The 58,875-nt window shown below is 44.4% G+C and overlaps 1 protein-coding gene and 1 non-coding gene across 5 annotated transcripts; both read right to left on the bottom strand.

Annotated features, from left to right (window-relative positions):
- Positions 1-4,149: 4,149 nt before the first annotated feature.
- Positions 4,150-4,283, bottom strand: Gm22559. The gene has a single exon (XR_003956105.1). It is a non-coding gene; the product is annotated as a small nucleolar RNA SNORA17 (small nucleolar RNA).
- A 15,892-nt stretch (positions 4,284-20,175) lies between these two features.
- Positions 20,176-55,612, bottom strand: Pgm2 (phosphoglucomutase 2). Of its 4 annotated transcripts, none has more exons than XM_006504058.3 (15): positions 55,443-55,592; positions 52,596-52,786; positions 51,385-51,552; positions 47,478-47,584; positions 45,593-45,677; positions 45,071-45,176; positions 44,624-44,817; positions 42,587-42,776; positions 41,826-41,923; positions 40,682-40,862; positions 40,268-40,361; positions 37,886-38,015; positions 36,334-36,523; positions 32,098-32,231; positions 20,176-20,754 (listed from the first exon to the last, which is right to left on the bottom strand). In XM_006504058.3, exons 6-15 carry the CDS (start codon positions 45,113-45,115, stop codon positions 20,652-20,654), a joined length of 1,359 nt encoding a protein of 452 aa, XP_006504121.1. In that variant the 5' UTR covers positions 45,116-45,176; positions 45,593-45,677; positions 47,478-47,584; positions 51,385-51,552; positions 52,596-52,786; positions 55,443-55,592; the 3' UTR covers positions 20,176-20,651. The 4 variants fall into 4 exon arrangements, with proteins under 4 accessions (XP_006504121.1, NP_001343893.1, NP_079976.1 ...); NM_001356964.1 differs by having other exon boundaries at positions 20,180-20,754; positions 45,071-45,154; NM_025700.3 differs by lacking the exon at positions 52,596-52,786 and having other exon boundaries at positions 20,180-20,754; positions 45,071-45,154.
- Between the last annotated feature and the right edge of the window lie 3,263 nt (positions 55,613-58,875).

The raw sequence follows: 58,875 nt of genomic DNA, 5'->3' as shown, positions 1-58,875 counted from the left end.
GAGGGCATGTGTCCACTCCTACTTTCAGCACTAGGACCCTGTCTGGTGCAGCCCTGGGTGTGCTGCCTCGGTCTGTGAGCTCAGGTGTCTCTGGGTTCATGTGTACATTGATCCTCTTGATTTAGAAGGCCTTGTTTTCTTGGTGTCCTCCATCCCCTTTGGCTCTTACGTTCATTCTGTTTCCTCTTCTGCAGGATTCCTTGAGCCCTGAGGGGAGAGATCTGGTGGAGGCAGCCCTTTTAGGGCTGAGTGTTCCAAGGTTTCTCACATCTGGCTGTGGGTCTCTTTATTTGCTCCCATCTGCAGCAGGAGAAAGCTTCTTTGTTGATGGTTGAGCAAAGCACTGGTCTATGAGGATAGCAAAATGTCATTAGGAGTCATATTATATTGTTATGGTTTTATTGTTGTTGTTTATTCATTTAGAACAGTAGTGCTTGGTTTTATCCCGAGTCTCTGGGCTATCATCAGGTTCTTGGTCACCCAAGCAGTATCATGTACGGGTTCCATTTTGTGAAGTTGAACCTTAAGTCAAATCAGTTATTTGTTGGCTACTCCCACAAGTTCGGTGCCACCATTACATTAGTGTATATATCTTGCAAGCAGGACATCATCGTAGATTCAAGGGTTCATGACTGGGTGGGTGCTTATGCTTCTCCTTGGGTAGCATGCAGGGTAATTTCCTTCCTGAACCATAGATGTTAACATGTAGGGGTGAAGACTCTATGTAGGCACCAGCGCAGCGCCTCCATGTTGAGTTGTAGAGATATTGTGGAGGGCAACCTATAGTCTTGGCAACAGCTTGGGTTGTTTGGGGGTTCCCATGGGAACCCTTTGGCCAGCTACTCAATTAGGTGTAACCCAATCAGGGGACTTCAAGCTTCATTTAGTAACAAGAGATGTCCAGTTGGGGCTCTGTCTAGTATTTGATGATTTCATTTAGGATCCCTTCATATAAGTATATATTTTATTAAAGCTTCCTTCCCTCTTCTCCCCTCTTATCTCCCCATTTGATCCTCCTGTTCCAGTGCTCATCCATCCATCCATCCATCCATCCATGACTGTCTATTCTATTTCCCAGTCTTAGGAAGATATATCTGTTCCTCCTTCATATCTTACTCTAATGCTAACCTCTGGGGTTCTATGGATTGTAACTTGGTTATCATTGACTTAACAGCAAATGTCCACATATAAGGGTATATATATCATATTCTTTCTGGGTCAGAAACTATCTCCTATTTCCATTTACTTCCCTGCAAATATCATTTTTTAACAGCTGAGTAACATCCCATTGTGTAAATGAGCCATATATATATATATATATATATATATATATATATATATATATATCCTTTCATCTGTTAAGGAACAGCTAAGTTGTTAACAGTTTCTGGCTATTATGAACGAACACGGTTGAGCAAGTGTCTGGGATAGAATGAAGTGTTCTTTGAGTATATGCCCAAGAGTGGTATAGCTGGATTTTCTAAAAAGGAGTTTTCAAACTTTTTATTGGTTCTTTGTGAACTTCCCGTCATGCACCCCAATCCCACTCATCTCCCCCCCCCACCTTTGTAACCACCCTCCACCCATGAAAATTTTCCCTTTACAGAGAAAAACAAATCTCGATGTGGAAGCTGTAGTGTGTCACGGTGGGTCCCGCAGCGTTTCCTTTTGTTCACACTTCTTTGCTTGCACATGTTCACTGCAGTGACTCACTGGTGTGGTATGAGGCCTCTGGCTTCTGCTACTCTATAGATCCTGGATCCTCACAGGGACTTCTCAGATATCCTGCTGTTGCCCTGTGCCATGGAAACCCTGTAGATTTGGATCTGTAGAACCGGCCCCTACATGTATTCCAGCAGTTCACTGAGGGGGTTAGATGTTGGGGTGGACCAATTGAAAGCCCTGGATCCAGGCCTGAGAGGTGTCAGAGATGGTGAGCCTTCTCATACTCTCGTGTCCTTGGGACTGGCTTACCAGCAACCTCAGCAACCAGGGCCAGCTCTACACTGCTGCCCAGGCGAGATGCAGAGCCTGCTCTTCTGAATGCTGCAGGCAGTGAGGGACATGACCAGTGCTCCCACTCTTACGGCCTGGGGCCAGCTTTTCCGTCTGGATGGGGAGGGCAGGAGGGAGTCTCTCCCTCAACTGCGTCATCACCCAGCAGACAGGAGGCAGAGCAAGCTCTCCTTTGCTCATGCCCTTGGGGCTGGCTCACCTGCAACACCACATCCAGGGCCAGCTCTACTGTGATGCCCAGGCAAGGTACAGGGCCTGCTCTTTTGAGTGTCGAAGCAGGTGAAGAGCAGGACTAACTCTCCTGTCTCATGGCCAGCTCTTCCACCTGCCCTAGGTGGCAAGGGACCAGGGTGGAGGACACTGCAACATGGCAGGCAAGAGGCAGGACCAGCTCTTCCACACTCACACCCTCAGAGCCGGCTCCCCCACCATCAGGGTCAGTTTCACTGTGCTGCCCAGATGAGGCACCAGGGCCTGATTCCCTGAGTGCCGCAGAATATAATGGGCAGGGACAGCTCTCCCATACTCATGGCCCCATCAGGGTCAGCTCTCCCGCCCACCTCTGTTGGCAAGGACAAACGAGAGGAGAAGGGATCTCTCCCATGCCAACACACCACACAGAAGACAAGAAACTGGGCCGGCTCTCTCACACTCATGACCTCCAGACCAGCTTACCCACAATCCCCACATCTAGGGCCAGGTGAGGTGCAGGGTCAGGTCTCCTGCCTGCCACAGGTGATGAGGGACAAGGGGGAAGGGGTTATCTCTCTCTCTCTCTCTCTCTCTCTCTCTCTCTCTCTCATCCATGATGCTACCACAGGAGCATGAGTGGTAGGGCCAGCTCTCCCATGCTGGCTAACCCACAACTCCGACAATGTGTGGGACCTGATCTCCCAGTTATTGTGACTGGCTCTCCTGCTCTTCTGCTCTCATGCCTCTAGGGCCAGCTTTCCTACAATGCCTTGGTGCTGGATGGGGCCACTTCTACCCAGCCCACAGATATCAACATGCCCCCAATAGCAGCTCAGACCAGGGACATCTGCCTGGCCTTTGGTGGTAACAGACCCTTGCTGCTGCAGAGATACAGACACAGATGTGGCCCCAAGGGTCAGCACAGGTCAGGACCCCACCATGGTCCCTGGTGCTATCAAGCAAGCCAGTAAGTAACATTCCTCCATGGCCTCTGCATCAGCTCCTGCTTCCTGCCCTGCTTGAGTTCCAGTCTTGACTTCCTTTGGTGATGAACAGCAATGTGGAAATGTAAGCTGAATAAACCCTTTCTTCCCCAACTTGCTTCTTGGTCATGATGTTTGTGCAGGAATAGAAACCCTGACTAAGAAAAATTGGTACCAGCATAGTGGGGTATTCCTGTAACAACCCGACCATGTTTTGGGGAGGACTATGGAAGGACTTTGGAACTTTGGGCTAGAAGAACCGTTCGGTGTTAAGAGCTCTGTGGGATGTTGTGTAGGAGCTTGGAAGATAATGTTGAGAACAGTGCAGAAGATGGAGGCCTGGCTTGTGAAATTTCAGAGGGAAGATTAAAGACTCTTATCAGGGCCACTGCTGCTTTGATTGTGAAGAGTCTGTAATTTTGGTTCGCTGGGGCTGAAGACTACTCACATCAGGCTGTTTCTCATTACCCTGGAGTTTCCAGTTCTGCCTCTCCTCACTGTACCCACATCCTTCTCTTTCTTTTTCTCTTCCATTTCTCCACCACTTACTTCTTCCTGTTAGTGGCCCCTGGGACTCTGGGGTAATTTCAGGAGTGCTCTGTCCCACTCATGCATTACAGTGCCAGGCAGGGTTCACCTTGACCATGATTTACTCCCTCCCTCCCTCCCTCCCTCCCTCCCAAGGCGTGAGGTGCGTAAGACTGGTATTTATTTCAGGCAAGCTCCCTGTCTGTGCCCCGGGGTGCTGGTCTGGTGCTCATTTCAGACTTGCTCCTCTACTGGCCCACCTGAGTGGCCATCTGTCTTGGGCTCACTCCTGCCTTTTAGTCTCTGGCTTGCTTCCTGTCCTGGGAGCCTGTCCAGGGCTGGCACTGGAGTAGTGGTCATCTCAGGCTAGCTCCCTGTCCAGGCCATCTGGCCAGACTGGTGGTGGTCTCAGGCTCACTTTTTTTCGGGGAATGTTAGGCTACGAATCATTCAGATGCACATAGGTCAGAACAGCTTCTGTAGATATAGGCCTTTTTTCCTTTCTGCCACTGACTGAAGTACGTGTGACATAGCAGCCATATCTGCAATGGCTCTAGGGGCAGAAGTGTAGCTGGATCTTAAAGTAGATGGATTCTGATCTTCCTGAAGAACTGCCCCATTGGTTTTCATAGTGTATAAGTTTGCAGTCCTAGAGCAGTGGGCTTTATTGCTCACTGCCCAGTAGGCAGGTGTGCTTCACATTCAGGCTCATCACTCCTGCTTTCAAGTCTCCTGTGCACCTTGGAATGGCTGAGGTCTGCTTTTCACAGGGGAACTCCAGCTTAGGAAATCCTAACAGACCTAGAGTAAGCCTGCCCATCCTTCAAAGCAGAGGGAGACAGCCATCCATTATCCTAAACATCGAAGTAATCTGCCATTGCCTGGAGGGTGACATTACTCTTTTTCTAAACAAACATTGATGGAGCTGTTCCTGGATTATCCTTGAAAAGATAATCCAGGAACAGCTCCATTAATGTCTGTGGTGATTTGAATAGGAATGGCCCTCATAGCTTTATGTGTTTGAGTGCTTGGCCCATAGGAAGCCACGCTGTTAGGAGAGATGGCCTTGTTTGAATAGGTGTGACCTTGTTGAAGGAAGTGTGTCACGGCGGAGGCTGGCTTTGAGGTTATGTATGTTCAAGATATGTGCAGTGTGACAGACAGGCTCCTGCTGCTTGTGGCTCAAGATGTGGAACTCTCAGCTCCATATCCAGCATCATGCTGGCCTGAATGCTGCCATGCTTCTCACCATGATGATAATAGACTGAACCTCTGAATCTGTAAGCCAGCCTCCACTGATATGTTTTCTTTTATAACAGTTGCCATGGTCATGGTGTCCCTTCAAAGCAACAGAAACCCTTGGACAGTGCCTCTGCTCAGAAGATAGGCAGAAGGCGAAAGCCCAGAAACCTGCCTCTAAACACTTACTTGCCTGCTCTTACCCATGTGTCCTCTCATCCATGTGTTTGGCCTACTTCATCTCTTATTCTCCCATCTGAATTTTAAGTTGGATTTTTATAGCTTGTGGGATAGTATTATGTTGCTGAATATCAATTGTGATTTATGTTTTCATGCATTTAAACATACATTTTTATTTTTAAAAATATTTACTGTGTTTTAGAATTAATAATTAGATGAGGTCTGGAGAGATGGCTCAGCAGCTAAGAGCACTTACCCAGTGTCAGTTCTCAGCACTTTGTGGTGACTCACAACCATCTGCCAATCCAGTTCCAGGGGACCTGACACCCTATTCTGACCTCATGGGCCACTCCATACATGTGGAACACTTACGTACATGCAGGCAGAATACTCACACACATAAACATTTTAAGTTACTTAATTATAATTAATAACTAGAATTGTAGCTGTGCAAAGCAATTGTCTTTGAAAGGCAAACAGACCAATTCTAACAATAACACAACGAAATCCTTGGGATTTGGGGGAAGCGCACACAGAAACCGCTTTGCAACAGTGTTTCTTTGATGCAAGGCACAAAAGATGTTTACAAGTGTAAGAAAACTCACACACACTAGGAACAACTCACCACCCATCACACAGCAACATGGAGAAACACTGTATGAGAGAGATATCAGTAAGGAAAAAAAAAAGAACATTAAAGATTGATTATACTGAAACATGGGGTGGGAGGGAGGCACAGCACCAGTGGAAACCATAAGGATGAAATGAAACATAATAAAAAAGAAAGGGGAAGATTTAGAAAAAAAAAAGCAAGAGAGAAAAAGAACATTTAGAAAGATTTTTTAAAATTATTTGTCCTGATTAGCTTTCAATTTAACTGTCAATTTAACCAGCCTGGCTAACCTGAGATGAATTTGACCAGATGAGGCCTGTCTGTTGGGGATTGTCTTGATTGTTAATTGGTACAGAATGGCTCACCCCACTGCCTGAAGGCGGTAGCCTTCCCTGGGAAGATGGACCTAAGCTGATACAGAAGCAAGCTGAGCCTGTGCCTGCAAGCCAACCATACCTCTGGTTGTCCTGGAATGCACTAGGTAGACCAGGCTGGCCTTGAACTCAGAGATTCATCTACCTCTGCCTCCTGAGGGCTGGGATTAAAGATATATTTGTTTATGTGCAGGTTCCTCCATGGTTTCTGCTTCAAGTTCCCGTTGAGTTTCTATCCTGACTTCCCCCAGTGATGATGGATTGTGAGCTATATAAACTGAAATAAGCTCTTTCCTCCCCTAAGTTACATTGGGCAGAGTGTTAATCCCAGCAACAGAGATGAAACTGCATTGAAATTAATCGAAAATAAGAAAAATATCAGAGAGAGAGAGAGAGAGAGAGAGAGAGAGAGAGAGATTAGAAAAATAGAAGACAGTGCTGAGGAAATCTGAGAAAATAGCCTGAGATGAAGAAATGCAGACCATCATTTAACATGGGCACAATGAAACTGCAAAATACTAATAGTAGAGCAGGCCAGAAACAGTCCCACATGAGTACATGCCTGCAGGGCTGCGACCTGCCTTGCTGCTGGGGTGCCTGAAGTGCAGCCAGCAAGCCGCTCAGGGGAGACAGAATGAGGTCCATCATGGGGGCCCTCAGTTTGTGTTTTCTGGGAGTGGGAAACCGTGGAATCCGGGACGATTGCTGTGGTTCCCAGTCTCCTGTGTACCGAAGTGCTGCTGGGAGTATCTGCGAGTCCCAAATGGGGGTCTCTGGTCCACACTTCCCTTCAGGGCATGCGTGCACCAGGCAGGAAGGGGAAAGTCAAGTCTGAGACAGGGCAGAACCCGGTTCGATTCCAAGTGAGTGACAAGAGTATGGAGGGGCTAGAAGACTTCTTCAGGAGCCCCTCGTCTCCCCACCCCCACCCCCACCTCCCACCTCCTTGGGTGATTCAGTCCTTGCTTCTTCAAATGGTTTTATTTGATGGCGGGTGTGAATGCATACACTGTACGCAGGATGAACCAAGGGATTAAATATCTTTTGCAGGAAGGAATGCCCAGGAAGAGACGCTCATAGACTGAATACACAGGACCTACCTAGATATCTCATTAGTATAGAGAACTCAACTCTGAGATTTACAGGGTCTGAGCTCACTTAACCTTACCAGTTTTTCTGTCGGGTAGCACGGTCCACTGCCCCACATGTGACCCAGCCTCACTTGTATGAGTTCAGAAATAGGTAAAACTGCTTTTCCAAAACAGTCGTTGCTTCTGGCAAATAAGGGAGGGTTCTGACTGGGTGGAAGAACGCGGCACGCCAGGAATGTTCCCCCATCTTCACGGATGTATCAGAAGGCTGTGAGCCTGTGCTCCTTAGCACATACATATCTCAAGGTGCATGTGTGCATACACGCACATACACACACAGACACAAACTCGAAAACAGCACTCAAAAGGAAGAATCTATAAAGGGGTTAGCATCTTAGTTTTGGTCAGATACAAATAGTTCTGAACACAATTAAATAGCAATGCCACAGTACCAGGGGAAATCAACATCCACGCAACGCTCCTTCCTAACGAAGTAGGATTAATGAATGCAGGCGACTACAGACATTTTCAGAGCAAGATGAAAACAGCCTCTAAACTACATGCTTCAGCAAGTGTGCAATGGAGAACCCGTGACAGGGACTAGACACATTCACTTCCAAAAATCAAGACATTGTGGCACTTTAAAAATGAAGTAGATTATCGTGCAGGGACGCACAGAGACATGCAAAGATCCAGGGCAAGGTTACTGTCTGCACTGCTGCCATTTGACAGAGCACAAATGAGAAGTAACCTCGGCCTCAGTAAGGGAATTGATTTGAGCTATGATGCAAAGAAAACTTTTTTTGGTTGGAGGCAGATTTCTCACCATTAACAACTGCAGAATGTTAGTGTGTTTGTAACAGTGAACAGGGATTGCTCAATGACTTCTTCTCAGGGAATAAGTCGGGACATGAAACATGATTTCACAATTGCATAGTAAAACAGCACAGTGGAGAACAATGGGTAAAGACTTCTACCATTTGTACAAAACAAATCAAGACAAAGGAATTCATCCAATGATTGCTGTGTGCCCTTGAAGCTGATGAACATAGCTCTATTAATGCATGGACTATGTACAAGGATAAAGCTATTTCGCTGTATGCCTTCTGTATCCTTTGAGCTGTGAGTCTTTTGAATATATTGCATAAGATAAACATTAAAACAATACAAGCCTTGTTTAGGTGGAGGATAGAGATAATAACTTTGCATTGATTATGCAAGAATAGATACTAAGATTTAAAGAGAGCTGGGGGTGATAACCCAATTGGTAGAGTATCTGCCTTGCAAACATAAAGACCTGAAAAGAATTCTACAAAACCGACATAAAAAAATGTCCCATGCTTGTAACCTCAGCAGAAGTTGTGTAGGGAGAAACAGGCAGATCCCGAGGCCACCTGACAAGCTCCAGACCAATAAGAAACTCTTGTTGTGATGGTTTGTATATGCTTGGCCCAAAGAGTGGCACTAGGAGGATGTGTGGCCTTGTTGGAAAAAAGTGTGTCACCAAGGGGGTAGGCTTTGAGAGACCTTTCTAGTGGCCTTCAGATGAAGATGTAGAACTCTCAGCTCCTCCTGCACCATGCCTGCCTGGACACTGCCATGCTCCTACCTTGATAAGGGACTGACACTCTGAACCTGTAAGCCAGCCCCAATTAAATGTTGTCCTTATAAGAGTTACCTTGGTCATGGTGTCTATTCATAGCAGTAAAACCCAAACTAAAACACTTGTCGAAAACTAAGGTAGATGAAAAAGAGAAAAAGAAAGAGACAAAACAAAAAACCAAGATGGGCAGTGGTGGTGGCACACACCTTTTATCTGGGTGCTCAAAAGGTGGAGGCAGGAGGGTTTCTGTGAGTTCGAGGCCAGTTTGGTGGTCTATAGAGCTATATACAGGACAGCCAGAGTTACAGAAAAAATGTTGCCAAAAAAAAAAAAGACAAAAACAAGATGGATGGTGGATGATACTTGAAGATCAACAGTTATGATTGTCCGCTGGCTTCTACATGCTCACACACACATGCATATACACAATCTTGCACAAACACACAGAGACAAAAGACCTAACAACAACAACTACTAAAATAGTTGAACTTTAGTGTGCAATTAAAATAGTGCAGGAAACTAAGATGGGTAAAAGAAGTTCTCTTGAGCATCTATCTATAAGTGATCTATATATTGGATATGGCATGTTCCTGCAGGTTCACGAGTTTGAATACCCATTTCTGAGGTGATAGCATTGTTTAGGGACATATGGTCTGAGGGGGCACTGCTAGAAACAGGCCTGAAAGGTGATTGCTCAGGGCCCGATTCTGGCCCAGCTTTCTTTGCTGATCTGCCAGCATGTGAACAAGCCACAGTCACAAGTTGCTGTCACCAAGCTTGTGTCACCCCAGGTGCCAAGTCCTCCACATCATGGTGGACCATGCCCTCTGTGAGGCAGAATAAATCCCTCCTCCCTTAAGTGGCCTAATTAATATATAGACATATTAAAAGCATTTTTATTTTCTCTTCTGTGAACTATAATTCCTTCTCTTTCTATTGCATTATCAATTTAATTTTTGTGTTTATTTACTTTATATATATGGTTATGTTTCCTGCATGTATGTCCGTGTACCATGTCCATGCCTGGTGTAGTGTGCATAGAGGTCAGAAGGGCAGTCAGTACTCTTAACCACTGAGACATCTCTCCATCCCCATATTGATTTTTAAAAATCATTTTTACACACGCACACACACACACACACACACATATATGTGTGTGTGTGTGTGTATATATATATATATATATATGTATATATATATATATATATACATATATATATGGTATTATTTTACATTAGGATGAGAAGCCTTTGCCTGTGATAAGGTTACAAATATTTTTCTCTAGTTTGCTGCAGAAGACTTTGAAAATTTTTCAACAATTTTTGTTGCGATGTGAGACCGTTCCCACTACAAGGCTACACTGGAATTACTACTTCCTTTCTTCTATTGCTCCTGGAGGTCCTGGAAGAACATAAATATCTCAGGAAAACTTCTATATGTTCAAGAATAGTAATAATGGGCATATCCATATGCTATCCAGAAAGCTTAATGTGAGGTCTATGAGAGGTAATGTATTTCCACAGACAAATCAAATTTCTCCTTAAGTACTGACTAGTATCCTTTATGGGCAAAGCAATTGAAAAATATCCTTAGGGATGATTTTCAAAAGCAAATTTTATCCCATTTCTATTACAGAGCAAGTCACTGACATTTTGAGATGTCTAGAACTGTGTCGCACATCACACATTAGTAGTGGAATTGCAAGTGAAATCCAGACGCTCTGGGTGTAGCACCCCAGTTGTGAGCTGCCATGAGGGTACTAGGAACCAAACCTGGGTCCTCTGAAAGACCAGCCAGTGCTCCTAATCTCTGAGTCAATGTTCCAGCCTTTCTAGATGATTGTAGAGTCTTGCAAATTTGTCCTAATACTTTGTCTTATTTTGGATTGAGGGTCCCTGCCCCTAGCCGACTTTGATTGATAATAAAGAATTGCAGTACAGCCAATGGCTGGACAGGGAGACGGGGCGGGGGACCAAGGGAGAGTGGGAGAGATAGAGAATGGCCAGGACTCAGAGGGAGAGGGATCAGATTTAAAAGCTGCAGGAGAGAACCATCTAGCAATGTAGGTAAAAAGGGTATGTGGCCCTATGGGGGTGGAGCTGCACAAGGTAACAGGGCATCAAAGATAAAATGTAGATTTAGAAGGTGTTAAGCCAATAATACCAGTGGGAAATGTGTGCTAGCTGTGGGGAGGTTTAGAAGTGCCCAACCATTGAGCTAGTCAAGGCATATCAAAATTAACTGGTGGCATATCAAAAGTAACTGGTGTGTGTGTGTGTGTGTGTGTGTGTGTGTGTGTGTGTGTATGTGTCTTTCATTTTTGACTGTGAGAGCTCTTGGGCAGATGCACGTGTGTGGCCAGCCTGGAGCCCAAGTGGTTTAACTAATTCACCGTTACACTAGAGCTCATCAAGTGGACAACTGAGATTACTTATCATATTACCATTTTAGTTCGTCTCCAGTGAAAATGGAAAGGGAAAGCTGACTTTCACACATCATTCACTGATTTATATTGGTAAAGATTGGAAACAATTGGAATAGATCTCTTAGCAATGAGATGTGAAAGCTGCTTCAGGCTGAATTGTATAGTGTGCTCCCGTTTGCGAGCAAGTGCATGATATTTCAATAGTGTCATATTCAATAGTTTTCATCACGGGGACAACCAAGGTTGTCCCCAAATAAAATGTAAACGTTGTCCATGAGTTTAGCAAGTCAGCTTCATCTACAAGGTCAGGACACTCAATATATGTGTGCCCATACATGCATCTATCACACACACACACACACACACACACACACACACACACGTACAAAAGTGAACAAACCTATCTTTACTTAAACCTCTTGGTGCCTTACCAACAAAAACTGTGGTTACAATCCTGTGTTACACTTCAGAGAACAAACCCTCCCAAGGAAGGACTCACCTTTCTGTGACGTCACCACTCAAGCCAAGCCTTCACCAAAGCTTTCTGTTGGGCTCTTCCACCTCGTTCACACTTTTCCTCTGCTGATCATCACAAGGAAAACATCCAGGTTTGTCCTAGAATTCCTATGTAATCAAGCTAAAAGGAAATCACTAAACATGCAGGAGGCCGTGGAGGCCAGAGAGATGCCTTAGGCACTTGGGGTTGATCTCCAGCTGACATCCCTCTGTATCTCCAGTTCCAGGAAGAGCCCAGTGCCCTCTTCTGGCCTCCACAGGCAATGCACTGGTGTGGTGCATGGATATACAAGCAGGCAAAACACCCATGGACATAAGTTAAAAGTGGGCAAATCTTAAAAATACAAAACAAAGCAAAACACCATAGGACTGTGACAAATCACCGTCTTTGAAGAACTGAAACCCAACGGAGGTCACTCAATGCACGGAGCCCTCCATCAGGGTGATGTGAATTACTAAGGCTGTATGAGACAGTCCATTGGCTATCTCTACCCCTCTACAGGAAGCTTCCTTTGCTCAACTTACCTGCAGTGTAAGTCTGTCTATTGTATCCATTGTGTGGCACGTGGCATTGGACATGTTGACTCATTCCCCTCTCTGTCTCTTTCTGTGTGTGTTTGTGTGATTTGCATGCATGTATGTGTATGTGTATGTGTATGTGTAAGTACATGTGTGTCCATAGAAACCAGATGTTGCTCTCTTAGTTAGGGTTTCCATTGCTGTGAAAAGACATCATGACAAAGGCAACTCTTAATAAAGGCAAACATTTAATTGGGGGTGGCTTATACTTTCAGAGATTTAGTCCATTATCACCATGGTGGGAATCATGGCAGCCTGCAGGCAGACATGGTGCTGGGGTAGCAGAGAGCTCTACATCTTGATTCAAAGGTAAGCAGGAGGAGGCTCTGATTCTATACTGGGTGGAGCTTAGGCATAGGAGACCTCAAAGCCCATTCCTACATCGATACACTTCCTCCAACAAGGCCACACCTACTCAAACAGGGCACACCTCCTAATAGTTCTATTCCCTGTGGGCCAAGCATTCAAACACATGAGTCTATGGGGGCCAACCACCCACCATTCAAACTACCATAGTTGATATCAGCTGTCTTCCTCAATCACTCTCTACCTTACTTGTCTAGACTGGCTGACCATTGAGAGCTCCCTGATCCCTCTGTTTCTGCCCAGCGACACTGGGATTGCAGACACACAGGGTCTGTATGTGAGTGCCAAGGATCTGAACTTAGGTCCTCATGTTTGGACCCTCATGTTTGGATCCACTGAGCTATCTGCCGTGCCCCTCATCTTTTCTTTTTAACTGAATTCTGTTGCCATCTACCTAGCCATCTTTTTAAACTTTTTTTTATTTATTATTAATGTGTTTGCATGAGTTACATGGGTACACAAGCTGTGGCACTTATGCAGAGGTCAGAGGACAACATAGTAGAGTCAGGTCTCTCCTTCTACCTTTACAGACTGAGCCATCTCATCGGCCCAAGCATTGTAAGTATAAACCTCTCTTAGCCTCTGCCCCCTCACCCCATTGATACCAGAAAGTCAAATCTGGGTCAGCATGCTTCTTAAAGGATAGTACTGGCTACCAGGAAAGACACAGCCCAGAAGAACAAGCAAAACACACCAAAAGCAAGCAAGCAAGCAAACAATGGAATCCAAACAGTGGGTAGCACTATGATCAAACCTGGTAGTCCGAGACAACAAATAACAAGGAAAAAAAATTCTAAAAAGGATAAATAATTTCTATATTGGCTGATTAATCAAGTGCGATGAGTGGTCAGGGCCTGAAACCTGATCCAGTAACGCATAAATGAGACAAATAAGACAAACTGGAAAGTCTTATGCTGACTGGGTCATTTTGTTGATATCAAAAGTATCAGCGTTTTTAGGTGTGACTCTGTGTGTGTGTGTGTGTGTGTGTGTGTATGTATGTGTATACAAGTCCTTGTCTCTTAAGTATTTAGAAGTCCAATGACAGGACTGGGATTTGCTTCAGAAATCTTGTATGGTAAAATGAGGTCACAAGACTGTCCAGGAACTGAGGTATCACTATTACCAAGGGTGGGTGCTAAGTAAGTATGTGAAGTGTGATGGGAAGAAAAGACAGGTAGAACCAAGACACTCAAAGCATTGACAGTTCTCGTCAGGGGTGTAGGCACAGAATAAGAGGGAAGGGGAAGAGAAGCGGGGAAACAGTCATGGAGGAAACAATTGTGGCCAGGATACACTTGCTTCCATTAAGGACATCTAGTGGGAAAGTCCAAGTAAGAATGTACTGATGCCAATATCAGGACTTGGAAGGGAATTTAGTACCCTAGAACATGGATAGCCAGGAGCATCCAGAGACTTGCTGAGAACAGAGAGCAGTGAAGGGTCTGAAAGGGAAATATCGGAAGCCATTGGAACCTTAAGTCACAGGCCAACCTCAGCTTGTGGCCACATTTGACCTGCTGTAACATTAAACCTGGGAACCCATATCGGAAACGGCTCTATACTTCAATCATGCCATCTAAGGATTTTTGTTCTTCATTGTTTTGTTTTTCCCCAGTGAGGGTAGACAGAGTACGGCACAGTGCATTAAAGAATAATTGGGCTTGTTCATCTCTGTTACTTTCAAGCCTAACTTCCCTTTGGAAATTGCACAATGCTATGTTGAAATGGTTTCAACAGCCAGTAAGACCTACAGCTGGCTCCAGGGCTGGGTTCCCAACTCCATCCTGCAGCAGGATTTGGCCAGATGCTAAAGTGGCTTCACCTGAGAGGTCACCTACAGTGTGCTCCTCAAATTTCATCAAGGAACCAGCAAAGGAGCAGGCGGGAGCCTTTCACATTCTCTGCTCCTATTCTCCATGCTCTTGACCATGGCGTTGGAGTTTCTCATGCCAACTGGTTTGTTCATTTGTTTTTGTTTTTTAATCTACTGACTGATATAGGCACCCATCATGCATGCATTGCTTCTGTGGAGAAATCTGTAGATATGATGCTATTTCGAACTTTGGTTCTCACATGCAGTGACTGGTATTTTTGGCTGTCAACTTGAGTACATCTGGGAATCAACTAAAAACCCAAGCAGTTGGGGACACTCTTGAGGGAGTTTTAATTAACTGGATCATTTACAGTGGGAAGATCCACCTTCAATACAGATTATGTGAAGTAGGAAGACTCATTCTAAATCTTGTGGCAGCCTATATAAAGGACGAGGAAGAAGGATGCTCTTGCTCTCTGCCTGCTTGCTCTCATTCTCATTGGCAAGTTCATACATGGATGTATCACTGGAACTAGAGCCGTCTGTTAGTTCTGTTCCTTTAGAGAACACTGACTAATTTATCTGCCATGGAGTGTTTGGGAATTGAAACTAGGGCCTTGTGCATGCTAGCTAAGCACTTTACCCACAGAACTACATCCCTAGGCCTAATGTCTTTCCGTTAACGGTTGAACTACTGCCTATTCTGGTACTAAGACTGGAACACAGAGGCGCAGAGATGCCTCACCAGTTATGAACACTTGCTGATTTTGCAGAGGATCCAGGCTTGGTCCCCAGCACCTACATCAAGGCTCATAACCACCTGGAACTCCATTTTCAGGGAACATGATACCCTTTTCTGGTTTCTACAGGCACTGTGCACACATGATGCACATACATACATACAGGCAAGCATTCACATATATAAAATAAGACTGTGTAAAACATTTTTAAAGAAAGAATAGAACAAAGAAAGGACAGAGGAAAAAAATACACAGAAATAGTTTCCCAGAGTCATTTTGTTTTAGGTATGCTACATATTTGAGCATGACAGTTCTGATAGAGCCATGTTCAAAATGGGGTCTCACAAAATTGCATGCACAGTTCAGATGCCTCTCTACTGCACCACACAGCCCAGTGTGGACATCACCTGTGTGTCTGTGAATTTCTCTTGCTAGACTACATGGGAGATCAAAGCTGATTGTATTTATTGGTATCCTGAAAACTGCCCAGACCCTGCAGGATTCAAACACGGCTCAAGTGACAAAGCAGGGACAAACAGGAGCCGCTGAGGACACTGTCTTTTAGGGTGTGGACATGGTAATTTATATGCTATCTATTCAAAAGCTCTTCAGAGTGGGTTGCATGTATTAGTCCTGTCCCTTAACACATCTTTTAAAATGACCTCAATTTCTACCCTCAACGAAATAGCAATTCTTTGCCTTAATAGCGTCACGATTGGGAGACATCAATGAGATAAATAAGTGAGAGGCACTTGAATGGCTCTTTCTTGCTGATTTGTTTTTCAAATGGAAGCTGCAGGACAATTATCAGAATTTAAGAGAAACCTCCCCAAAGCAGGCAAGCTGTAACGCAGAAGCTGCTCAGGAGAAGAGAATGGAATGCAGAAAGGGGAAAGCCATGGTTGTCTGAGTTACCAGCTTCGAGGTCCCAGGTGACCTCTAGGTAGTTTGCAGCTATGCAGTAGGGAGGGGGGGCCTTTAGAGAAAGAGTAAGGAAGCCCAGAGTATCAGACAAAGCATGCTCAGGGTCTGGTTGGCGTTCAAATGAACGGGACAGGGAACAGGAAAGGGAGAGCTGTACTTTTCTGAGTCCAAAAGGCAGAGGGGTCCATCTCATAAAGGAAACAGATGATCGGCACAGCTGGATCTCACAAAGGAGATCTCTATTATTTTAGAGACCATAAAAACGTAAATTAATGGGCCCATGCTCAGGCTCCGTAGGGTGTGAGCACAAGGCTGCCATTTGGGGTGTGATATACTTGTCTCCTATCTCAGACCATTAAATAGAATAAGTGAAATAAAAGGAGGAGGACCCCACTGCTCCTAGAGCATGAAGACTTATTGCAGATATAAGGAGAAAGCAGAGGGAAGCGTCCAGGCTGAACATGGCCTGCAGACGCAAGTGGACCATGAGAGGAGAGAGGGGGAGGGAGTGCAAGAGAGATGGCCCAGGTAGCCGAAAAGGCTGAGTTCTATAGTGATAAGCCTGGGGGTGAGAAGCAGACGCCCAGCCCCTGAGAGGGAGGGGTTTAAGGTAGGATTGAGGTGCATAAGGATGGGCGAGCTGGCCAGCACCACATCTGATATGTTAATAGGCATGTCAGCCAGCCAGTTGCCCCTGGTTTCTGAGACCTAACAAGAAAAAGGTCTTGTAAGAGAGCAGTTTGAATTTTGACATAGACCCACTGGTGATGTACAGTGATGGGCAGTGATCCCTTTATGGATTTCCACACAAGTTAAAAACCTGCAACAAGGGAATGACCTCTGAGACCATAGAGTGGAGTGTCTTCATTTTAAAAACAACCAAGTTGGAGGGGGATGGTTATACAGCCTAGCGGATAAAGGCATCAGGTGCCAAGCCTAGTATCCTGAGCTTGGCCCCCAGAACTGCTATGGTAGAAGAACCCACTGTGCAAGTCGTTCTCTGATTGCCCACCCTGGCTCCTCCCTCCCTTCCTCTCTCTGTCTCTCTCAAACACACATCAGTGTAATAAAAAAAATTAGAAACCACAGAGTTATCGCCTCATGTTCATAAATTACATTAGATTCACTCTTCACTCTTGGTGTAGCACAGTCTGTGGTTTGGAGAAATACATGAGATGTGTCTATCACAATAGAATCCAACAAAGGACTTTTGCTGTCGTAAAGCACTCTGCCTGTTCAATCTTCCCTCCCTGGTGGTCTCCAGCAGTCACTGGTCAGTTTACTATTTGCATAGTTTGGGTGCTCATGCCTGTAATCCCATCTGGAATAACATGCACACTCTCATGGAAGGATGCTAAGTGTGGAGCTAGCTGTGCACAGGGAGGGGCAAGGGGTCTAGGCACATCACTGTATGTTCCTCTCAATTTTATGTGAAACTGCCCTTAAGCCGGGCAGGGCAGTGGTGGCACACACCTTCAATCCCAGCACTTGGGAGGCAGAGGCAGGTAGATTTCTGAGTTTGAAGCCAGCCTGGCCTACAGAGTGAGTTCCAGGACAGTCAGGGTTACCCAGAGAAACCCTGTCTTGAAAAAACAAACAAACAAACAAACAAACAAACAAACAAACTGCTCTTAAAAAATACACACACACAGAGAGAGAGAGAGAGAGAGAAGAGAGAGAGAGAGGGAGAGAGAGAGAGAGAGAGAGAGAGAGAGAGAGAGAGAGAGAGAGAGAGAACCAAAACTTTGTGAGGTTAAGCAACCTGCCCAAGGTCACTGAACTACTGAATAGCAGGTCAAGTTGGAAACGTGGCAACACTGTTTCAAACCATGGACAGCTGTGTGTACCACTGTAGTGTATAATTATTAAAAAAACAATCTGTGCTATGGCCGGCTACCCACCATCATTGGTGGTCTCCCCAACCCCATGGGGAGACCCAGGTTCCCTCGGCCTGTGAGGCGCAGTTCACACTTTCCAATTCAACTGCCCCCTGTGGCTAGCCTGCAGAAATGGTTTGCTCTGATCTCCTTTGCCCTGTAAAATGAAAACTCCAGAGGTTCGTAATTTACAGCCAGATTTATAACAGTAAATCTTCAACCCCCAAAATGCCCATACAAAGAACTCAAAATTCAATTGATATAGATACAAGCTGCACACCTGCATTGGACAAATGTGTCCTATATTACTCAATCGTCTATCTATGAAGTCCCCAGTTACTTATGGATCCTAGCACCACGTGGTTCTGTCTCATCATTCTCTCCTACAGGTTCCATCTAATCTCTCCAGTCTCTGTCTCTCTGTCTCTCTCGATGTCCCCTCTCTAAAACTTTTTGCTCCGCCTTCTTTTTCCACTGCCCAATCACAGGCTCTATCCTTATCTGAGTAATAAGATTTCACATGATCTCACCTGTGTATAGACGCCCCTTTTGAGGGGACGGAGAAAACAGACAACAATCCACAACACACCACGTGGTGATGCTACTGTATATTCTGTAGTAACGGGAGGAAGAAATACCACAGCATGCCAATTCTTAAAAATCCAGGTGACCAGAGGAGGGAATGGGGGTGATGGGGTGTGTGCCCTCACGTTTCCTCCCAGAGGTATTCACCATCCTTGAATCTTGTCTACATCTTTGCTGATGCTGAGGTCTGGGTTTGGGAAACTGTCTTTAGAGGTTGGTCCTTCACCACATATCTCCTGCCCGTGACATTCCTCTGAGCAGACAGAAGCCCTCTCCAGCCTTCTACGCTACTTGAACGGAAACCCTGTGACAGCAGCAGAGAGCACAGTGACATTAGATACCTACTAGACTATGAGCCCCGCCAAAGGAAGACTTGGGTCTCTACCAGCTTTATTCTTCCAGACAGACTCTGACACACAAAACAGCTGGTAGACAGGTTCACAGTAATTCCTCACAGTTTCTGCTGCCTCAGGACCAAAGTTTGCATTAAATATTGCTAGACTGAAAGGACAATAAGTAGTAAACTATGTTTCAAGGTGAAAAGTCTGAGTTGCCCGTCCTGTCCTGCTGACCCCGCCTCAACCAAACCCCACCCAGATAAGAGTTTCCCTGTAGCCGGGCGTGGTGGCGCACACCTTTGACCCCAGCACTTGGGAGGCAGAGGCAGTCGGACTTCTGAGTTTGAGGCCAGCCTGGTCTACAGAGTGAGTTCTAGGACAGCCAGGGCTACATAGAGAAACCATGTCTGGAAAAAACAAACAAACAAACAAACAAACAAACAAACAAAGAGTTTCCCTGTGTAGCCCTGGCTGTCCTAGAACTAGAGAGATCTACCTGCCTCTCCCTTCTGAGTGCTGGGATTAGAGATGTGCACCACCAGCCACTGACCTGCCATGAGTTGTTTGGTTTTAATGACTAGAGAGACAACACGAATTTCAACACAAACACAGTGTCAAATGCAAAATAGCTCTCACCTCAAAAGCACCTCTCACCTCAAAAGTTTAGTCAGGAGCCAATATGAGTGAGCATGGTCCAGGACCATGGGTTGACATTACCCCAAATGCCATGCTCCTACATGGGATTGGTTGCATGTTATTACAGAACACATGAAAGTCATGGGGGCACTCCAGGGCAGTCTCTGCTACAGGCCTGTGCTAGCTGGTGACTTGCTTCACTTTTGGATGGGGAGAAGCTGGGTATCTGTTAAGAAGACATTCTGAAGCTTACCCTGACAGTCAAAAAGTTAGATCAGGACATGGCCTGGGAGGCAGAGGCAAGGCATCCCTTTAATAGTGCCTTGTTTACATAGCTAGTTCTAGGCTAGCCAGGGCTACACAGTGAGACCCTGTCTCAACAGGCGCCCACCCCTCCTCCCCACAACGGATGTGAAGGACTACTGAGAGGACTAAAGACAGTCCAAGATAATTTGGTACCTTATTTATAACATTCTAAATCTCTACAAACAAAATTTGAATACGTACACAATATTATTAAAACTAAAGTCTTAGGTTAAAAAAAATAAACCTTATTAGCCCATTTGATTTCATTTATTTTACTTTATAAGTAACTGAGAGAAACATAGGTATAAATATTTCTATAAAGTGACTATCCTAGACACAACTTAGGAACCATCTTGGTTTCTCTCTCTTTTAACTACACATACAAAGAGTTACACAGAAGACATGTATGTATGCAAGGTAAGGCATATTGTTTACAATCTACTTTTTAGAAAATTAAATCTTTATTTAAAAAATTCAGATAATGCCCAGATTTAACATTTTCATAGAGATGTTAGTTTGTTGGGTTTGGCCAAGCTTTTTTATTCACTTTTCAGGCTAAAAATAATAATAATTAAAAAAAAAATCACAAGGAAGATAGAGCTGTTGAAAATATGTAAATACTTGTGGTGATTATCTGAATCACTTGGCCCTAAAATATTATTGCTTTAACAATCAAGTTCAGTTTATTGGAGGTAAATTTAATCCTATCCAGTACTGGAATGTTTTATTCTGCTTTTGGCTGTAGGTTATATTTTTGTGGCTGGAAAAAATGTTCTTCAATGGCACCGACTAACTCATCCAGTTCCTTTTTCAGATGCTCCGGATCACTGAAAAATATAAGCAGGGAAACTCGGATTAATGGATAATATCCTGATGCAAAACAAGTACACATATTAGATATTCTTTGAGACAGTGTCTGTGGTGGTTTGAATACGAATGGCCCAGGGAGTGGCACTATTAGGAGGCGTGGCCTTGTTGGAGGAAGTGTGTCACTGTGGGGGTGGGCTTTGAGAGACCCTCCTCCTAGCTGCCTGGAAGTCAGTCTGCTCCTGGCTTCCTTTGGGTGAAGATGTAGAACTCCCAGCTCCTCTAGCAGCATGTGTGCCTGAATGCTGCTGTGTTTCCTGCCTTGTTGATAATGGGCTGAACCTCTGAACTGTAATCCAGCCCCAATTAAATGTTTTCCTTGGTCATGGTGTCTCTTCACAGCAATGGAAACCCTAACTAAGACACTGTCTCTCTATGTAACTATGCAGATCAGGGTAGCCTCAAACTTACATGTAGAATAGGCTGGCCTCAAACTCACAGAGACCCACCTGCCTCTGCCTCCTGAAGGTTAAGAGAGAAGCATTCAGTAGCATGTCTGGTTTTGATACTTTTTTTTTTTTTCTGGTTTTTCAAGACAGGGCTTCTCTGTGTAGCCCTGGCTGTCCTGGAACTTACTTTGTAGACCAGGCTGGCCTCGAACTCAGAGATCCGCCTGCCTCTGCCTCCCAAGTGCTGGGATTAAAGGCGTGCGCCACCATGCCCAGCTGGTCTTGATTCTTTTTCGAGGCATGTATGATTATTATGTATCCCAGGCTGTCTTTGAAATCAGTCTCCTGAGTGCTGGAACTAGGGATTGCAAGTACGAGCCACTAGTCCTTGCTTTGAAGCAAAATTAAAAATTTAAAGCAACACTTTAAAGATTTAATTAATTATTTTAACGTTTAGTTATGCGCATGTGTACATGGAAATACAGGAGCCCTTGGAGCTGGCATTACATGCGTTGTGAGCCATCCAACACTGGTGTTAGGGGAAGATCAGGGTCCCCTGCAAGAGCTGTCCACACTGTTCATCAGTGACCCAGTCTCTCCAGCCCCTCCACTCTGTATTTTAAAATGCTCCCTTCAGGGCTGGAGAGATGGTTAAGAGCACTGGCTGCTCTTCCAGAGGATCCTGGTTCAATTCCCAACACTCACATGGCAGCTCACAAGCTGTAATTCCAGTTCCAGGGGGTCTGACACACAAACACTCAGGCATACCACCAATGCATATAAAATAAAAATAAATATATTATTAAGAAAGTGCTACCTTCATGGACCTAGTAAGACTGAAACTAAACTTCAAGACTGTGGAATTCAGAAAACCAAAACCAAGCCAAACCAAAACAACAACAAAAAAACCCTCACACAAAAAACCAGAACTCCATGATCATTTGAGTGGTAACCCATATGCTGGCTTAGAGGCGGGAAAGGTCCCAGGAGCAACACGTATTACATTCCCTAAAGGTTTTCCAACTCAAGGTCTCCACAAACAAAATTACTCCTTGCTCTTCTTCTAAGGCTTTTAAAGAACCACAGTTGTGGTCCTAGCATCCCCAGAGGATGCACAATGTGTTCCCAGTAGTGCAGAGGAAACATTCCTCATTTGCCTTGTGCTTTAATCCTGCTCAGCTTTAACTACATCTGTGTGAGGTCCCCAATCTCCTTGGCTGCCTGTGTCCTTCATTTCCTTTGTGCCCATGCTTTTAAAACCATTGCAGCACGAAAAAGACAGTCACGCTTCTGGTGTCCCTGTGATTGCTCTTCTGAAGGCATCCTCGTGATCAAGGGTCAAATTTGCCTTGGCAGCCACTTCAGGTGGAGTGGCTGTTGGCATCAGGACCTCCCAAACCTATGACATCACATAGGCAACAGCCCGACCTGCAGACCTGTTGCCAAGACAACAGGCACCACATTCCCAGAATCCACTTGGCTCACCTCCCACCTTTACATGCGTTATGTCATTTTCCATATAAATAAGGGGAATGCCCCTCCCCCTCCCAATAAACTTCTTACATGTGGAACTGTTTTGGCCTAGGGTGCTGTGTTCAGATGTGAGCCGCTATTTCTAACACATCAGTGGCAGACTCTTTCTTTGCCCAAACTCCTTCCTTCCCCTTTCTTTCTCTCTTCCTTCCTTCCTTAAAAGGATTTATTATATTTATATGAGTACATTGTAGCTGATTTCAGACACACCAAAAGGGAGCATTAGATTCTGTTACAGATGGTTGTGAGCCACCATGTGGTTGCTGGGAATTGAACTCAGGACCTTCGGAAGAGCAGTCAGTGCTCTTCACAACTGAGCCATCTCTCCAATCCCAGTAGACCAAACTTATTTCTAATGGATCAAAACACATAGTAGGAAATGGGAGGTATAGTGTTGAATCTTTATCGCTCATCTCTCTCTCTCTCTCTCTCTCTCTCTCTCTCTCTCACACACACACACACACAGACAAGAAAAAAATCATAAAAACAAACAAAAGACAACAAAAACCTAAACCTAAAAACAAAAATATCACAACTAAAATATATATTTTTAAAAAATGTAGGAAACTGGTCCCTTAAAGAAAGTCAGGTTTTCAAGCATTGATCTGTATATAGCAGGCCCATGAATGTAAGCAATTGCAGAAGCCTGCTTGCCAGTGAAGTGGGTTCACAGCAGCTTAGAGAGTCTAATGTGAGATCCCACAGCTGGGTTTGGAAATTAACCCTTCACATACTTCTATTACCTCATTCTTTACCACCTGACTCATAGGCAGTTTATCAGAAAGGAAATATCAATTTCTGCAGTCCGTTAAGATCATTTTGACATTGTGATGGCAATAGTATAATTAAGGCAACCAATCTCACTGCAGACATTAATTCTGGCTCTATTAGTTCTATGTCCCCTCGGGCAAGTGGCATGGGCTCAAGACCCATATTCTTCATCTGTAAAACTGGGATAAAGACTTTTCCTTCTCCAGAGAGTTATTGAATATATTTAGATATACTATATAAAGTAATGAGCCTAGAACCTGGCCCAAAGACCTCAATAAAAAGAGCCATCGTTATAACTATTTTTATTCCTATTAGCAACATATATAGTAATTATTATTCATAAATGGATGCAAATTATGCTGCTCTCTTTGAGTCTCCACAAATGTGCTTTGAAAAAAAAACAACTCTTTGGAAGGCAAATATGGTCATAATTAGTTAAAATTGGAGCCTAAAACAACCTCAGTGAATTTGCCAATTATCAATGTTTTTATAAATATTTAGTTCCCAAACATGACACATCTGTATGTTCATTCCTTTGCTCATTGAGTTAATGTTTCCGTGGTGCCTATTTAATGTGTGTGGGGCACTAGTACCACTCACTCTATAGGGTTTAGCAATGTAACAACTACTAAAAATAAGGTTTGATCTTAGGATATATCCCCTTCCCTAATCCTTTTTTTTTTTTTTTTTCCATTTTTTATTAGGTATTTAGCTCATTTACATTTCCAATGCTATACCAAAAGTCCCCCTTACCCACCCACCTCCACTCCCCTACCCACCCACTTCCCCCCTTTGGCCCTGGCGTTCCCCTGTACCGGGGCACACAAAGTCTGCGTGTCCAATGGGCCTCTCTTTCCAGTGATGGCCGACTAGGCCTTCTTTTGATACATATGCAGCTAGAGTCAAGAGCTCAGGGGTACTGGTTAGTTCATAATGTTGTTCCACCTATAGGGTTGAAGATCCCTTTAGCTCCTTGGGTACTTTCTCTAGCTCCTCCATTGGGAGCCCTGTGATCCATCCATTAGCTGATTGTGAGCATCCACTTCTGTGTTTGCTAGGCCCCGGCATAGTCTCACAAGAGACAGCTACATCTGGGTCCTTTCGATAAAATCTTGCTAGTATATGCAATGGTGTCAGCGTTTGGATGCTGATTATGGGGTGGATCCCTGGATATGGCAGTCTCTACATGGTCCATCCTTTCATCTCAGCTCCAAACTTTGTTTCTGTAACTCCTTCCATGGGTGTTTTGTTCCCACTTCTAAGGAGGGGCATAGTGTCCACACTTCAGTCTTCATTTTTCTTGAGTTTCATGTGTTTAGGAAATTGTATCTTATATCGTGGGTATCCTAGGTTTTGGGCTAGTATCCACTTATCAGTGAGTACATATTGTGTGAGTTCCTTTGTGATTGTGTTACCTCACTCAGGATGATGCTCTCCAGGTCCATCCATTTGGCTAGGAATTTCATAAATTCATTCTTTTTAATAGCTGAGTAGTACTCCATTGTGTAGATGTACCACATTTTCTGTATCCATTCCTCTGTTGAGGGGCATCTGGGTTCTTTCCAGTTTCTGGCTATTATAAATAAGGCTGCTATGAACATAGTGGAGCATGTGTCCTTCTTACCAGTTGGGGCTTCTTCTGGATATATGCCCAGGAGAGGTATTGCTGGATCCTCCGGTAGTACTATGTCCAATTTTCTGAGGAACCGCCAGACTGATTTCCAGAGTGGTTGTACAAGCCTGCAATCCCACCAACAATGGAGGAGTGTTCCTCTTTCTCCACATCCTCGCCAGCATCTGCTGTCACCTGAATTTTTGATCTTAGCCATTCTCACTGGTGTGAGGTGGAATCTCAGGGTTGTTTTGATTTGCATTTCCCTGATGATTAAGGATGTTGAACATTTTTTCAGGTGCTTCTCTGCCATTCGGTATTCCTCAGGTGAGAATTCTTTGTTCAGTTCTGAGCCCCATTTTTTAAGGGGGTTATTTGATTTTCTGAGGTCCACCTTCTTGAGTTCTTTATATATGTTGGATATTAGTCCCCTATCTGATTTAGGATAGGTAAAGATCCTTTCCCAGTCTGTTGGTGGTCTTTTTGTCTTATAGACAGTGTCTTTTGCCTTGCAGAAACTTTGGAGTTTCATTAGGTCCCATTTGTCAATTCTCGATCTTACAGCACAAGCCATTGCTGTTCTGTTCAGGAATTTTTCCCCTGTGCCCATATCTTCAAGGCTTTTCCCCACTTTCTCCTCTATAAGTTTCAGTGTCTCTGGTTTTATGTGAAGTTCCTTGATCCACTTAGATTTGACCTTAGTACAAGGAGATAAGTATGGATCGATTCGCATTCTTCTACATGATAACAACCAGTTGTGCCAGCACCAATTGTTGAAAATGCTGTCTTTCTTCCACTGGATGGTTTTGGCTCCCTTGTCGAAGATCAAGTGACCATAGGTGTGTGGGTTCATTTCTGGGTCTTCAATTCTATTCCATTGGTCCACTTGTCTGTCTCTATACCAGTACCATGCAGTTTTTATCACAATTGCTCTGTAGTAAAGCTTTAAGTCAGGCATGGTGATTCCACCAGAGGTTCTTTTATCCTTGAGAAGAGTTTTTGCTACCCTCGGTTTTTTGTTATTCCAGATGAATTTGCAAATTGCTCCTTCTAATTCGTTGAAGAATTGAGTTGGAATTTTAATGGGGATTGCATTGAATCTGTAGATTGCTTTTGGCAAGATAGCCATTTTTACAATGTTGGTCCTGCCAATCCATGAGCATGGGAGATCTTTCCATCTTCTGAGATCTTCTTTAATTTCTTTCTTCAGGGACTTGAAGTTTTTATCATACAGATCTTTCACTTCCTTCGTTAGAGTCACGCCGAGATATTTTATATTATTTGTGGCTATTGAGAAGGGTGTTGTTTCCCTAATTTCTTTCTCAGCCTGTTTATTCTTTGTGTAGAGAAAGGCCATTGACTTGTTTGAGTTAATTTTATATCCAGCTACTTCACCGAAGCTGTTTATCAGGTTTAGGAGTTCTCTGTTGGAATTTTTAGGGTCACTTATATATACTATCATATCATCTGCAAAAAGTGATATTTTGACTTCCTCTTTTCCAATTTGTATCCCCTTGATCTCCTTTTGTTGTCGAATTGCTCTGGCTAATACTTCAAGTACTATGTTGAAAAGGTAGGGAGAAAGTGGGCAGCCTTGTCTAGTCCCTGATTTTAGTGGGATTGCTTCCAGCTTCTCTCCATTTACTTTGATGTTGGCTACTGGTTTGCTGTAGATTGCTTTTATCATGTTTAGGTATTGGCCTTGAATTCCTGATCTTTCCAGAACTTTTATCATGAATGGGTGTTGGATCTTGTCAAATGCTTTTTCTGCATCTAACGAGATGATCATGTGGTTTTTGTCTTTGAGTTTGTTTATATAATGGATTACATTGATGGATTTTCGTATATTAAACCATCCCTGCATCCCTGGAATAAAACCTACTTGGTCAGGATGGATGATTGCTTTAATGTGTTCTTGGATTCGGTTAGCGAGAATTTTATTAAGGATTTTTGCATCGATGTTCATAAGAGAAATTGGTCTGAAGTTCTCTATCTTTGTTGGATCTTTCTGTGGTTTAGGTATCAGAGTAATAGTGGCTTCATAAAATGAGTTGGGTAGAATACCTTCTACTTCTATCTTGTGAAAAAGTTTGTGCAGAACTGGAGTTAGATCTTCTTTGAAGGTCTGATAGAACTCTGCACTAAACCCGTCTGGTCCTGGGCTTTTTTTGGCTGGGAGACTATTAATAACTGCTTCTATTTCTTTAGGGGATATGGGACTGTTTAGAAGGTCAACTTGATCCTGATTCAACTTTGGTACCTGGTATCTGTCCAGAAATTTGTCCATTTCGTCCAGGTTTTCCAGTTTTGTTGAGTATAGCCTTTTGTAGAAGGATCTGATGGTGTTTTGGATTTCTTCAGGATCTGTTGTTATGTCTCCCTTTTCATTTCTGATTTTGTTAATTAGGATTTTGTCCCTGTGCCCTTTAGTGAGTGTAGCTAAGGGTTTATCTATCTTGTTGATTTTCTCAAAGAACCAACTCCTCGTTTGGTTAATTCTTTGAATAGTTCTTCTTGTTTCCACTTGGTTGATTTCACCCCTGAGTTTGATTATTTCCTGCCGTCTACTCCTCTTGGGTGAATTTGCTTCCTTTTTTTCTAGAGCTTTTAGATGTGTTGTCAAGCTGCTAGTATGTGCTCTCTCCCGTTTTTTCTTGAAGGCACTCATAGCTATGAGTTTCCCTCTTAGAAATGCTTTCATTGTGTCCCAAAGGTTTGGGTACGTTGTGGCTTCATTTTCATTAAACTCTAAAAAGTCTTTAATTTCTTTCTTTATTCCTTCCTTGACCAAGGTATCATTGAGAAGAGTGTTGTTCAGTTTCCATGTGAATGTTGGCTTTCTGTTATTTATTTTGTTATTGAAGATCAGCCTTAGTGCATGGTGATCTGATAGGATACATGGGACAATTTCAATATTTTTGAATCTGTTGAGGCCTGATTTGTGACCTATTATGTGGTCAATTTTGGAGAAGGTACCATGAGGTGCTGAGAAGAAGGTATATCCTTTTGTTTTAGGGTAAAATGTTCTGTAGATATCTGTCAGATCCATTTGTTTCATCACTTCTGTTAGTTTCAGTGTGTCCCTGTTTAGTTTCTGTTTCCATGATCTGTCCATTGGTGAAAGTGGTGTGTTGAAGTCTCCCACTATTATTGTGTGAGGCGCAATGTGTGCTTTGAGCTTTACTAAAGTTTCTTTAGTGAATGTGGCTGCTCTTGTATTTGGAGCATAGATATTCAGAATTGAGAGTTCCTCTTGGAGGATTTTACCTTTGATGAGAATGAAGTGTCCCTCCTTGTCTTTTTTGATGACTTTGGGTTGGAAGTCAATCTTATCAGATATTAGGATGGCTACTCCTGCTTGTTTCTTCATACCATTTGCTTGGAAAATTGTTTTCCAGCCTTTCATTCTGAGGTAGTGTCTATCTTTTTCTCTGAGATGAGTTTCCTGTAAGCAGCAAAATGTTGGGTCTTGTTTGTGTAGCCAGTTTGTTAGTCTATGTCTTTTTATTGGCGAGTTGAGACCATTGATGTTAAGAGATATTAAGGAAAAGTAATTGTTGCTTCCTGTTATTTTAGTTGTTAAAGGTGGCATTCTGTTCTTGTGGCTGTCTTCTTTTAGGTTTGTTGAGGGATTACCTTCTTGTTTTTTCTAGGGCGTTGTTCCCGTTCTTGTATTGGTTTTTTTCTGTTATTATCCTTTGAAGGGCTGGATTCGTGGAGAGATAATGCGTGAATTTGGTTTTGTCGTGGAATACTTTGGTTTCTCCCTCTATGATAATTGAGAGTTTGGCTGGGTATAGTAGCCTGGGCTGCAGTTTGTGTTCTCTTAGTGTCTGTATAACATCTGTCCAGGCTCTTCTGGCTTTCATAGTCTCTGGTGAAAAATCTGGTGTAATTCTGATAGGCTTGCCTTTATATGTTACTTGACCTTTTTCCCTTACTGCTTTTAGTATTCTATCTTTATTTAGTGCATTTGATGTTCTGATTATTATGTGTCGGGAGGAATTTCTTTTCTGGTCCAGTCTATTTGGAGTTCTGTAGGCTTCTTGTATGTTCATATGCATCTCATTCTTTAGATTTGGGAAGTTTTCTTCAATAATTTTGTTGAAGATGTTTGCTGGACCTTTGAGTTGAAAATCTTCATTCTCATCCACTCCTATTATCCGTACGTTTGGTCTTCTTATTGTGTCCTGGATTTCCTGGATATTTTGAGTTAGGATCTTTTTGCATTTTCCATTTTCTTTGATTGTTGTGCCGATGTTCTCTATGGAATCTTCTGCACCTGAGATTCTCTCTTCCATCTCTTGTATTCTGTTGCTGATGCTCAAATCTATGGTTCCAGATTTCTTTCCTAGGGTTTCTATCTCTAGTGTTGCCTCGCTTTGAGTTTTCTTTATTGTGTCTACTTCCCTTTTTAGGTCTAGTATGGTTTTGTTCATTTCCATCACCTGTTTGTATGTTTTTTCCTCTTTTTCTGTAAGGACTTCTACCTGTTTGATTGTGTTTTCCTGTTTTTCTTTAAGGACTTGTAACTCTTTAGCAGTGTTCTCCTGTATTTCTTTAAGTGATTTATTAAAGTCCTTCTTGATGTCCTCTACCATCATCATGAGATATGCTTTTAAATCTAGGTCTAGGTTCTCAGGTGTGTTGGGGTTCCCTGGACTGGGCGAAGTGGGTGTGCTGGGTTCTGGTGATGGTGAGTGGTCTTGGTTCCTGTTAGTAAGATTCCTCCGTTTACCTTTCGCCATCTGGTAATCTCTGGAGTTAGTAGTTATAGTTGACTCTGTTTAGAGATTGTTCTTCTGGTGATTCTGTTACCGTCTATCAGCAGACCTGGGAGACAGATTCTCTCCTCTGAGTTTCAGTGCTCAGAGCACTCTCTGCTGGCAAGCTCTCTTACAGGGAAGGTGCACAGATATCTTGTATTTGGACCTCCTCCTGGCCGAAGAAGAAGGCCCAAAACAGGACCTTTCTCAGACACTGTGTTGCTTTGGCAGTTCCCAGGTGGTACAGACTCTCACCTAAGCAGACTAAATTCCTAAGTTCCTTGGAGTCCCGGGACCAAGATGGCGACCGCTGCTGCTGTGGCTTAGGTTGCCTCCCCAGCCGGGCGGGCACCTGTCCTCTGGTCCGGAAGGTGGCCGGCTGTCCCCGGCCCACACAGGGTGCTGCCTCAGCGCCTCTGTGCTTCTGCCTGTTCCAGAAGCTGTCAGGTTCTCTGGCGCACCCTCTCACCTGTTCAGACTAATTTCCTAAGTTCGGCGGGTCCCGGACCAAGATGGCGACCGCTGCTGCTGTGGCTTAGGCCGCCTCCCCAGCCGGGTGGGCACCTGTCCTCTGGTCCGGAAGGTGGCCGGCTGTCCCCGGCCCACGCAGGGTGCTGCCTCAGCGCCTCTGTGCTTCCGCCTGTTCCAGAAGCTGTCAGGTTCTCTGGCGCACCCTCTCACCTGTTCAGACTAATTTCCTAAGTTCGGCGGGTCCCGGACCAAGATGGCGACCGCTGCTGCTGTGGCTTAGGCCGCCTCCCCAGCCGGGCGGGCACCTGTCCTCCGGTCCGGAAGGTGGCCGGCTGTCCCCGGCCCACACAGGGTGCTGCCTCAGCCCCTCTGTGCTTCTGCCTGTTCCAGAGGCTGTCAGGTTCTCTGGCGCACCCTCTCACCTGTTCAGACTAATTTCCTAAGTCCCTTCCCTAATCCTAAATGACTTATCTTGAAATCTAAAGTGTGATATTGCTGAGTGATATTTTTAAGACAAGGACACACTGTATGGCTATGCAAACCCCTGGTTAGGAATCAATCCTTATCTCTTCAGTTTAAATTCAGTGGGTCATGTTATAGGCATGGATATTGAAGTCTTTCACAATCAGGCAGCGTGTCTCTCTCTAATCAGGCCAAAAATCTTTGTAAAATAAATAATACCAGAAGCTGCTGAGTTCTCAATGCAATTCTGATTCAGGAAAGGGGGAGAAAAGCTGCTTTGAGGACCTGGGACAAATCTGAATTCATGTTGACCAGGCTAAGCTCACAAATAGTTATTCAAATGCTAATTTGGGCATTTCAGTGAAAGCAGTTTACTTTAAATGAAGGCAATTATCCTTGGTGGCCTGGGTAGATAACATTCAAAAGAGAATGTTTCCTGAAGAATTTAACTTTCAGTTTAAATTCAGTTTAACTGCACTCAGGAGGCAGAGGCAGGTGGATCTCTTGTGAGTTTAAGGCTAGCCTGGTCTATAGAGTGGATCCAGGATAGCCAGGGCTCTGTTACACAGAGAAATCTTGTCTTGAGAAAAAAAGAAAAAAGGAAAAAGGAAAAAGAAAAGAAAAAAAAAATCAACGAGAGACATACTGTAAGATACCAGCAAAGGTAGAGGCTATGTTGGGGTCTGCACTGTTTCATGGTCTGGTTTTGTGAATCAAGTTTAACTGGGGCACAGGCTATGTTCATTCATTGATACATATATGGTTGTTTCTACATTTATTTTTTCTTTCTTTCTTTCGGCCTTGATTAAAGAGGCCTATGCCACCACATCCTGTTTCTACACTTCAACAGGAGTAGCTACAACAGCCCTATAGGACCTGCGAACACCAAGACATTATCTGTCTTGTATTTACCATCTTGTGGCCTGGGTAAGGACCTTGAGGGCTCAGTGAATTATCATTTTAGCATTTCTATGTCTGAAAGTTTTTAAAAGTAAAAAGTTGGGAAAGACATCTTTTCTAACAAAAATACTTCTTAGATAGTACCACTTAGACTTGAAAGGCTATTGATTCTGATTCACAGGTTAGATAACTCTATTAATAAATGAAATGTACAATATGAAGTCTATTAATAGTAATCTTACCTTAAGCTGTGGTTTTTATTGTCATTGCATGTTAATAGGTTGGTGTCCCCATGATATCACCACAGTTTCTAACTAGGCTACAATTGGGAATTTTCACTTAACACTTGAACAGAACCAGGAAGTCTCAGGGATGAGAGTCATAGCAGCGATGTCATACCTGTTGCCAGGGGGAGCACACAACTCTGCGTAGTACTTGATTTTGGGCTCAGTCCCACTGGTCCGCATGGTGGCCACACCTCCATTAGCAAAGGTGAAGGTGATCATTTGGCTGCTCTTACTGGTAGGAAGAACCTAGGGATTAATTTGTACAGGTCACACATTTAAACAGCAACAACCCTTTCTGACCTAGTGAATTACTGTCCCACATAAGCAAGAAAACGAATAACCAGACGAGGATATGGGCCACAGAAGAACATCCCTGGGAAAATGAGAAGACTCAATCCCAGTAATTTGTGAACATTAAGTAACTTCACAGTGTAGCTTTCTACTTCTACATATCTATTAAAGTTATCAAAGTTTTGTTCAAATTAAAATATGGTATTTCATAAGAAACTGAGACAATAATGTACTACAAAAAATTAGATCATTCCTCAGTGTTGTAAATGCAAACTTTGGCCAAAAAAACAGTTCCTAAGGAGATTTTTTTTTTCCTGGTACAAAATTTCAATATTGTGGTGGTTTGAATACGCTTGGCCCAGGGAGTGGCACTATTAGGAAGTGTGACCTTGTTGGAGAAAGTGTGTCAGTGTAGGGTGGGCTTTGAAACCCTCCTCCAAGCTGCCTGAGGATAGTCTTCCCCTATCTGCCTTCGGAACACGATGTAGAACTTTTGGCTCCTCCAGCTTCATGTCTGCCTGGATGCTGCCATTTTTCCTGCCTTGATGATAATGGACTGAACCTCAGAAGCTGTAAGCCAGCTCCAGCTAAATATTGTCCTTTATAAAAGTTGCCTCGGTCACGGTATCTCTTCACAGCAATGGAAACCCTAACTAAGGCATATATTTAAAGTTGCTAATTTCAGGATGTCACTAACGTTACTGTAAACATGCTTTCCCTGGTATAAACACAAGGGCAAAGAGGGAGAGAGGCCACAGCACTTGATGGAGAGGTTACCAGATCATGAAAGCCAGAAAGTAGACCTGATTGTGGGTTCCCAGTATGTCTGGGAGGGTCAGAAACAAGAAACCGAGCCACTGTACTCTGCAGACGCCCATCTGGCCTCAAGAACTAGAAGCATTAGGTATGCTAAGGCTCAGTGTGAGGCAGGGGTGAAACAGTGACAAGGTTGTAAAGAAGCTACCAGATGTTCCAGAGAAGGCAGCCTTTCTCTGCCTGCCAGGGGTGCTTACATTCCCTAGATCTTGAATGAGAACAGCTCAGAAACTAGGATCGCCAGTCATCATGGAGGGTATGCTATGGTGGATATACTTGACCTCCCAGACCACCTGCCTCTAACCACGCCCCTACCTACGCCCCCTAGCCACGCCTCTAGGGCTTCGATAGGCCACTTTATATTCCTTAGGAAAGCAGATGGACCAGCCTAAGGTCCAAAACCAAGGAATTGTTGTTGGCTTGCTACTCAAGATCCCTGGAGTGAACTAGGTCATTTGTCATATACACACACAGAATACTGGGGGACCCTAGAGAAAGACAGCGGGTAAATAACAAAGCCAAAACAAGTAGAAAAAAAAAACTCCTCAACAACAAAAACAGAACTCAGGGGAAATAAAGGCTACATGGATAAAAAAATATTTTTAGTTCAAAAAAAATATTTAAAAAAGTACAGTATACACACACACACACACACGGGGAGGGGGGGGGGGAACCATCAATAGGATGCCATTCTGAAAAGAAAAATTGGGAATAAGAATTGAAATTAACAGTCAACAGGAACACCAAAAGTTAAAATTAGAAAAACTCCTCAAAAGAGGAAGAATAGGAAAAGAAGATAGAAATTAAGAAGAAAGGCCACCAGCCCCGGAGAGCAAGCGTCTACCTAAGGACTCTTCGAGAAAACAGTCAACAATCTCCCTTTCTTGACATCTCACCAAGAAAACTGAGACCTAAAGGAAACCCAGAGCAGAGGCCCAGCATGATGAGTGGATTAGGCTAACACGTGCCTACTGGAAGAGCGACACAGCACACTCCGGGCTTGTCTCCAAGGGCATTTCCTGATAAACCCAGGCCATGTGGACTCTGACCTAATCAATGGCTTAATGCATTGATAATGCATTCTTTACTTAGTAGAGTCCTGAGGTGTAGAACTGTGGAAGGTGTGGGCTATTGGAGGAAGTGGGTCTCTGGGAACCTGTCTTTGAGGTATATATATAGAACTTGGCCTCGCTGTATTCTTTCTGCTTCTTGTCTGTAAAGTGAGCAGAGTGAATGGCTTCTTTCTACCATGCCCATCTTTGTCAGACTTCTACAGTGCCACGGGCCTAAGAGCAACAGAGTCACATGACCACCAACTGAACCAATGAAGCAATAAACCTTTTCTCTTTTAAACTGCTTCTCTTTGGTATTTTGTTGCAGTGCCAAAAAGTCTGTCACACTTAAAAAGTAACCACAACACTGAACAAAGAGAAATGCTAACCAACATACTGTGACAATTTAGAACACTGCGTTTAGAGAGAGATTTTTTCATCGAGGGGACAAAGTCAATTGTACAGAATGGCGAGAACGGTGTTAACGTCTTTGTACGCATCACACATCCATCACTACAAAGATGAGTAGATCCTGAAGATAGAGTCTGGTTACCGGACAGTAATGGAACAGTGCTTTCAAACTCTGAGGCTGGGGAATGTGAGAAAGGCAAGACATGTTCAGCCCTGAGGCCTCCCCAGCTTTACTTTCACCGTCCCAGAAAACACTTAGAAGATGTGATGTAGGAAAATGAAGACAGGAAGAAGCCATGAGTTCAGGAGTGAGGGTCTCAGCCTTGGCAAACGGCATTCTGAGGAGGACAGCTGTGCGCTCAATCCAGAGGATGATCCAGCTGCATGGAGGGGTGGAGGAAGACCAATGGACACAGACAGGGGCCACATAACAGCTGGGACCTGGGAGCAGTAAAAAAAATGTCACCGAGAACTATTAGGGAGGACTAGTGACATTTGGCATAAAAATCCAGACAACCAAGATACAATCATATACAAAACAAATAACCCTAACTGGTTATAGGAACGTAACTTTTCATGTACAGAAGGGCAGGACTCTGAAGAAGCTACTGAGAAACTCAGATCATGGTAATGGTTAACCATCATAATCAAGGCTCAGGGACGATTCCTGACGCCAGGCACAGGGCTTCTGTATGTAGGAAGTCTATGCATGGATTCTTTATCTCCATGAGACAGGAAAAAGTTCCATGGCAAGCAGCAGGAGAAACGATTGAGAGGAAAGGTGGTTGGTTGTCTCAGTGTGACAATAAAATGTCACACTTCACTATAATCTTTCTAATAGCATTTACCTCTTATAAATATATTCTGTTCATATGAAAAATTTGAAACAAAATACAAAAAGGTAAATATCAAGGAAGACATCTAAAATTCCGTCAGGATATTCCTGCTGTCCTCCTAACCTGGGCATGGCCGGCTCTACACTTCTGCTACCTCTGGCTCTAAGGGAGATCCTGATGCAAACATTTGCAGCTAGGCCACATGCAACCAGAGAACAAGGCCAAACACATCAGAAAGCCACTTATCAGTGGTTCCCCCAGAGTGGACCAGTCTCGAGTCATCTGGAATCTAATTAGACATGCGAATTCTTCATTCTTAGCCCCGAGCTACGCAATGAGAGACTCCAGGGTGGCTTTCAGCACTGTTTGCTTGTGACAGGATGTCATAATAACCCAAGCTGGTCTCAAACTCAGACTTATGATGCTCCTGTCTTGTTCTCCAAGTGTAGGGATTTAAAGATTTATAGGTATGTGTCATCATATCCGGCTAATTCTGGTTAGTCACCCGTCCTCTTGGTGTGGGTGACTCAGATACTCTCTGGAGTGACGTGTTCTGGTGAAGAGAAAAAGCTGGGTCCAGAGTCAAAAGGCTTCTCCTCCACCTGGACCCTGACCAGTCACTGCCCTTCTGAGTCACCATTTCTTTGCCTGTGGGAGGATGGCTTGGAATGTCATTAGTCATCAAATGACTAGTGAGATCACTTGCATTTCTAACTCATGGCTTCTAGTTTTTCCCACATATCCTATTTTATTTGTTTATTCTTTATCTGATGCTAGGGGCCTAACCCAAGGCCTTGTCATGTGCCAGGCAAGCAGCCTACCCCCAAGCTATACACATCCAGCCTGAATTTTCAATCAACCATGGAAATAAAGGAATCTATTCAAATGGTAGGCAATGGTGAACACAGAATAGATTAGTTGACAGAAGTAAATGTGACTTACAGCTTTCTTGTCAGGCTGGCTATCATCATAGCCAGTTGTAAGGTCCCTGATAGCAGAGATTTCAAACTTGCCACACATTTTGGGATAATTATTCTTCCCGTCATAGTTTCTCAGGTTTCCAAATAAGTTTTGAATTGTGCCCTGATCATGGCAGATAAAATATGAAGCTGTGGTAATATGATAGCCGTACCTATAAAAAGAAACCATGAATGTAAGCAAAATGAGCCACAAAAATTCTGCAGAATGTATGGCAAGATGTGTGCCAACTAGCTCACTCTAAAGTGAGTGAAACAGGGAACTCTAACCAACTTCAAAAAGATGAGTTAACATTAAAGAAGAAGCTGGGGCTGGCATGATGCTTCAGTGGGTAAGGGTGATTGCTGCCAAGCATAGCAACCTTAGTGGATCCCTGGAACACACATAATAAAAGGAGAGAAACAATTCCTCAGTTGTCCTCTGACTTCCATGTGTTTGGTGGCACGTGTGTACCCACTCATATATACACAATATATATATATATATATACATATATATATATATATATATATAGAGAGAGAGAGAGAGAGAGAGAGAGATAGGTAGAGAGATATAGATATACACACACACACATATGCACATACCACATACACACACACAAACAATAAATAAATGTTAAAAACAAGTAAAGGGGTTGAAGAGATGGCTCAGTGATTAATAGCATGAGCTACTTTTCCAGAGGACCCAGGTTTGAGTCTCAGCTCCCTCATTGTGGTTCACAAACATCTGCAGCTTCACACACATCATAGCAATTTCAGGAGACCCGATGACCTCTTCTGGCCTTTGCAGGCACCAGGCATACACACGGTGCATGGAGACATGCAGTCGAAACACCCATACACATAAAATAAAGGTGAATACATTTTAAAAGAAGACAAAAAAGAGGTCCAGGGCAGAAGAGATAGCTCAGCCGGTGAAGTGCTTGCCTTACAGGCATGAGAACCCAAGAAATCCCAAGAAACCAGATACAAAGAAATGGGTATGGAGGTGTCTGCCTATAGAGAATGAGACAGGCAGATGCCAGCCAGCCATGCCTACTTGTCAGGCTGAGGACAAAGCAATGTCACTAAGATGGACAGCATGTAAGGTCCACAAGCTGAACAACACGCACACATGGTGAGAATCTGAATCAGTAGTGTCCTCTCCATCAGCCTGCACAGGTTAAGTTATGGCTTTCCAGAGCACAGCCACGCTGTGTGGTTACTGTCCACGTCATCTGCACAGCTTCCGCATCACACCAGCAGAGTGCGGTTCTTGTTGCAGACTGATCCTAATATCTAATCTATAATGTGACACTGACTACTTAAATTCACACTCTTCAATTCACAGTGAAGCCATTTGCGCAACATTCCCGTGTGTTAGAATGCACGCAACTGCATATGGTCATTTACTAGTTAGCGGTGACGCATCGAATGGAAAAGGTGATCTTCGCTTTCCTAAGAAACGGAACATGTCACCAGAGTAAGAACACTTGAAATATGACCAATATCCCTTCGATAGTCCATAAAACACTTACTCCACATAGATGGCATTTAGCTGCTGAGATAAAGACAAATTCTTCGTTGCTAGAAAGCTCGCCAGCTCTGCACAAATAACAGCAGCACTGACGCCATCTTTGTCCAGAACAAAGGGACAGCACATGTATCCTGCAGAGAAAGCAGCAGACACGCAGGCTTAGGAGTGGATTTCATTACAGCACCAGAACAGGCCACACGAGCGCAGGCTACTGGTTATTGCATGTTAGGGTCTAGTCTGGAGCACACACACATTTTTCATTTATCTCTGTGTTTGAGAACTTAGACCTGCGGGTGGTTCCATACCATAATGCATATTGTATCTGCTTTACACACAGAAGGTCCTGGGTTTGAGCCCCTAGTGAACCATAGTATGATTCGCTTACATAGAGCTGAGTGGTGATATATGCCCATAATTCTAACATTTGGGAGATGGAGGCAAGGAATCAGGAGTTCTGTGTTACAAAAGCTCGTGTCTCAAAAAACACAACAATTAGCCGGGCGGTGGTGGCACACGCCTTTAATCCCTGCACTTGGGAGGCAGAGGCAGGCAAATTTCTGAGTTCGAGGCCAGCCTGGTCTACAAAGTGAGTTCCAGGACAGCAAGGGCTACACAGAGAAACCCTGTCTCGAAAAACCAAAACAACAACAACAACAACAACAACAACAAACCCAAAACCAAAACAAAAAAACCCCAACAGTTTAGCCCGGTGCCTTGAGTATAGGAGCCTTGAGGAAATCCACATTGAATGACCTGTGTGGCCGTTTCCCCTGCTGGCAAATGGTGTCAATTGACTAGATTTATCACCACAGCTCCAGCTCAGATACATGTGGCTCTGCTTGTTCCAGTCACTCTCCACCTCTTTCTTCTCTGAGACCTGGTGCACTTGGCAGTTACGATTCATCCTGACGGCTGGCCCCTACCCTCTTTTGTGAGGTCACTAATTGGAGCTGCTGGAGGTTAAGGCCCTTATCATATATTTCGGAGCCACTCAGTAACGTTTATAATTAGCACTTGATGAACAATGTCTCCTTAACAAAAGCCAAGGCAAGACAGCTCTGAAAACCTGACAACCGGGAGGCATCGGTGGTGCCATCCCTCTGTAATGAGTTGTTTAAATGAAACAAGTGTCTCTTTGCTTTAAGGAGTACACAGAGGGCTAGAGAGATGGCTCAGCGGTTAAGAGCACTGACTGCTTTTCCTGAGGTCCTGAACCACATGGTGGCTCACAACCATCCATAATGAGATCTGATGCCCTCTTCTGGTGCATCTGAAAACAGCTACAGTGTACTTATTTTTAACAATAAATAAATCTTTTTTTTTGTTTGTTTGTTTTTTAAAGGAGTACACAGAAGAGAAAGTGAGTAATTTACTAAGTTAACCACTATGCACATGTTTGTACAACAACAGAATGCCCTCTGCTCACACCTTGCTTATATATACACTGACTGGTAGTTTAGGATAAGAGCTTTTCAGTAATTCTGGTTGAGCGTTCAATGTCCTTTCCTATGTCCATGACTGTGACAACATGGGACCACAGAGCTGCCTTCTGCTCCCTGGGCACTCTCAGCATACATGTTAGATTTTATCTGTCATTAAAAAGAAGAAAGAAAAAAGGAAGGCCATGACTATTCTGTAGGGAGGGTGGAGAAGGTTCATTGTAGACATGAGAGAGAATGTAGCCAGAGGCAGAGACAGTTGGGACAGTCCAGAGTGAACACAGCTGGAATCCAGTCCATGTGAGGAGACAGGGTAAGGAAGAGGGGAGAGTCAGGAGAAAAAAAAGGGTAGACAGAAAGAAGTGGGTAAACCAAAATGGTTGAATTATATAGGGAACAGCAGCTGGGGGAATGGCAGCCCAGCCCCTTGGCGTACAGGAATTTAGGGTAGGGGACAGGTGGGGACTGAGGGGTACTGGGAGGACCTGGTGGCCAGCATCTGCTTTGTGATGCTATGTAGGAATCTCAGCTATTCACTTGTCCCGTTTGACACCCAACAGTCAGCTACCCGGATGTGTGGATTCTTGCATTGCCAATAGCCCTGTGCAAAAGGCCACCACCATCGGTTATCTGTGGATGGCCCAATTATTTGCATGCTATTTTTGTCGTTGTTGTTGAAAAGATATGAGATTCCGATTCTAAAGTAGAATAGTTCAACACTTGAGCCAAACAAGAGAAACAAGGTAAACCGTGTGCTCCCATTTTATTAGGATCTGTCGAGCGCAAATTAAAATGTTGATCTCATTTGTTTATTATATATAATATATAATGTATGATATATATATAATATATAATTTAATATATAACAAATATTGTTTAACACACACACACACACACACACACACACACATACACACACTGTAAACCTCAGGATTGCTTCTTACCGATAGCTTCTTCAAATGCAAATAGGACTGTTTTCCCCTGGTCTCCGAGCTGTTGGGCTCTGTTTCCCATCCACTTGAAGCCGGTTAATGTTTCCTACACAGACAACACAAAAGAGAGAAGAAGTGTTTTGGGGCTGGAGGAGGAAGCTCAATTGGTAGAGTGCTTGCCTTGCCCTCAGTACAACCCCTGCTACCACATACACTGGGTGTGGTGCTATGTGCCTAGAATCCCAGCCATCCGCAGGTGCCGTAGAAGGATCAGAAGGTCAAGGTCATCCTTGGCTACATATGATGCTCAAGGCCAGCCTGGGCTATATGAAACCCCGTCTCAAAATATAAAAGGAAAAGAGGAAGAATGTAGGTAGAATGTCTTAAGAGTCAGGGAAGTCCAAGGCCTACAAACAAACGCCTTACCTCGAAATGAAAGCCTTCCTTCAGGGCTATGGCCCGCAAGATTTTGGAGGAAACAGTGCTGGACAGCATGTATGTGTCTTTGAGGTTACTTTGATCTTGGTTCTTTTCTTTCCAGGAAGTGAAGAGCCACCATCCCAGCAGGGCCCCCAGCTCATTGCCTGAGAACACTCTCCACTCACCACTGCAAGGAAACAGGCCGTGTTTCAGCAACCTTTAGGAAGGCACACAAGTCCCCGAGCTAGGCAGGAAAAACTCAGCGTGCTTTCTGTAAAACTGTTCCTGGCTTCGAATAACTGGGCTGAGCGGGATGTGTTGGTACTCACTGTTAATTCCAGCACTTGGGAGGCAGAGACAGGCAGATCTCTGTGAGTTCGAGGCCAGCCTGGTCTACAAAGTGAGTTCCAGGATAGCCAGGACTACACAGAGAAACTCTGTCTCAAAAAAACTAAAATAAATAAATAAAATAAAGAAAGAAGAAAGAAAAAATTAACTGGGCTGAAGTGGCCCTACACCATCACGAATATCTGAGCAACTTTTATGTGTCAGCCAATGCTTTCAGACAAACATTAACATCTTTGAAGATGGTCTAGAGTTAGCATCCCAGGGATGACACAGGACCTGTGGATTTCCATCTTTGGCAAAGGCTGTAGTTTGAAGCTGTACCAGGCACTCTCATTATCCTTGGCATAGACCACATGGTCCTACTTGCCTTAAACATTACGTCACTGCCTGTCTATTCCCCCTAAATTCAACACTGCCTTGGAGGGCTAGTGCTTTATTGAATCCACTGGCATACCCTGAACTGAAAAGCCAGCATCATGCCAAGAACTGTGCCTTCTGGGGCATTGGAGACCCTCATGTATTAAGTTCAATGATGAAGTGAGGGTGTCACAAAGAGTCACTTCCAATCCCAGCACACAATCGACTGCTTTGCTCTGTGTTACACACTCAAGGATATGCTCCCCTGCCCTTAGCATCAGCAAATTGTCCTGTGTGAGGAATCCACCCGAGGTTTTGTTGTTAAAACAAATAGAATTAGACAGAAAACTTCCCGGTACGGACTCATCCTCCCAACAAGTACAGTATTGCTAAAGATGGTGCTCTGTGTATTTTTCATGACACAGATAAACAAAGTCAACTTTACCTGTCTTGCTTCTCAGCCACAGCGAGCCTGTCAGCATCTGGGTCATTGGCTAGGACGATTTTGGCCTTGATTTTGTCAGCCAAGGCAAAAGATAAAGTCTGAAAGTGAGTTCAGAAAATAAAAGATTACCTGGAGTACACCGTAGTCTTTAAGATTTGCGTATTCTTCTGAGCTTTTCCCCAAAAGGCAGAGGGGTTTTTGTTGTTGTTTTGTTTTCTGCTTTTTTCCCCCTTACTTCTGGGTTTGCTTAGCCAGATTGTATTTCATCTTCCTAAATTGTAGGTTGAATGCTGGGAGTTCCAGTGACCACACAGAGCTGTGGCAGCCCTGTGGCTGGACAGGTATTTCTAGGCACTGTGTATATTTGGCCACACAAACCAGACCAAACCAACTCTTACAGTATCATTATTATCTAAAGTTTCAAAATGGTATGTGAGCCACATTGTAAATAATACCCTTTAACAAGAAAGTATAAAATTAAAAATATGAAAAACCTCTCCATCCTATTATCAATACATTTTGGCAATAGAGAAACTGTCAACGGATATTTAATTTAATTTAGACTTTAGCTCTTATTTCCTCACGAAAGATGCCAAGTCAGAAAGCTCCTTTAAGAAATTAGTGACCATCCAACACATATATTTACAGAGCTGTAATTCATTTTTTCCCCAGCACAAGAAACCATAAAAAACACAATATACTTGAGAGCAATGGCTCAGAGTTTAAAAGGCAGAGTCCATTATTTAATAAAAGTAGGTTACCAAGACACCTTTGCCCTCCTCAGGATTCGGGTATTTGACAGTTGGAAACTCGGGATCCGGATCTTTCTGTTGGGGAACAGCTTCGGGAGGAGCAAGGTCAAAAGCCTTGAAGGCCAACTGCACAAACTCGTGGCCCACACCATGGACAGAGGTGTGCACGAACTTCACCTTGCTCTCCTTGTTTACCGTTCTAGAGTAAGACAAAATGGAAAACGACAAAAGATATAAACAAGGCTCTCTAGAGGGAGGGTTTAGAAAATACCATGCACTGGGGCACTTAATACTGTAAGAGAGGTGCTTCAGTGTGTGTGGCCGGTACAGCTGGAAGCCTTTGGGAGACCTAAGCTATGCCCTCCACACAGGATCTCCAATGACTTGAAAGATTCATTATCACCAAATGTAAACACAAAAGTTCAGAGAGCAGAATTTTTTTTTCTTATAATCTTGGTACAAAGTCTTTGAAAGTATGAATAAAATGCAGAAACCAAGAATTAAAAGACAACTAAATATTAACAAAATCGTTTAAAAGCTTCCACAAAAAAGTTTCAATTAAAAAATGTCAAAAGTAACAACAGGGGGAGAGTGGACACTTGAGGGAAACAAGACTTCATTTTTCTAAAGGAAGAAAGAAGTTTGCTAAATCCGACAGACAAGCAAATACACAGAAAAGATAAATAGAGATCAAATTTTCTGAGTTCGAGGCCAGCCTGGTCTACAGAGTGAGCTCCAGAGAAACCCTGTCTCGAAAAAACCATGTATATGTGTATATATCAAACAAGCATGAAAAAAGTTTTTCATAATTAAGGGTGTAAATGAAAGTGAGATTTTTGTGCTTTTCTAACAAATGGGGGGGAAATGATAAATCTGATAATGTGGAGCAGAAGGTCGAACGTGGGGTTCTATGTTATTTACCACAGACTGCAGGTGGGGGTACCCACCACTCTACTGTTCTCAGAGGGCAGCTTGCTGATCACCCTCAACCTTGAAAATGCATGTGCTATATAATGCAAGAGGGTTATTTTACATACACAAGTAAATGCTGCTTTCTCGTGCTACTTGCAGTGATCCAAAATAAACAAGCACCCAGTCAACTCTCCCAGTTTGTGAAACTGCATCAGAGGGCCCGAGGGAAAGCTCACAGATGGATCTTGTTTGCATCCCCCACCAGCGGGAGGAAAGTGATAAACTCAGTTTTAGAGATTTCTTTGGTAGAGAAAAAAAATCCAATGACTTGGGAACTCAGATCTCTAGCCCATAGCCCAGGGAGACTCTAAGCCAGTGTGGTTTCTCTCGTAGATGGGATTGGAGTCTCGTCTCTGCACTGGAGTTAGCCAGGCCCATGCTAGCTAACAAACACCGCATCGGATAACCAGAAACTGAATTTCAGGTTCAGAGAGGCAATAAGCAGTAGCGGAACCTAAACTCTCCTGCTCAGTACCTGACTGTGACCACCAAGTTTGCCCCAGGCTGAACAAACAGGCACCATAGCACTGCATGACCACAGTTGGGTACCGGGGATTAGAACGCAAGTCCCCACACTTAGGTAGCAAGTGCTCTTGCCCACTGAACCATCTTCCCAGCCCTGAAAGTATTTTTTAAATACACATATATACATATAGTTGTATCCATACAAGCATATATATAGACACAGCTACAACTGTATATATATATATATATATATATATATATATATATATATATATATATATTTACAACACTTCAAACTTAGCCCACCGTGGGTTGGCCACCTGCTTCGGTAAATAAAGCCATCTCAGTGTGGCTTGCCTGACTGGTCACTTGTGCCGCTTGTACACTAGAATAGCACATCTGAGGAGATGAAGTCAGGCTCTGTGTAGCCAGCAATGCCGTGAGGATTTGTTACCGGTTTCTTTAAGAAAAGGTGGCCAGCTCTGCTGCCGCCCCATACAAATGCAGCTAACCATGTATGCACCAGGCAGAGGGGATCAAATCAAAACCCAGACATTGATAGAATTCGGCTGAATCACATTAGCTGAAGTGAAGCCACGGCCCAGTTACCTGTGAAAACAGTATTTTTTAAGGTCTTCAAAGTAGTCATTACCGATGGACGCGCTGGGGTTGTGAAGAAGGGGACTACTGTCAACCAAAGACTCCTCCCAAGCCTGAGGCCAGGGCTCTAGATTTTCCTCAATGGCCTGAGAAATGCCGCGATCGTGGGGAGAGATGATCTGAGCTCCGTTGTCCCAGTAGACCTAGAGAAGCCAGGAATGCATTTAGCAGGTTCAGGATGCAGAGCACCCACTCCCGAAGAACACAGGGCTGGGGTTCCACTGTGTGAGGAGAGAGCGTGTGTGGGGGTTGGGGGGGGGCTGGGAGGGGCTGGGGTTCCACTGTGAGAGGAGAGAGCGTGTGTGGGGGTTGGGGGGGGGGCTGGGAGGGGCTGGGGTTCCACTGTGTGAGGAGAGAGCGTGTGTGGGGGTTGGGGGAGGCTGGGGGGGGGGTTACCTTATAGCCATTGTCCTGCTTTGGATTGTGCGAGGCAGTGATCATGATGCCTGCGCAGAGTTTCAGGTGCGACACGGTGTACGGCTAAACCGAGCAGGAGACGGTTCTTAAGAAAGATTAGGCAGAACGGAAATGCCCACCGTACGTTGTTTGGAGCCATTCATCCTCCTGTATCACCCTACTATCATGCCAGGCCACTCAGCATCTTGTGTCCCATTTCAGTACCATGCAGTATCCCCCTCGTCTGTGGTTTTGCCCTACTCTGTCTCAGTGACCCGTGGTCCAGGAAGATGTGTCTTAGCTCTTTCAGCAGGGCCCGCACTCATTTAACTTCCTGACAGGACACTGCGACAACTCTTCCATTTTATTATTAGTTACTGTTGTTAGTCTTTTATATCCTTGACCCATAAATTAAGCACGCATTGGTACAAACAATGAATTAAGCATTGGCCGTGAGCTGCTTGACCTTCTATATTGTCTGCAGCCCTCTGACAAGTACTTTGAAAGGAAGCGGTTACTTACCACAAAGGGGGTGGGGGTTATATCAGAGAAGAGGTATACAGGAACACCCTGGGTGATAAATGCAGTCGCAGCCAGCCGGGCAAACCTAGAAATGCAGAAACAGGGACAAAAAGGAGAGAGTCACAGTCAGAGCTTCCCGTGGCAGTGTGAAACAAGGAACAAGCTGGGGTGGAACCCAGGGCTTCCTGCGTTCTAGGCTAACCCTCCATTAACAAAGCTGCAGCCCTGGCCCCGGCATTCAGTAGTGAAAGGAAGAGGAAGAACACCGAAGCTGAGACAGCCAGAGTCCTCTCCTCCCCTCTTTAGTTTAGGATAAAGGCCTGAGGTCACCTTGTCACACGTCCAAGGCCACTGTCCTCAAGGATACTGATAATGCCTAGGACAGTCACCACAACAAATGGTCCAGCAGCTGTGACATCATGTGTCACTATGCAGAGGCTTAGGAGCCCCGATTTATACTGTCATAATTCAGTACACACCTCATATGGACTCTGATTAGGTGTTGTTTTATTTAAATATAAGATGTGTTCTTATGTGTGTGTGCATAGCAGAGACAGGAACCACAAACCAAAAAGAACTGGTAAGTGCCAGTCACTTCAAGCAAATGCCATCCATGGCTCCAGGAGCAGAGCAAGGACTGTCCTGTAACCAACAGTGTTAACCTATCTGAAAAGCACAGTAGTATCAGCTATGACAGGTCTAAACCAGGGTTTACAGTATATGGGAACCAAGCCCGGTGGTGAGCGCCTGTAATCCTGCACTCTAAGAGACGAAAAGAGAATCATGAATTCAGTACTGGTATGGGCTACTTAGTGAGAGCTGCTCTCAGAATTGACAAGATAAAGCAGGGGAAGTTGTACCCAGGCCTTACACAAGTCATGTGCCTTTTCATATAGGTGACTCGTACAGTGAGGGGTATCTTAGAAAAGGTCTCTGCTGGGTACCGAGGTTCAATTTTAAATGTTTCCTACGTTGTTTGGGGGATTCAAATGGTAAACACCGGATCAGCGTTCAAACAACTGCTGCCCCTACTGCCGTCACTATCTTCAGCACCACTCTGTTCAGAATTACGCGACCACAGTTAACCAGGAGTCCAGTTGGTCTGAGACTGTCACAAAGCTACACCCTGACAAAGGTGTCTGTCAGGAAAGGAAGAGGCAATGATGCCTATAAATAGCAGAGGAGAATTACATGGAATCGAGTGAGACTCCAGTTTAGATAATTTTTTTCCCCATCATTTTTGTTTGTTTTTTGAGACAAGGTCTCTCTGTATATCCTCCTTGCTATGTAGCCGAGGCTGCCCTTGAACTCAAGAAGTCCTTCCACTCTGTTTCCTGAGTGCTGGGATTAAAGACCCAGGATAACCTGTCTTTTTTTTGGGGGGGGTGTGGGTTGGGGTCAGAGTTCAACTCAGGGTTTAGCCCTGGGTATCCTGGAACTCGCTTTGTAGACCAGGCTGGCCTCAAACTCACAGAGATCTGCCTGCCTCTGCTTCCCCAGGGCTGGGATTGCCCAGCCTTAACCCATTTCTTTTAAGAGCTAAGTAATTATGAGTTTAAAGTCAAGTCATTGAAAAAAAAATCAAGGGGCTGGAGAGATGGGTCAGGGGTTAAGAATATGTACTATTCTTACAAAGGCTTGCAACTGCCTATAACCCCAGCTAGAGGGGATCCAATATCTCTGGCCTCTGTGGGCACCTGCACCCATAGGCAAATATCCACATGCACACACACATATTCAAATTTAATTTAAAAAAATGGTTTTTAAAAAGTCAAACTATTGAAATGATTCAAAATAAAAGTATAAAAGAAATTATGAAAAAAAATCCTTTCCTGAAAAAACCGTCTCCAGGTTCCATCCCAAAGCACCCCTCAAACCTAAATACCTCCGGCTGCTGCCCCCGCTGGCGGGGTGAGCTCTCGCATCGAAGCTGATCACCACGCCCCTCTGCTTCAGGTCACTGAACTGCTTTTCCAGGTACCTGCAAAATCCCTGAACGTAGCCCAGGGAGTCAAAGCGCACATTTCATACATATGATATAAGAATCAGCCCAAAATGATATTTTCCCCATTTTCACAGGATAATATCTTTGGCATAGAAGACTGGGGACCAGTGATTGTGCAGACTGAATGGTGAGATGAAAACAGCTTTTTGGACTGTCTACTCTAAGTCAGATGCTGTGCTGAATTTAATATCTCCAGGTCCAGACTAACTTGCTCAAAATCTCCTTCTTTTGATGGGAACACAGAGAACAGCAAGGGCCTACTCAGTTTCAGACCTAATGAGCTGCAGACCATGGCTTGTACCCAGGTCTGGTGACAGGTGGATCAGTGTAGGGTGTAAGGTGTGTGTGTGTGTGTGTGTGTGTGTATATATATATATATATACACACACACACACACACACACACACATATATATATATATATGCCTCTGAGGCCAGAAAATGGATTTGAACTCTACTCTGCCACCATTGAGGAAGAGACAACTTTTTCTTCCTTTTCTCTAGTTTCCACGTCTATATATAGTAACACCAATAATCCATACTATATAGAGCTTTTGTAAGGCTTAAATGAGCTATAAAAAACGGCAAGGTGAGGCCGGTTAGTAGTATGCTTGCCTTGTAAGCCTGAGGAGCTGTATTTGATACCCAGAAGCCAACTTTAAAAAAAAAAAAAAAGTTAGGTGTGGTGGCACAAGCTTGCAATCCCAGTATTGGAGAGATGGAGACAGCTCCTACATCCATGGGGCTCCCTAGCTACCTAGCCTACTTGGTGAGTTCTAGGCCAGCAAGAGACCCTGTCTCAAAAGAAAAAATGAACGGTGCCTGAGAAGTAAACACTGAGGTTATCTTCTGGTCCCCAGATGTGCACGTGTTTGAATGGTCATTTCCTTTAAAGCCCTGATCCCCTGCTTCCAGAGTCAGCAGGGACTTCTGACATTTCTCTCTGCTTTGTGACATCACTTAGAGAAAGCCAATGCATTTTATACAGTTTTGACAATTAACTGATGAAAGTCTGTTTGGTTTGTTTGTTTCGGATACTATTTACCAGAAATCTAAAGGATACTGGAATTAATCCATTTATAGGGTAAAATTTGCTCTGCAAATCAAACTTGTGCATTTTGGGGCTATCACTACCTGCCCCAAGCTGGTGGAGCATCCCATCCCTGTATCTCAGGGATCGAACAGCATCACATCGGTCTCAGACACATGAGAGCAGCGAACTTGGAATCTCAACACTCTATACACTGGACATTGTCAGAGAGTTCTAGTTGACTGGGCAATAGTGATGTGACCTAATCCTTACTGCACTCTGACTAAAGGAAATCTTATACATAATGAAGCATATCTACAATTTTTGGTAGAGGGATAGATCTCAGTCTTGTTAGCAATGTTACATCAATTTAGATTGTTTTTTTCCCCTTTGGCAAACAAATAGCATCCAGCACACCTTCCAAAAGTGATAAGGAAATAAGGATGTATGTATTCGTCTTGTGGGTCCCCAAGGAGGAATTCAGATGCCTGATGCTTCACAGCTTACAATGGTGACATTATACCTGACTTTCCAGGTCAGCCTTTGAGCTGTGACCTCAATGTGTCAGGAAGCAAAAATCATCTAGCCCAAGTCCAGATTCTCGTACCCCTAAATCTTCTAGAAACTTCTGGGTCCTGTGATGGACGAGGTCCAGAAAATAGTTGAGGGAAAGGACACTATTCCATGGGGGACGAAGGAGGCTTTCAGAATTAAAATGCTACCTTAAACAAAATAAAAACTTGCACGACTTCAAAATATATAACTAAAGAGCTAAAAAAAAAAAAAAAAAAAAAAGGATGGGTTTGGAATGAAACTAATGAAGCCATCTTTTAGAAATTACTTTTTAATTATATCCACACATGTGTTTCTGAGTAAGTGTATGCCATATGTGTGCAGGGTATCGGGAGAGGATGTCTGATCTCCTGGAGCTTATAGGTTGGCTATAAGCCACTGGATGTGGATTCTGAAATCTTCTGTAAGAACAGCAAGTATTCTTAGCCACTGAGCCATCTCTCAAGCCCCTTTCCTTATTATTTTAAATTATGTATGTGTGTGAGCCTGTGTACGGGTATGTGCATGGGTATTCATGGGTATATAGGTGCTCGTGGAAGCCAGAAGAGGGTGCCAGGTCCTCTGGAGCTAGAATTACAAGCAGTGTGAATCACTTGACACGGGTGCTGGGAACCAAACTGGAGTTCTCAACGAGAGCAGCCTGGGCTCTTCACGGCTGAGCCATTTCTCCAGTACCCCGAAACCATCTTTAAATGAGATTAGCCCTGAGTTAGTTAGAACGGGCTATTTCATAGGCCAGTGAGTTCTTAGTGACCAATGTGTCCAGGTTAAATTAAGTACTCTTCGATAATCACAAACAGAGCATCAAAAAGACGTGAATTAATTGTCATAAGAAATTATAACCTCTACTGCTGAGGCAAATAGTAGAGGAGTTTTCCTCCAGTCTCCGGCCTACTTCTTTGAGATCGTCTTCACTCATATGCATCTGCGCCTTAACCAAAGCAGGGTAGTTTTAAGGTGCCACTAGGCTTACCCTTCATACCCAAAGGAGCAGCAGCAAGAGTGTCAATGCCTCAGTAAAGGGGACAACAGGGATGTGACCGACCAAGCCACATGCTAGTGCTCCATCAGGGAAGGCCACCCACAGCTGGAGTGGCAGCCAGAGCGGACCATTCCAGAAGTCCTCTCTCCTTCACTTCTGGGATGGCCCCTAAGATGTTAAAGTTGCATCTGCTGCTTTCCTGAAATGTTCTCTGCCCCGAGCATCCTCGTGTCCCACGGGAAGCATCACTCCAGGGTAGAGGGTTTCTAGGGATGACGCCAGTAGGTGGATGATGGAATAAGATCACTCTCCACTTTGGTTTCAAAGGCCTCCTGGGCTGGAGAGATGGCTCAGTGGTCAAGAGCACTGACTGCTCTTCTAGAGGTCCTGAGCTCAATTCCCAGCAACCACATGGTGGCTCACAACCATCTGTAATGGGATCTGATACCCTCTTTTGGTGTGTCTGAAGACAGCTACAGTGTACTCATATGCATAAAATAAATAAATCTTAAAAAAAAAAGGACTCATTATTATGTGCATTCATGAGGCCCACTCTCAGAAGAGTTCCGTTGTTCTAGCAGAAAAGTGGGCCACGGTGGCCATTGAACTTACTTAAGCCTAATTTCTCCATTTCAGGAAATTAGATAGAGTTGAATATAGGGGGAAAGGTTCAAGGTTAATCTTCAATCCAGAGAAGCCCCACACCTCACAGTAGGTGTGACAAATGGGATTATCCAAATACGGCCATGGCAATATATACCCCCACCAGGTGCCACTGACCTTCTGTTTAGACAGACAGAACTCAGTGGGGATTAGTTATTTTGTTTGGGTCACAGCTCATTTATAAATGCCAATACAGATTCCGGTCCGCATATTCGTGTTCATATTCCCTGCCATCACCTTAGTCAATGGGTCTGTATAATAACAAAATCTCCACAAGGGGCTCTGTCTTTGTTATATCCATTCACTATGCCTGACACACAGTGGGCATTCAATAAACTTGTTGCATGGCTGGCTGGGTGAATAGAAGGCTGATGGGTTATAAATAAGGACTGAACAAGCCTCATTTTGTAAATTAAATGGTGGTCACTTTCTCTCTTTGGTCAGATCCAAAGACATATCCAGAACTAAAACAAATTAAACCTATCAGGACTCAGGGAGATGCCCCAGGAGTAACAGCACTCACAGACTGACTCATGGTACCTGTGTGGTCTGGATGATGGTCAGGTCATTCATTCGAGAAATCCCTGCTCCCATAGGCGCTCGAAGGCCAGCTGTCCCAAACTCCATCCGGGCCCCAAAGCATTTCCGCAGCTCTTCTTTATTACCTCCAGCAATGAGCTGTTTCACTGACTCAGAGGTTAAAGGGTTCTGAAAGAAAGACATGGATGTACCAGGCACAGCTTGGTTAAGAAAAAGACAGAAAATCTGCAAGGTAGACCATGCCCTCAACACACACACACACACACACACACACACACACACACACACACACACACATCTCACCTCTATGAAAAACCTGTATAAACAGAGGCTTTTGCATTTCCTGGTGTTTTTGAAATCTGAGCTAAGGAATTTGATGTAAGATGTATTCTCTGTCCTACTGAGGGAACAGTTTTAGAGAAAATGAACTAGATGCTGTTTTAGGACAGACATCTAACTCGCTCAGGGAGATCTCAGATCATTTGCTTACCAACCCCGTGCTTGAGAAGGCTAGAAAGTTTCCCAAGAACCTATTTTCCCCATCTGTAAAAGGGGAACCAGCTAGAACCTCTCTTGCATATTTTTCAAGGTTTGAAATGACTTCGTCTTGGTCTGACACTGAGTTGTGATGTTCATCTCCTTCCCTAAGGTCCTCAAACTGTTCCAGGGTGGTAGGTCAGTCAGTACAATCGAGACCGTACTTTTGTAGTGCTTTATAATTCTTACAAAGTGTTCCCTTTGTATCTGGTCGTGTTTCAATGACTCTAAGTCAGGTCAATAATAGCTGATGGTTTTGGTAGTATTTTACACTACAGAAATTGAATGGCTTGCTTAACTGCATGGTGAACATTAGCCTAGTGCTTTTTCTATTACCTTAATTGCAAACAGATAAGGACATGAATCATTTATGTACACTTGCCTTGTTTTCTTCACAGAACGATTGCTGGAGATGTGAAGATTGGAGAATTACCTAACTCCACATGGACTTTTACATTAAGAATTGAGGGAAGGCTGGAGTGAAGCACTTCTAATCGTCACTCCCCAAAATGAACACTGGGCAAGATAAGGCCCCATAATTAAACTTTGAAATGTGGTCGCCATAAAACCTTGGCTTCAATCAAGCCTATAGTTCCAGATAGTTCCAGCTTCAACAGGAACTGGGACCAACCTTTTGATTAACACTAGATTCCAACCCCAGAGAACCATCTTACCCATTACACCGGCAGGTGCCCCCAAGGCAAGGCTCAGAGCTGTCATACAAAGGGAGCACAACAAACATCTGCTGAGTGGCTGAGACAACACAGACTTCCTGGCCACACCCAATATCCAGGGCGTCTCTGAGGCCTACTGTGGATTTCAAAAGTCTTAACTGGTCTTGGATTGCTAGAAAAGACTCAGCAGCCTGAGAGAACAAAGCAAAGAGATAAAGAAAAGTCAAGAAGAGAGCAGCAGAGATAAGGGTCAGACCTGGGGGTGAAGGAAAACGGACAGAAGAGGGAGGCACAGGGGAGGGGATATAATAACCATGCAGAGAGCACAACTAGAGTCCTTGCCAGCATGGGTGGCTCTGCAACCTTTTAGCTGGTGGGAGGTCCCCTGAAGAATGAATAGGTCCTTCCCAGAGAGGCACCCATCTCCAGTTAAAGGAACTGAGAGGGGCTAAAGTCAGCTCCATCAGTTAACTGCTGGCTATGCAAGCTTTAAGACCCAAGCTCAAGTCCCCGGCATGCACTAGCCAGCCCGGCCAAGCAGAGCTCATCTGTAAATCTAATGCTGGAGGTAGACAGACTATGTATGCATAGAGTGGGTGGTTCAGACAATTTAGAATTTAGCCAATCGGCTCCTCGTTCAATGAGAGTATGCTTGGGCCAAGGAGTGGCACTATTAGGAGGCCTCGTTGGAGGAAGTGTATCACTGTGGGGGTGGGCTTTGGGGGATCTTCCTCCTAGATGCCTGGAAGACAGCTTCTGTTTGCCTGCAGAACAAGATGTAGAACTCTTAGCTCCTTCACTAGCACAGTGCCTGCCTACATGCGGCCATGCTTCCTATTATGATGATAATGGACTGAACCTCTGAAACTGTAAGCCAGCCCCAATTAAATGTCCTTTATAAGAGTTGCCTTGGTTATGGTGTCTCTTCACAGCAACAACTAACTCTACCCTAGCTAAAGCAGAATGAATGAGGAAGGTACTTTCAGCCTCTGGCCTCTCTGCACAAACATGCACCACAGGTGCCCACACAGCTACACACAAGCACATGAACACAGACACAGCCATACACCACAAAGACACACCTCGGATTGGGAAAAGAACATTGAAGCATCTCCAGAGGAGAAAAGGACAAGTTTCCACGGAGGTACCGTGGACATCCAAGACAGATTCCATGTTCTACAGTAATTACATTTTCTGCTCACTTCTGAGCCCATCTGTGAAGTACCTTCTGAAGACCAATAGATCCCAGGCTCTGATGGGATCAAAGGGTCCCTCCTTTGATGGATCCATAATATGCCGGGATTATGAGGAGGTGACAAATGGTGGGAACTGGGAGCAAGTTGGAGAATCGAGGATACTGGGACTTGTCACAGGATGGTATATTTCCTCAATGGCCTCTTCCTGTATTCCCCCTTTCTCTGCTCCTTAGCCAACAGCTCTGCTACTCCTTTCTACCATGAAGGATAAGAGCATCTCAGAGTGTGAGCAGAGCAGTTCTTTCCCGCCCCTTCAGTCTCTGTCAGACACTTAGTCAAGTGGTACAAGAGCCCAATAACACACACAAGACTTCTTAGCTGAGGTGTTAGGACAGCTACACAATGCAAGTTATTAAGTGATCAGAAATGGAAACAGTTTCCTCCCCTTAAACATCCTGGAATGCTTTATGTTTCCAGGAAAAAAAAAATCCACAACAAAGCAAAACAAAACCTCCCATGAGGCGCTAGCACTGCCATCCTGTTTCCAGGATGGCCTGACTATTCATTTTCTAGGTGTGAGCGAGCAAAGGCCTCTGCTGAGCCTTCCAGCCTCTATCCAGTCACCAAATGTTTCAGGGACCAACTATAGACATGCAGTACGGCACTACGGTACTACGGTACTATAGACCACGGAAAGCAGCAGAGACACACAGCACCAGCTACATAATTTTCAGGGGGGGCCAGTGCACAATTAGAACGAAAGACTCCGTGTTTAACAATAGAGAATCTCAAAGTAGTGCTTTAAAATACGGCTTGGGCCCTTCCCTGAGTACAGGTTCAGTGGATCTGCGTGGGTCTCACCTCCTGAAGTCAGCCCTGGATACCGACAAATTTTAAACAAACAAGCCTGTAAGGGATTGTCTTTCAATTCCAGGAAGAGCAGGGAACCAAAGGCCTGGGCTGTCTAGAGAGAGAGTTTGAGTTGCACTTGGGAGACAGGAAAGATCCGCTAAGTTCACACAGGAAAAACGACAAGAGAAATAAAGTCAGCAGAACACCGGCAAGAGGAACATTGCGGGAAAGCAACAGGACACGCGAAAGCACAGGTCAGAGAGAACTTGTAGAGGGCAAAGGAAGTGATGTCCGGAGCTGGCCGACTGACTAAGACATTACAGGGGAAAGGCGCAGCTGGGGCCAAAGCGTTCCCTGTCACCTTCCCAGTGGAGTGTATGTTCTCTGGAAAACTCCCTGTCAGCCTGGCCCATCAGGGACCCGGTAGTATCCATGAAATCAGAAAAGGTGGTCTGGACTGTGGAGAAGTCCAGGTCCCGGGAAAGGCGGGACAGAGCGGATTCTGAATGGATGAAGATGCTCAGCCCATCACAGAACCTCAAAAACCTTCTCGTGCGTGGACTACCCCGGGTCCCAGGCCCGCTACATTCACTCTCCACCCCACTCCCCGCCCCCCAGCTCGCTCCTCTACCGGGTCTAGCAGCCGGGCGAGCCACACAGCTGTCTCCAGTCCCGCAACAGCTTATGCCGAGCAGGCACCGTGTGGCGAGGCAGGGAAGGAAAGAAGGAAGCTGGGCCCGGCTCCCTGCCGGACAAGCCACGGCGCCCGAGAACCGAAGAGCCGGAGATCGGCCCTTACCTGGTCCCAACGCAGCCACTGCGCGGTCTCCTGGTCCAGTCGCGCGTCCATACCCAAGCCACTGCCTTCCGGAGCCGGTGTCTCTGTCGGTGTCGCCGCCGCCATCCCGCAGCAGTCACAACCGGGCGGAGGAGGCCGGGTCACCCTTCTGGAGGGGCGGGGAGAGGGCGGGGAAAGAGGCGTAGTCAGAGAGCCGGAGGGAAGAGGACGTGCAGCAGCCCCGCCCGGTTCCAGACTCGCCATTAGTGGGTGTGCTTCCCGGAGGGCCAGGCAATTGGGGAGTGCTTTGTTGTTAGGAGAGCTGGAGGCTCGCCTTACTCTAGTCTCCTAGGCCCTACATACCCAGGGTCCTCCAGCAAACATCAAGTATGCATTTGGTGCCCATCACACCTGAGATGCTAGTCTGACTGCGCTGGGAAGCAGAGCACATTGGCGCAGGCCAGTAGCCACATGGCAGAGGCAGGCAGGTCTCTGTGAGTTAGAGGCCAATCTGATCTACATAGTGAACTCTAGACTAACTAGGGGTACATAGGGAGATCCTATCTCAAAATGTAAATTAAATTAGAGAATAGCAGAGGGGGAAACAAATCTTGAAAAAGAAGAGCCAAGTGGGAAATAAATCAAATAGACCAACGAGCCAGAAATGAGATAACACTTGCAAAGACAGTTTATGTCAGAAGAGCAACCGGAAGGACGAGTTGTAATTTCAAGGCACCGGGTCAACTGGATTTTCACACTAGAAAATGTAAAAAGAATGTCGACTCATCCGCCTGAGGTCGCCACACACAAACGAGAATTCCAGGTCAGCTGGGTGATGTATGTGCACACCTGGCTGGGCACGGGGAAGCACAAGCAAGAATGGTTCTGAGCCGCACATGATGCCTTCCTCGCTCCTGCAGTCCCGACTGTTGGGACTGTTGTGAGTTCAGGGCCTGGCCTACAAAGTGAGTTCCAGTTCACCGTGGGTTCCAGTGTGAGATCTCGTCTCAACAAGCAAACAAACAAACAAACAACCCTAAAACGAAAGAAAAAACAATTAAACAAAAAAAATCCAAAGCAGTTAAGAGCACGGGTTGTTCTTCCAGAGCACCTAAGTTTGATTATCAGCACTAGCATGGCTGCTCAGGATGGTCTGAAACTCCAGTTCCAGGGGATCCTGCATCCTTTTCAGACCTCCATTGTCATATATATCCATGGTGCATAGACATGTATGCAGGCAAAATACAAACATACACACACACACACACACATACACACACACAACTTTTTAAAAGGTTTCTAGCAGATTTAGTCGCAAAAAGCTCCAACCATACACATCCAGATTGCCAACAATAGAATGGATAAATATGTAGTGGTATATTCATTCTAAATCATATACATAAATGATGATCGATAAGCCATGAGTTACACAGCCCAGTGAGAATGAAGAACTGTATACAACTTCATGGATGTAGCTCACAACCATCCCATAGAGTGAAAGAATTCAGACCTCTGACAGACATTGGGTCTGACAGACACTGACTAAGAAAAGCACAAAGAAAGAAAACAAATCAGTATTTTCCAGAACTGGATATGGGGATTCACTGCAAAGGTCACTGGGGGTTAAGGGAAGCGACTCTGGGTTTGTGATTTCCTGGATCCAGGTGCTCGTCAAAACTTAGAACCATGGTTACCAGCTATAAGTTATGTCTCAATTTTGAAATTTTAAAAAACTACATTTATCTACGGTGTGTGTGTGTGTGTGTGTGTGTGTGTGTGTGTGTGTGTGCTGTGCCATACATATGGAAATACAAGGATAACTTTAGGAAGTCATTTCTCTTCTTCCACCATAGAGGTCCTAGGGATCGAATTCAGGTTGTCAAGCTTGGTGGCAAGTGCCTTTTGTTGCAGGATATTTAATCATACTCTGAACTCTGAGCTTAAGTTGTTTACTGGAGAAACCTGTTTCTAGTTGTGGTGTGACTCAGTTTTAGCACACACCTTTACACCTTTAACCCCTCTGGCTGGGATACAGACACAACCCTAGTGCTCACCTTTAATCCCAAACAGTGAAGGTAAGGTTAGTTTGTAGAAGGAAGCACCCATGTTTGAAAGTGATGTCTAGTTGAGTGGCAGACAAAGTGATGAATCAGAGAAAGACTTGACAGAACAGAAGAGAGGAAAGAGAGGCTACTTAGGAGAGAACAGTGCAGAGAGAGAAGGGAGAGGGCAGGCTTACTAGGACAGTTATAGAGACAGGTTGTAGAGAGAGGGAGAACAAACTACACACAGGCAAAGACGGAGTTAGTCAACGAGAAAGAGCCACATGACAACAGAGTGTCAGTTAGTATGAGGCCAAGCCAAGCAAAAAGTCAGAGGCTGAGAGAGATGCCAGATTGAATCAGTCAACTTGAAGAGGAGTTTAAGCCAGAACAGCTGAGTCCAACCAGCCAGCTAGAGTTCAGACAGAGTGAGGAGGAGAGATCTTATTCAGCAGCAAGTCTCAGAGGCTGAAAACATTCTAGGCCTAGATAAGACTGTACAGAGGCTAGAAGCTTCCAGAACTGGGCCTAGGTTAGCAGACAGACAGGAGGCAGTAAGTCTCAGAGATGACAATTACACCAGGCAAATAAAAGATACTTTTACAGCCGTTACTTGCCAAGCCATCTCACTGGTTCATATTTCAATTTAAAAAATTGTTAACATACAAACTACAGGAGAGTTAATCTATGGACATTAGGGGACTGGTTATATTTGGGAAGGAGGAGTTTTGTGTCTGTTCTGCCCTTCTTCCCCACCACAGGAATCAATCAGGGCCTTGCTTGTGCTAGCCAAGCACTGAGCCACATCCTCAGTTCCAGGCCCTCTCTCTCCACCTTTTATTGGTTTTCTTTGAGACTGGGTTGCCAAAGCTTGTCTAAATTGGTCTTAAATTGCCTATAGTTGTAACTAAGGCTGGCTTGAAATTTATGATCCTCCTGCCTCAGCCTCCTAGAGTAGCTGAGACTATTGATATGTGCCATCGTCCCTTGCTTGGACCAGCTACTTCATGAGCTGGATGGAGATAATACACACACACACACACACACACACACACACACACACACACACACACGTTACTTGATAGTGCTATAGTCTTTTTGTTGGTTGCTTGGTTTGGTTTTGGGTCTCCTGTAGCCCATAGTCAACTCAATATGTAGCCAAGCACAGCCTTAAACACCTGATACTCCTGTCTCTAACTCCTAACTGCTGGGATTATAGGCATACACCAGCATACAAAGCTACAGTCTTAAGAGTTGTAGGTTTTCTTTGTGGGTTTTTTTTTTATTTTGGTTTTCTTTTTAGGTATGTATGTATGTATGTATGTATGTATGTATTTATTTATTTAATGTATGTGAGTACACTGTAGCTGTCTTCAGACACACCAGAAGAGGGCAACAGACCCCATTACAGA

The sequence above is a fragment of the Mus musculus genome, chromosome 5 (assembly GCF_000001635.26).
Source record: "Mus musculus strain C57BL/6J chromosome 5, GRCm38.p6 C57BL/6J".
NCBI classification, from domain to species: Eukaryota; Metazoa; Chordata; class Mammalia; order Rodentia; family Muridae; genus Mus; species Mus musculus.
This window is presented reverse-complemented; position numbering and strand designations above follow the sequence as displayed.

Coding starts and splice junctions, on each gene's coding strand:
- Pgm2 (NM_025700.3), bottom strand. CDS start 55,547: ATGGCGGCGGCGACACCGACAGAGACACCGGCTCCGGAAGGCAGTGGC. Junction 42,777..44,623: donor AAAAAATACTGTTTTCACAG/GTAACTGGGCCG, acceptor GTCTTACTCTAG/AACGGTAAACAAGGAGAGCA. Junction 20,755..32,097: donor TGTGCTCCCCCTGGCAACAG/GTATGACATCGC, acceptor TATATTTTTCAG/TGATCCGGAGCATCTGAAAA.